General features: G+C 42.6%; 2 protein-coding genes across 3 annotated transcripts; both read left to right on the top strand.

The window, feature by feature from the left end:
• Positions 1 to 24935: 24935 nt before the first annotated feature.
• LOC308173965 (mu-type opioid receptor-like) lies at positions 24936 to 41108 on the top strand (the record flags this gene model as incomplete). The annotated part of the gene is made up of 3 exons (XM_080549018.1): positions 24936 to 25033; positions 39745 to 40103; positions 40534 to 41108. Exons 1-3 carry the CDS (start codon positions 25017 to 25019, stop codon positions 41106 to 41108), a joined length of 951 nt encoding a protein of 316 aa, XP_080405144.1. The 5' UTR covers positions 24936 to 25016.
• A 9847-nt stretch (positions 41109 to 50955) lies between these two features.
• On the top strand, positions 50956 to 53131 carry LOC308173746 (splicing factor 3B subunit 5-like). 2 transcript variants are annotated; one of them, XM_080548789.1, is made up of 2 exons: positions 50956 to 51060; positions 52070 to 53131. In XM_080548789.1, exon 2 carries the CDS (start codon positions 52093 to 52095, stop codon positions 52351 to 52353), a length of 261 nt encoding a protein of 86 aa, XP_080404915.1. In that variant the 5' UTR covers positions 50956 to 51060; positions 52070 to 52092; the 3' UTR covers positions 52354 to 53131. The 2 variants fall into 2 exon arrangements, with proteins under 2 accessions (XP_080404915.1, XP_080404916.1); XM_080548790.1 differs by having other exon boundaries at positions 50986 to 51046.
• Positions 53132 to 54311: the final 1180 nt, after the last annotated feature.

Below are 54311 nucleotides of genomic sequence, written 5' to 3' on the forward strand. Positions count from 1 at the left end.
TGCCTGTACCCAGTGGCGGACTCAGGCTGTTTGAAGGGCAGGGGGGGCGAAAAGAAAAAAAGGGCACCTACTGCACAACATGGGACTCCATCAGGGCACATGGTCAAGTTTAGACCATTGGAAGGGCAGCCAATAGGGCACATCCTCTAATTTCGCCACTCAAAAGGGCACTTTAGTGCGACGTTTTTCAACTGTGGGGGCACATGGTCAAGTTTAGACCATTGGAGGGGCACCAGTAGGGCACGTCCTCTCATTTTCACCACTCAAAAGGGCATTTTTGCCACTCAAAAGGGCAAACACTCAAAATGTTTATGAGAATAGAAGACTAGTCTAAGGCTTAGACCAGTCTTAATCTATGTTTATGAGAATATAACACTAGTCTAAGGCTTAGACCAGTCTTAATCTATGTTTATGCACCTGACCGCTGCTCTCTCCTGGCCTGGGTCAGCACCATGGACAGCACCTCGGCTTCATAAGGTTCTAAAGCAACATTTAATTTAAATCTCTTGAAGTAGAAGTGGAATTCCATCAGTAGAATCCTCCGCTCTTGTCGTTCTAGAACTCTGACGGCTGCTACTCTGGCCTGGGCAGCGGTGTCAGTAGCAGGCTGTGGACCTGGGGAGATTCTTCATCAGGGAGTTCTACACCGTCTTTGACAGACAGAACAACATGGTGGGTCTGGCCCAGGCAGTGTAAGCAGAACCAGACACACCTCCACAGAGCTCAAATATCCCTAACAATAAGTCCTCTAATAGAGAGTAGTATGTTTTATTTGATGCTAGAAATTATGGAGAAGATCAAAGATGAAAAGATGTGCATAACTGCCTATGAATTAAATATATTTGAACATTGCAAAAACATTGTCTGTGTAATTGCTTTTTTTGGGTGTATGGGTGATCTATGTATCTGAGAGCTCATGTAGTGGGGTCACAGTACAGTCAAGCGACCATCTTTGCTTGCTGCCGTTAAGGGCATAGGCAATAGAAATCACTTGTAGTCTTTTCTAACAGACCAGTTATTTTGTATCTGAACAGGCACCAACATTAGGCTGTATCTTTTGACTTTTCAAGCTCTTTCGTTGAGGTAGAACCGTCCTCTTAGAGGTGGAACCTTTCTGTAATGTAAGAAAAAACTGGGAAAAGCAGGGAAGTTGGACGGATGCCGGTGGTATTCCGCCCTGCAGCTGTGCTGCAACTGCGTACAGTTATTGCTGTAGAACTTGTTACCTTTCAGAAGGACGCAACAAGGTGACCTCACTGACAACTTACTGTAAATTGAGTACGCCTACAGGTGAATGATTGTAGATAATCATGATGAGACTCGTCATGCCGAGGGCTCTTGTGTGCAGAGCTGGTTCAGCCCGTGGATCAGTATAAGGTATTTATCTTGCTAGTTTAGACACCGTGTAACCTGGGTATCTTAATATAAGGTGTTTATCTTGCTAGTTTAGACACCGTGTAACCTGTGTATCTTAATATAAGGTGTTTATCTTGCTAGTTTAGACACTGTGTAACCTGTGTATCTTAATATCCCAAATCACTATAATTCTCGTATCTCCTGTAAGAGCTAATAGTTCCTCTGCTGTTTATGGTTCTCTCAAAGCAAACAAGCTTTTAGAGAAACAAGTTTAGTTGATGTCCGTAGACCCATGTCTACAGAACAAGCAAAGTCATAATTTGCCATCAATCCACACATAATACCCCAGAATGACAAAGTGAAAAAACATTTTTAGACATTTCAGGACATTTATTGATTTGCTCTGACAGTTCAGTTTTGCATCTAAAATGCAAAAATTATCTGAAAAAAACATGCAACATTTTTAGGGTTAGTGTTAAGCCTAAGCCTAGTGTTAACCCTAAGCCTGCCAGCTTTGCTGTCCTTACTCTTTCTTCTGCCACTCGGGCCTTCTCTGCCATGTACCTGGCCTGGGCTTCCTCCATCTCCCTCTTCCAGACCCCTTGTTCTTCCTTTCTTTCTTCTGCCACTCGGGCCTTCTCTGCCATGTAGAGCTCTTGCTCCGCCTGTCTTTGGTTCGCCTCCAACAGCAGGGCAGCCTGGGCCTCTTTACACTCCTGTGGACATACAGTGAACACACTTAAGGTGCAATCTCAAATGTATTTGGCAAGAGGGGTCCCTTGTCTTTTCTGAGAATAAAACCAGTCAGTTGTCTCCCCTCATCTTTGTGTATTGTCTATTTTTAGCAATCCTAAATAGGGTGAGTGGGCAGTTATCAAATACAGTACCATAGTCCTTTGAAACTCCCCGATGGAGATAACAGAGCTATCACTCTGATAAACAATCCACCCCTCCACATACCCCACTGAACTATTGCCCCCCCTCGCACACACACACACACACACACACACACACACACACACACACACTTGACTATAACTCTCAGTACCCCCCCACCTTAGGATACTATAGACAATGGAAAATGCCTACACTATGATGACAATGACAATACTTAATAATGGCTGCTCATCCCTGGTTAATGTGATCACTCTATAACCTTTGCACTACTGATGTACATTACTACCTTTGTACTACTGTATATTGCACATTGCACATGTCTCCTGACATGGGGTGGGTCTTACCTTCTCCACAGAAGCATATGAAGCCTGGGCTGCCATGTACCCGGCCTGGACTTCCTCCATCTCCCTCTTCCAGACCCCTTGTTCTTCCTTTCTTTCTTCTGCCACTCGGGCCTTCTCTGCCATGTAGAGCTCTTGCTCCGCCTTTCTTTGGTTCGCCTCCAACAGCAGGGCAGCCTGGGCCTCTTTACACTCCTGTGGACATACAGTGAACACACTTAAGGTGGAATCTCAAATGTATTTGGCAAGAGGGGTCCCTTGTCTTTTCTGAGAATAAAACCAGTCAGTTGTCTCCCCTCATCTTTGTGTATTGTCTATTTTTAGCAATCCTAAATAGGGTGAGTGGGCAGTTATCAAATACAGTACCATAGTCCTTTGAAACTCCCTGATGGAGATAACAGAGCTATCACTCTGATAAACAATCCACCCCTCCACATACCCCACTGAACTATTGCCCCCCCTCGCACACACACACACACACACACACACACACACACACACACACACACACACACACACACACACACACACACTTGACTATGACTCTCAGTACCCCCCCCCCCACCTTAGGATACTATAGACAATGGAAAATGCCTACACTATGATGACAATGACGATACTTAATAATGGCTGCTCATCCCTGGTTAATGTGATCACTCTATAACCTTTGCACTACTGATGTACATTATTACCTTTGTACTACTGTATATTGCACATTGCACATGTCTCCTGACATGGGGTGGGTCTTACCTTCTCCACAGAAGGATATGAAGCCTGGGCTGCCATGTACCTGGCCTGGACTTCCTCCATCTCCCTCTTCCAGACCCCTTGTTCTTCCTTTCTTTCTTCTGCCACTCGGGCCTTCTCTGCCATGTAGAGCTCTTGCTCCGCCTTTCTTTGGTTTGCCTCCAACAGCAGGGCAACCTGGGCCTCTTTACACTCCTGTGGACATACAGTGAACACACTTAAGGTGCAATCTCAAATGTATTTGGCAAGAGGGGTCCCTTGTCTTTTCTGAGAATAAAACCAGTCAGTTGTCTCCCCTCATCTTTGTGTATTGTCTATTTTTAGCAATCCTAAATAGGGTGAGTGGGCAGTTATCAAATACAGTACCATAGTCCTTTGAAACTCCCCGATGGAGATAACAGAGCTATCACTCTGATAAACAATCCCCCCCTCCACATACCCCACTGAACTATTGCCCCCCCTCGCACACACACACACACACACACTTGACTATGACTCTCAGTACCCCCCCCCCCCCCCCCACCTTGGGATACTATAGATATGACAATGGAAAATGCCTACACTATGACGACAATGACAATACTTAATAATGGCTGCTCATCCCTGGTTAATGTGATCACTCTATAACCTTTGCACTACTGATGTACATTACTACCTTTGTACTACTGTATATTGCACATTGCACATGTCTCCTGACATGGGGTGGGTCTTACCTTTTCCACAGAAGCATATGAAGCCTGGGCTGTGCTCTGGACCTGTGGGGCTCCGCTCTGGGCTGCTCCCTGGGGGGCTGCTCTCTGGACCTGTGGGGCTGCTCCCTGTGGGGCTGCTGTCTGGGCCTGGGCCAGTCTCTCGACTGCTTTCTGGGCCTGTCGGGCTGCTCTCAGGTCCTGGGCTGTTTTCTCGGCCCATCGGGCTGCTTTCTCGGCTTCCCTCTGGGCCCATGGGTCTGCTTTGGGACTCTGGGCTTCTCTCCGGGTACGGGCTGCTCTCTCGTCTGCTGTCTGGGCTGCTCTCAGGGCCTGGACTACTATCTGGTCCTGGGCTTCTCTCAGGTCCTGGGCTGCTCTCTGGTCCTGTGGGTCTGCTGTCAGGGCCTGGGCTGCTGTCTGGGCCTGGGCCAGGATCTCTTCTGCTCTCTGGGCCTGTCGGGCTACTCTCTCGGCTTCACCCTGGGCCCAGTTGACTGCTGTGGGACTCTGGGCCTCTCTCTGGGTACGGGCTGCTTTCTGGGCTGCTGTGTGGGCAGCTCTCTGGGCCTGGGCTACTACTGCTCTCTTGGCCTGGCTGGCTTCTCTCTGGAGTGCCTCTACCTGCGGGATGCCTACCTGGGCCACATTGGCATATGAAGCCTTGGGCTGGTTGTCCGCGGGGGCAGCCATGGCCATAGAGGCAGAGGTGGCCTCGGGTTCAGCCTTGACCTCTAGGAGGGGGGCTGCTCCCAGGACTCTCTTGGCCCTACTGCCACTACTCACCTGCAACACAACAGAGTTCAGATACACATTCACACACACCTCACACACACATACACACACCTCACACACACACACACACACACACCTCACATTCACACACACCTCACATTCACACACACCTCACATTCACATACACACACCTCACACACACACACACCTCACATTCACACACACACCTCACATTCACACACACCTCACATTCACTCACATTCACACACACACACCTCACATACACACACACACACACACACACCTCACATTCACACACACCTCACATTCACATTCACACACACACACACACACACACACACACACACACACACCTCACATTCACACACACATACACACACCTCACATTCACACACACCTCACATTCACATTCACACACACACACACACACACACACACACACACACACACACACCTCACATTCACACACACCTCACATTCACACACACCTCACATTCACACACACACACACACACACACACACACACACCTCACATTCACACACACCTCACATTCACACACACACCTCACATTCACACACACACACACACACACACACACACACACACACCTCACATTCACACACCTCACATTCACACACTCCTCACATTCACACACACACACACACACACACACACACACACACACACACACCTCACACTCACACACACACCTCACATTCACACACACACACACACACACACACACACACACACACACACACACACACACACACACACACACACCTCACATTCACACACACCTCACATTATTTTTAATGTAGTCGATTTCGTTTTATTAAAAGTCAATTTAATATTCTTCCATATCAAATTACTGCATTTTGTAACATTCTTTGTTAGAGTTAGTGTATTTCTTCACAGAGCAAGAGGAAACAAATTGGCCTCCTCAATTCTGGAAGTCAACAGCCTCCACTGACACACACCATACACACACACACCTCACATTCTCAGAATGATTCTGGTCAACTTGTTACATGAAGTCAAAGTAGCTTCAGATGGCATCGCATAAAAAAGTATTAAAATGATAATCAGTCAGAAGGCAGCAAATGGCTTGTTCTGTCAATGTTAGCATAAGACCTTACCATGTCTTGGTCCATCGTTTTTCTTGGTCTATACTCAGTCAGTCTGGTTTAACCGTGGTTACCTCCAGCTGTGAAATGTCCTTCAACTTATTTCAAAGTTGTGACTGACGACAGGACGGCTGTCAGCGGCATTTGTAGTGGCACATTACGTCATAGAACATTGTGATGTCATTCATCAGTGGCGGACAATCAGATGCGGAAATGTATTCAAATGTGAAAAATAAAAATAGAAATATAGTTTAAAATTAATTAATTCATTTATTCATTACTTTCTTGTATCACGTTGGTTATTAAATACTAAGGCATACCTGTCAACCCTCCCGTATGTTACCCTTCTTTCCCGCTGTGCTCCCTTTTAAATGTTTTCGCGTAAATCTCCCGTATTTTTACCCTATTATAATACAGTGGCGAATTTTGAATATTCAAATGAAACAACACATTGAGGCCACCAAACCCAACCGGAGAGGCTACAGTACAAAAAAGCAACAACAAAAAATGTGTAGGCAAAGTCCATCCTACGATCCTTCCTAGTAAATCCCATGATGACTTTGTCATTCCGTGTGTTGCCAAATGTCTGAAGTTTGACCAGACAAAGTATGTGGGAAGATGCACGCTCATGCTTAGTCACAGCGGTATGGAGGTTGTTTAAATCGCCATAGCCTGTCGTGGTCCAGACTGTGTTCAGTAGAATAAAGGAGACATGGCCAACAACACCGTTGTTTTTCATATGTGCTACTTGCTTGAAAGTGACGAACGAAACTCTTCGTTGTTTTTTGTGATGGCAAGTTCAGGAGTTGGACGTTCTCTTGAAATAATATTCTTTTTTTCCTCAAATGTCTTCCGAGAAAACAGCACAGAACGCAAAGATTCTATTGAATTATTAATAGCACTCATATTGACAGTGGAACTAGACAGATGTAAAGCAGTATGGTGGAGCTCCAGTCAACCATGTGACATGCTGCTGGTGGAAGGGTAGAGCATAGAAACACCCTGGTTTATCACTAGAACAGCCGTGGGTGTAAAGAGTAAAAAGAAAAGTTATATCTTTGCACTCGATAACATTTGAGGAGCCTCCTTTCATGACTTTTCCTAGATATGTGCGTTCTACCACCCAGTATCTTTACCTTTTCAAAATCACATCAGGCTAAGCTAGTATAAAGCTATTTTGCAGTTTTTCTGTGTAGGAGGCAGGCTGATTTACAAGGTGGCCAACTGGTGGTCGTTGTGTGTAAGTAGCAGTTTCCCATTGTAAAGACTATGGTCATTTGACCCCCGAGGCGGCTCTTATAGTAGACGCTGCTGTTCTGGTGTTAAGTGATCAGACTGTGATGATGCCCCTGTCTAATTTGAAAGCAATTGGCCCTTTATTATTATTATTATTATTATTATTATTATTATTATTATTATTATCATTATTATTATTATTATTATTATTATTATTAGTAGTAGTAGTAGTAGTAGTAGTAGTAGTATTAGCTTTTCTATGTTTTTTTTAAATGTATTTTTTTAAAATATACTGTATATATGAATGGTGTAACTAAAAGATGTGTTTGTTTTACCATTATACAGAAGTAGGCTTACGCTATAAACACAGATGTGAGGTCAGTTGATATGAACACAGATGTCAGGTCAGTTGATAATAGCTTCTACAGGGATACACAGTAAGTTAGGCAGGCTTCGTAGTGGTGAGGAAAGTTACACAATTTGAAGCCAAGTTACACACTTTTGGTGAATTTTCATCACAAGGAAGATATTGCTGTGGGTTCGGAATCTGGGGCGTCTGTGTCTCAGGAGGTAGAGTCGCCGTCTAATGATCGCCGTTAAGAGAGACGTTTTTCAATCGTGGGGGCACCAGGAGGGGCGGTCGCCCCCCCTGCCCCCCCCTTGAGTCCGCCAGTGAGTTCAATAAACAGTCTCTCCAACTCTGTAATTCAACGCTTTTGAAAATATACTGAACATGCATGTATACATATTATCGTCGTCTCCTCACAGCACACACGCACGCACACACACACACTCAGCGAGAGGGATCTGTAGGGTTTCACATGTCTTCACACATGAGCAGAATATTCTGTGTGGTACTGTACATACTGCTCTGAATCGAGTGTCTAGCCAAGTGTGTAGCAAGATGCTTCAATATAACAACATACCACAGCAAGGATAAGAACATTAATTGGTCCAGCTCATTAAAAACTAAAGTATAATCACAATACAAGAGGAAAAGGCAGAAATTACAGTAAAACCTATGATACTAAAACAATGAAAGAATTATATTAACAAAAGTTAGGCCACACTTAATGGGAACTTAACATTGATAGAATAACCCTGGCAGTTCTGTTATACACACACACACACAGACAAACACACACACACACACACACACACACACACACACAGCTAGGCACACACACACTGCTCACACACACACACACACACACACACACACACACACACACAGACATGCCCACACGCAGGCAGCGCTGCCAGTAAAGTCTAAAGTCCTGGGACACATCATACGGGATGACCTGGCCTGGAAGGACAACACTAAAGGCACCATCAAGAGGGCACAACAGCGGCTATACACCCTGAGATGCCTCAAGAAACAACACAGCAAGCAGGAGATGCTGGTGGCCTTCTACCACGGCGCAGTGGAGAGCATCCTCACCTTCGGCATCTCCAACTGGTACCACAGCTGCACGGCAGCGGAGAGAAACGATCTACAGAGAGTCGTGAGAACAGCACAGGGGATCACCGGCGCCACCCTCCCCTCTCTGAAGGAGCTGTACGAAACACGCTGTCTCAGGAGGGCCTCCAAGATCTCCAAGGACCCGACCCACCCTGGGCACGAACACTTTGTCAAGCTGCCCTCGAACAGGAGGTACAGGACCCCGGCCGCTAGGACAAACAGACTGAAGGACAGCTTCTACCACAGGGCCGTCAAGGCCCTGAACACAGAAAAGGCCTAAGTTCTGGGCCCAGGACAAGTCCGGACGGATTGTAATGGCAGCTAGTGCTGAGGCACAAACATGTACATTTTCAAGCCTGCAAACTGTGACACTTTAAAAAAATGTGAAAAAAATACTTTCTTGTGCAATATGACAACCCTAGTTGACTATCTGTGCAGTATAGTACAGTGGATTGTGTACATAGCCTCTATTGATGTAAACCAGCTCCTTATCTTCTTGTGATTTTATGCATCTATGCTTTTTCCAAAATGTGTTTCTTTTTCCTTTCTTAAACACCAGGGGAGCCTCCCCTCCTAAATTTCGTTGTTTGGTACCTGTACTGTAACAATGACAAATAAAGTCTATCTATCTATCTATCTATCTATCTATTAGCTAGGCTAGATGTCCCCTCTCCTGGGGATTTAGGTAATGTCTGTTTATCAAACGAACAACCCTGACAACTCTAATAGAGAAACAATTCTTCACAGAAACACTTTGGTACTTGGTCCCAAGGAAGGACATTATAAGGTTTAATCGTTTCATTGATTTGGCCAAAAGAGTAACAATGTTTCTTTCAATGTGCAGTTGAAATAGGGCTGGACTGAATAAAATATTCTGCTTTAAGTCCACTGACTAGAAGACGGAGAGTGAACGGTCAAGAATGATGTGACCGTTGTGATAGGGCTGTCTGCAGTCGTGATTTAAGCATGGCATTTCTGGAGGGGCAGTTTTGTATGACGTCACCATTACAAAAAATAAAGGTGTCAGGTTTTCAAAACGTAATACATTTAATCACAGAACACGTTATCAGTTGTATTTCTACAATTGTATCAATTGTATTTCTACAATTGTGTGGTGTGTGGGGCGGCGGGGGCTCCCCGGGGGGGGGGGTGGGGGGGGGGTGGGGTCCACCGCTGTGTGCTGGTAGGCAAACTGGTTAGTAGTCGCTCTATGAATAGAGGGCTGCAATGGAATTTTCCTGGCTACATAATGTACAGGTTTTTACTTTTGCCTGCTTGCGGCTCTGTCATCATGTGAAGCGCATTGAGTTGCATCTTGTAAGAAATGCGCTATACAAATAAAATTTGATTTGATTTGATTTGAATGGTTAATCAGATACATCGTCAGTGAGATTGATGTGATAGGGACAGCACAATCACGGCTGAAAACGTCTTTACATGTCTCCCCCTGGTGGTCACATCAAGGTGCTCTCCATCCCCAGCATCCATTACAATTATTATCCATTCTCTTGACTAGTCGAGCTGGAGGGGGCAGGGAGGGTCAACAGTGACATAACTAATTGAGATGATGTTACTTACATTACCTTCATCTCAATAGTTAGGGTTCTTAAGAGTCTTCCTGTAAGCATGAGGTAGTTTGTCGCGTTAATCTGAGCTATACTCTTCTTTCTCTGCTCTGAACTGAAGTAGCTCAATGCTGTGCGAGCTCGGCGAACCAGCAAGTGTTGTTACCATGGAGACGGGGCGAGATAAAGCTGAGGGGCTTTTATATTGCTGAGCAGCAGCAATGTTGCGTAACTGATGGGGAGGCTGATTCTTCCAGAGGATATAATCTCATTTGGCAAAATGTGGCCATACAGCAGCATGCCTAGTGTTATTGGATCCATGGGTCACACTATTACACGTCTGATTCCAACACCCTGGGAGGACAGTAAAAAATAAGTACCACGGTAAAAGAAGCCTGAGACCTGACTGCAGTTTGGTTTATTTCATCTTCTTGGAATTGAACCTTTAGAGAGAGGCACATTGAGGCTAGGAAGATCCAGTCTAGTTCTGCTCTACATGCAAAAGGGTTACCCAGATAAACTGTGTATATACACCGGGGGAATTCTTCAGTTCTTGTGCCTACAATGACCCAAATTGGTTTGTACATAGGTCGTCTGCTGTGCTCCAGAGACTGTGTTAACCCTCTGAGCTTAAGCCAATTGGCATGAGTCTCCAAGTTATTTTGCTTATAGTGTGACTGAGTGGGTTTGAACCTGGGTCACTGTGTCACCCCCCTAATAAAACAAGAAACATCAAGTTTGCGGAAGCATGGTTATAATGAAAAATGACTGAACCAGGAAGCTAGCTCAATGGGTACTTCACCACATGAGGAGCGTCTTTACACTTCTCTTCCTATTCTTCACATCCTTCATTTGCATTCTAAGACCCATGCCAAATATTCAGGATGCAGCCATGAATTGTAACCATTCGTTTCGAAGCCAACGGAAGGCTATAATGGAAGACCCAGGGGGGGCGAGAACAAGGTCTGACATTATACTGTCAGGAGTGTCAGAAACAGATGGATATACCGATATTGATATGGTTTCACCAACGTGTGTGCTCTGACTCTGAGCAAGGGAGTATCCAACAGCTCTGTCCAAAACCAACTTCCAGCCCCCCTGCCTGCCCCCTAGACACCAGCTAGTATAGATAACAAAGAATCGGACAGATATAATCAGGATGAAGTCAATTCCTCTCAGCCTATTTCAGAAGGATAGACGTGTGAAGGTCTGCCGCTGTTCGGCATCAATCATTCATGAGGTTTTACTGTTCTTCTCCTCGACAAAAAGCTAGACAAAAAGCACTTTCAGTTCCTGACCTCAAGGGAAAGTGATAGAGGTATTACAAGAAGAGTATTTTTCTTCCTCAGAGGAGATTAAAAAAAAGGAATGTCTCGAGTCACATAGAGGTCCTTGGTATTGGTAAAACTCAACATGAACTGTCTCCTATGTCTGTAGTGCAGATGGAGGCAGAAATCGGAGGAAAGGCTCATTGGGACCATTGCATGGAATGGAATGTTGAATGGTATCAGACATGTGATTTTATACCACTACTCGTTCCATTTCATGCATTAAATGAGCCCGTCCGGCCTGACTTGATCTGCTTCCATCAAACTCCCCAGTTTGTTTATTCGTTTATTTGACAGGGACAATGCACAATACATATATTGCGCCAGTTATAGCTCAGAGCTAATTTTCATCTGTAGTCCCTCCTGGGAAGAGTAACAAGACATGTTTACAATCCTGCTGTAGATTAACACTGAGATTTCTCTAGCAACAACAATTGTGACAGTATTCAGTTATAGAGTAAACCAAATGGATACTTTATAGTTAAGTGGGGGGTCTTTTAATCATAAAAACATCTAGCTATAAACCTAGAAATTAATTAATGCTTCTGGAAATTAAAAGCTTGTGGAGTGTTTTTTTTTATAAAGGACCAACATCTTATCATGTAAACAAAACAGAAAGGACAGCATCATTACTGATAGGGGAACTGACAATGTACAAGCCAGAACACATCATCTTATTGGTCCAGCTAGACACATTGTACTTTACTGTATTCATCACCTGTGTGTGTGTGTGTGTGTGTGTGTGTGTGTGTGTGTGTGTGTGTGTGTGTGTGAGTGTGTGTGTGTGTGTGTGTGTGTGTGTGTGTGTGTGTGTGTGTGTGTGTGCGTGCGTGCGTGCGTGCGTGCGTGTGTTTGTGTATGTATAGTCATTGCCCACTGTGTTGGAGCACGCACAGTGTCATTCTGAGTTGCTGTGTTATCTAAATCCCAGCATTGCTGTAACCGTACATAATGACTAATAATGAAAAGATAACTATGTTAATTAATCTCCTCCCAGCACCAGGGACGGTGGGCGGCGTCTCAAGGGCAGAGACAAGTTCGTTTGACATTGAGCCGGAGATTCAATTAAAGCCGTCTGGGTAACGGGGACTGGTTGTGTTAAAGCAGAGTTACAGTGCACATTAATTAATCCTGTATGCATAACAACAAAACACACATTCATACCAAAGTAGACACAGAAATATGTAGCTTGCTTAGAAAGTCAACAAATTGAAGGTTAAACTTCTGTGGACATACTGGGGTATAGGGGTATACATATAGGGTAGCTCAACCAACTTACGCTGCGAAAGAACGCACAGATTTTCATGATCTTATTCCGTAAATGATGAATCGTCTGGGAATCATCACCGCCGTCAATATTGACAGGTTAGAAGTAGTTGTGAGAATTAATCAGGGTTTTAATCATTAATTGAATCTATTAAGAGGTAATTTGACACGGACCGTGCTGTTAGGAATAGCTAAGTGGAGTTTCGGGAACGGTGCATAATGATCAACATCTCAATCAAACATTGAAAATCCTCCGATTGGGATGCGCCGCTGCAGATCAGAGTAGACATGGTCAGTGGCCCGAGCTGTGTGTAAGAATACAGAGAGGGGGTGTATATGTATGTATACATGAAGTAAGTAAAACTACACGGTGAGATGGTATGTAGGATAGTCTGTATATTACATATGTAACAGTTACGGTACATGTGGGAATACGGTACATGTGGGAAAACTAGGGTTAGGGTTAGGTGCTAGGGTGCTACGGTTAAGGTTAGGGTTAGGTTTGGGGGTAGGGGTAGGGTTAGGGTTAGGGATAGGATTAGGGTTAGGGTTAGACATGCCAGCATGTACCAAGTTGACGTAGCACCTAACCCTAACCCTAGTTTTCCCACATGTACCGTATTCCCACATGTACCGTAACACATACACTACATACAGGCATTACCATGGTCTTTAGCATTTTGTAGGACAGGGGAGGCTGGTGAAGGTAAAAAAAAGGAGGAGGACACGTTCATTATACAGTAATGCATGGTAGCGGAATAAGGAATCAAACACACGTTTGATATAATGACTCATTCCATTCCATGCATTATGAGTCTGTTGTGGATATAATTGATTCTTAATAGATTTAGTAGAACTTACAAAGCACAAAGAGCTTAGATCAATTGTCTCCAAAGAGGCCTTTTATTAAGCCAATGGTTACATGCGCACAGCAGCAAAGAAGCATGCAGGAAGCAAAAAGCCCCCAACAATGGTGGGACTCATATTTATAGAACTGTCCTTGGTCATGAGGTCACTATTCCTGGGAACCAATCATATTATACAAATCTGTGATTACATAAGTTATGGGCCCTGTTTATAGTCAGAATTATTCACTGTGCCACAGATCTTGGCTCATACCTTACAGGAAGGAAATGGGCCTTCCTTTGGGTGCTAGATTTCGCCCCTACTCTAGAGAGACTTTACATTTCCCAGTACAACATGATATAAAACCACTACAAGTCCATCCATCCTCTGACTTTACCTCCACCAGCCCCCAACAGGAAACTCCTCAGTGAACCTGTCCCTTTAGTTTCCCCTGCATGCAGCCAGTCTGCCTATTTCTGATGAGATCTAGATTCACCGTCTACAGCCAACGGTGACAAGAAGGAGCGCTCTTGATTTATTCACCAATCAGAGAGAGAGATGCCTGTTTACGACTCTGTGACCGCTGCAGCAGAACATGCTCCAGTGGAGGCTGGTGGTGAAGATAGAGATCGGAGGACGGACTCATTGTGATGCATAGAATGGAATGAGGAATGGTATGAAACACGTGTGAGCTTCACCAGCTGGCCTTGTCCTACTCATACTAAAGACCATGGTCATGTGCACATGTGCATGTGTTTGCTTTTGAGGTAAATACATTTTTTGTTCAGTCAAGCTGTGTCCTTCTCTCTTTTTTAAAATCTAATTCGTACATGAATACATGTATTGCATACACCCTATACTAAACCAAGGCCATTCCTACATACTGTACCGTACGTTCAGCACCTACTGTATTGAAGTGCTGTTTTTCATTACTGTGCTATATAGGAGAGAGGGAGGGGAGTCTCACTGTTAGAAATACCGCAGGAAGGAGATGTGATTGGACACAGGGTCACGCTCTGCATATTCTGTTATACCAGATGTTTGACAATATTTAGACAATGAACAAGATAGATACTATCTACAGAAAGCCAACATTTTCTTTGTTTAATGGTGTATACAGTGTCGGTGTTGAATGAATACCAATATCAACAGACAAGCTGATGTCCTTGGAAAGCATTTATTCTGTTCTGTACTACTCTCCCCTCTCCTACGTTGGGAGAGAGAGAGAGAGAGAGAGCGAGAGAGCGAGAGAGAGAGAGAGAGAGAGCGAGAGAGAGAGAGCGAGAGAGAGACAGAGCGAGAGAGAGAGAGAGAGAGAGAGAGAGAGCGAGAGAGAGACAGAGCGAGAGAGAGACAGAGCGAGAGAGAGAGAGAGAGAGAGAGAGAGAGAGAGAGAGAGAGAGAGAGAGAGAGAGAGACAGAGCGAGAGAGGGACAGAGCGATAGAGAGGGAGAAATAGCGACAAGGGGGAGCGGAGAGAAAATTAAAGCGCGAGAGAGATAAGAGAGAGAGAGAGAGAGAGAGAGAGAGAGAGAGATAAGTGGAAGAGAGGGATAGAGGCAGAGAGATAGAGAAAGAGATATAAGAGAGATAGACACCAGAATATTACCAAAGGAGATACCTGAGGCTAGATAAACCTAATCAACACAGCAGGCGTGAAAGGTACTATTAAACCTATGTTACTCTGCAACCTTTCTGTGAAAACATGGGCGTTGTCCATGATCAGGGGCAACATCTATGGCAGATTGGAGAGTCTGCATTGCTGTTAGACCAAGCTGTAGGATTGCTCTCACTGAGGAAACTTGGGTACAGCAATAATCGAATTTCCTGACTATGAACAAAGAGACATAACACCTCACTAAAATACTTAAGAATATACATCATATACATAAGAATTACATCATAACAACTCGCAAAGCTTCCAATGGCTGCAACATGGGCTTGTCCAATGAGCTATCCTGTACATCTGGGGGGTATTTCATGTACGTTGATAACTAAATCAGAGATTAATTGAAAAAGCCCGGTTAGAGTTAATGTCGACTGTGATTTAACCAGGGTTCGAGTTATGTGGGAGCCAATGGGAGCTGAGCTCCCATAAGGAAGGTCTGAGCTCCCATGAAAGCAGTAAAATCATACATCTGTGGGGGTCGCTAATAATACATTACCACAACCATTATTTGATCAAAAATGTCAATGTAATGAGTATTATTTATATTTATTTATATGATAAATATTCTAAAATAAACACGTTTTCCAAAAGAACTACGCGCACCAGCATTAATCTCCTGTGAATGACAGTATGCCTTTGACTGCCTGCACTTTACCACCAAGACACTATGGGGCGCAGTAGAATATTGTGCAACAGCAGAATATGATCGTTGAGAGCTTGCGAACGTGATTATTGAGAAGAAAACATTCAGTAGCTAGCTATCATGCCGCCCCCAAAAAGGCCACTGCTGCCGACCGAGTCGACAAGCCTGGAAAGTTTCGGGTTTTCAACCAAGAAACCAAACTTGAATTCAGCTGCACCTGTTATGACACCCAACGTTGAAACTGTTGAAATAGCAGAGCTCAAACAAAAGCAAGTGCTTCCGAAGAAAGTAGCAGAACTCACCTCCAGTATGTATAAGGAGACAGCTAGTTCGTTCAGGGCAGCCTATACTGTCGCTAAAGAAAGGATGCCTTATACAAAACTGAATCCAATTATGAAACTTAATGAGATGAATGGCGCGACAGTTGGCCCCTGCTCACCGATCCGATCATTCATGTGCCCAGATTGTAGAGCACATTGCACAAGAGATTAAACAAATTCATTTCTAATGTCAAATCACTTGATTCCCGTAGTAGCATAACATTAGATGAAAGCACAATTCATGGACGAGCATACATGATTATATATGTCAGGTGCGATGTCACTGGAAATGGAGATGTGACAGGGTTGAATGGGAATACCTGTTCTATGTTATGGATAGGTTTGGCTTTAGCCCCGACTTCATTGCTTGGATTAGGCTGCTCTACAAATCCCCCATGGCTTGTGTCCTCACCAACGGTGTGAGGTCGCCTCCCTTTGCTCTCCACCGTGGCACCAGGCAGGGATGCCCCCTCTCCCCTCTCCTATTTGCTCTGGCCATCGAACCCTTGGCCATTTGGCTCCGGGGGGAGGAGAGAGTTGAAGGCATCACCAGGATGGGCACTACTCACAAGCTGTCATTATACGCGGATGACTTGCTATTATATGTTTCCAACCCTGTCTCATCCCTCCCAGTCATCAAAGACATCTTAATACAATTCGGCAGATATTCCGGCTACAAGCTAAATTTCAATAAAAGCGAGCTCCTCCCCATCAACAAATCAGCTAAGAAATTACCCCGGTCCTCCCTCCCATTCAGAGTGGTCCTGGATGGTTTTAAATATCTGGGAGTTTTTGTCACCACCTCATTTGACGACCTCTTTGCAAAAAACTTCCGCCCTCTCATTGATAAGGCCAAGCTCGACATGACTCGGTGGTCCTCTCTCTTCCTGTCTCTGACGGGCAGAGTTAATCTGGTTAAAATTGTGATTCTCCCTAAACTTCTCTACTTGTTCCAGCACGTCCCGATCTTTATGAGTAAGTCCTTTTTTCGTCAACTAGATCAGTTGATATCCTCGTTTTTATGGGCTAATAAACCCCCACGAATTAAGAAAGCTATCCTACAACTTCCCAAGAAATCCGGCGGTTTAGCCTTACCCAACTTCATTAAATATTACTGGGCGTGCAATATTGATAAACTTCGTCATTGGTTCAAAGACAGGGCCGAAACACCTCCTTCATGGGCCCAGATAGAACTACAGTCATCAAAGGTCTCCCTTCAGTCTCTCCTCACGGCACAACTTCCCCTTAAAATCCACAACATCTCCCAAAACCCAGTTGTCACCAACTCGACTAAGATCTGGCTACAATTCCGTAAACATTATGGAATGGATAAACCTTCCACCCTGGCCCCAATCTATGAAAATCACTTATTCCCACCCTCTTCTTTTGACCCCACCTTTCGTATTTGGCGTGACAAAGGCTTAGCTAGTGTCAAAGATTTCTACAAGGACGGAATTTTTACAGACTTTGCAGAGCTCTCATCCAGGTTTGAACTGCCCCAATCTCGAACCTGAACCTCTCACAGCCCTATTTGGAATTGGTATCCCACCCCCTACAACACCCATGTTTTCGCTTACAAAGAGACGCGTCCTTGCCTTTACAACGCTGCTGGCAAGAAGTCTTATTATATTTAAATGGAAGCACACCCTCCCCCCTTCACATAATAGCTGGCTCAAAGAGATCCTGAACCACATTAAACTAGAAAAAATTAGATTTTCACTTAGAAAGTACAATACAACCTTTGGCATGACTTGGAAGCCTTTCGCCGACCACCTGAGTAAGATCACCATTCAACCAGATGATGACTAGATGCCCCCCCTCCCCCCCCTCCCCCCCTCCTTACCCTTATTGTCCTATTATGATTTTGATTTTATGTTATTGTTTGTTTGGGGTTATGCTTTTGGTTTGTGTTAATTTCATTACTTTTCTTTTAGGGGTATTACCATTACGTTTTATTTATTTATTTTTTATCAATGATGAACTGGGGGTGGGAAACATCTAGGGGCATACTAGGCTGTATAGGGGCTGATGGAGGTGGCTCTCCATTTTCTATGTATTTACTACCTTTTAGATATATAGTATATATCTATATACTCATGTATTTATCTTTTCATGTAACGCTGTCTACATGCCGCTATGCCTGATATGAACCAGCTCACCCGACCACCCCATAAGTAACGTGTAATGTCTAACGTACTGTATATGTCTAAAAAAATCAATAAAAAGAATTAAGAAAGAAAGAAAGGAAATGGAGATGTGGACAATGTGTCATGCTAACAGGGAAAGTGAATGGACTGTATAGCAAAAACAACAAAATTATTGGCCGAGATACCCGTAACTATCGCTTATAGCTGTTGTTTCATGTGGTGGTGTTGATGTGGTGAAATGAATAGCCTATGGCTAATTAAAACTTGTAAGTCCCATCGCTGTGTGGGCATGATTCGCGCGCGTGCATGAGAACATTTCGCACTGTTATTTTGGAGACCCCCACAAAGCTCAGCTTATAACTCGAACCCTTAAGACTCATATGACACTCATGTGTCATTCCAATAACACAATTCAGCCTTGTCTCGTCAATGCTAACTCTGTTCAGGCTTGGAAATGCTCGCTTTGGGCGCGCGTATGGAGTAATAAGCAGCCCAGCCGATTGTGGAAAAGAAGAAGATACTATGACTGGAAAATTAGAGCACAGCTCTGTGTCCCTTGCAACGGGGAACACGCCCTGCTGATGGAGCTTTATGAAGATGAAAAATACAAAGTACTCGCCAAAAAGGGCAATACTGCCTCAATTAACGAGGCGAGGGAAATGGCTTGGCAAAACATTGCTGACAGATTAAATGTGTACGTTATACTAGCCCCTACTTATTGTTTTATTTTAATTAATAAATGAACATTCACTACTGTGGTTATATTATCAGCAGGCTATATGATTGCTATAAGGATTTTGCAAGTGATGCGGAAGCCAGTGGAGGTGGATGAGGGTGGGGGTGATGTGCTGCCAGGGCTTGGTGTGTATATTTATTTTACAAGTGCAAATTTCAAGATACAATGCATATTTATTTTACAATGCATATTTATTTTACAAGTTCACAAAACGAATCTACAACTTCACAAATGTTGACCCATATCTATCTTCATAGGTGTGTGTGTGTGTGTGTGTGTGTGTGTGTGTGTGTGTGTGTGTGTGTGTGTGTGTGTGTGTGTGTGTGTGTGTGAGAACCCTGGCAACCCTGGAGTTCTGCACATACTGGAGCCTGTCCGGGGCTTTGCTGGGTACCCCGAACAGGACTCTGTTGCAGTAATCCAGACGGGAGGTGATGAAGGTGAGTATGAGGGTTTCGGCCACAGAGTCAGTGAGGGACGGTCGACTTTGTCACATTTGTCACAATTGTCACAAATCAATGTTTGTCACATTAGGTCGGACCTAATGACACTTGACGGAACTGTCTTTTGGGATTTTATTTCCAGCTGTTAGACATTTTTGACACGCATCTAACTTCATCTTGACAGTTAACCTGGTAGGTACCAGGTTAGTTCTGAGGCATTTACTAAGTTGCCATGGTAACTCAGCAGCGATTTCTTTCAGCCACATTCAGGGAACGGAACTCGCACTGAAATCACCCCCCTGTACAGATCTACCCACGTTTTGTTTGTTGTTTACTTCAGAATTATTATTGTTTTCCAAGTCAAGTTAACCTACTCAATAAGACTGATGTTAACAACCCCCATTAGAAGAACATATTTTCTATAAAGATTGAGAACATTGAAAAGAAGGGCATTGAATGGAAACAAGGATGTCAATGACCTTACATACGTTTGGAGAATGAATATGGCTATATGTTTCATTAAATTTGGTCAAAATTAAACAAAAGACAGTCAGGAACTCCATTTATGGGGATATGTACTGTACAAATGTAGACATGTTGGATATGTCGTTATGACGTTGCTCAATACACAAGTGTGCTCTTTCCCAGCACAGGGTCCTTGACCTCCAGTTAACCTGAGAGAGAATTAGTTCTTCTATTACACAGATTGAACATGTCCTTTGAGAAAAAACATGACCCAACAGAAACACAGACAGGCAGCACACTCGTCTTTTATCCATATATTCCACTTTCTTTCAACTCTTAACCTCTAAACATATTTTATCCAACTATTGCACAACCAAAATAAGACCAACCCTGAACGTTTATTCTGGAATTTATTTTTCTAGTTTTAACAATAATGGGCCACACGTCACTGATGACATTTCAATTTTTTGGCATTTAGCAGCTTTTATCCAAAGCGACTTAGAACAAAATACATTGTCTAAGTAAGAGACCATTAGTCATAGCATGAAAAAGTAATTTATGCTAGGGCCAAGGGCCATTGGCAGTCATATTACAAGCTAGAAGAAGAAATAATGACGTTTTTTTTTCTTCAGTAGAGAAACTGTACAGGGGGGGTAGAGGGGGATGACACTAACTTGTAACTTCAGCATAGCTATTTGCGAATTTAACAGGAAAGAACATCTATGATTAAAAGGGTTGAATTCAATTGCAAGCTAGAATGGATAAATATTTAGCGTAGCAAAAAATAAACAGTCTGACGATTTCCAGTAATAAGAGAATGCTCTGGTAAGCGCCCAGCCTGTCGTAATGGATGAAGGTGACAGCTAAGTGTTAAAACATGCTCTGTTTTCTTTCATAAAAGGCCTAGGAGAGAGAGCTGTCTTGGTACGCAGAAGTGGAATAGATAGCCGGAGAGGAGTTCCAAACGAGGGTTGGACTGATATTAAATATTTGCGCATACCACGATATCAGGAGCGTAACGTTATCTTGTTCTCTCATAGAAAATAGTCTGTAACAGTGATAAACAATCCAGATATGGTGGAGATGTACACATATTCATTCATTCCTCTCCTATTTACAGGTGGGGTGGGAGTGTACTGGCCTTGTTCCAATATCAACACTTGCATACCACATAGAATGTATACAGTATGCCTTTTAAGTGGTGGTATACTAGTGTGGCTATTGGACCACAACCTGGGAGTGGGAAATACACTATGTTCTTCTCTAACAGAGCATACACTATTACTCATGGTTGACTGGGGCTAGTTAGACTTTCACCCTCACTCCCATGTCTCACAACAAATCACCTCCTAGGACTTTACAGAGCCAACTAGATGTACATCTAAAGATTTACACATATTGAGTTGGCTAAGAGATACCAAGAGTACTTTAATAATAAGAGAGAAATGTCATTGAACGCTATAGAATACATTAACTACTGAACTAAGTATAACTGGACTGGTCTGTATGTAGACGAGATGTGTATTTTCACAAAGCTAGAACTTGAACACATCGATATATCTATTTATGGACGGAACGTATGGAAACTATATTTCAAAGGTGGAACTCCAGGGAATTCAACCTGGATGATCATTGATTGTACAACCACCCACCCAGACACACACACACACACACATTTTAAATGCTTTATTTATGTCCACATAAGTGCATTAAGGACAAACACTATCAGTGCAATCCGTTCATTGGGAGTCATTCATTTACATTTGTGACTGTACAGCAACCATTGTACACATACAAACAGAGGATGTTTCAAATGTGGGTTAACAGATACAATAGCATTATTGTAAAACTATATCTACTCTAACGGTACAAAAAGCAACGCCGTCTCCATATTGAGCGGCTACCGAGAATAGCAGATATAGAGCAATACCTTGCTAACTGCTGAGCCTTTCTCTTGGAGAGGTGGGCCATCTGAAGGCCCCTAACCACACCAGCGTGTGAACATTCCTATACTCATGTTGAAATAATCCGTTTTAGATTGACAAAAGTAAAACACATAAGCCTTGTGGGTATAGACCTCCGGGGATATGCCGGGATATGAAGATCACCATGGTAACCATCAAACACTTCTGTCTCAACTGAGAGAGGAGCATGTTGGCAGTATAGTAAACGTTGTAGTAAGAGTTTAATATCAGTAATGGATCGCAATTTTAATTACACCCCTTGATCATTTGCCCTCTCATCGAGGATGTTGGTCAAGTACAGTAGGCTATCTGTCAAGTACAGTAGGCTATCTCTCTGACTATTGTATAACTGGTGTTATGACATTTGGTCATTCTCTATGCGTTTAAGCCATTGAGACCAAAGCACACTATTATACACTATTATTGATGAATGTGTCACATACAGGTACAGTACACACACCTAGCTAAAGGTATTGTCCTCCTGCTGCAGATGTGTGTCTGATGTTTAAAAACCCAGCAGTACCAATGTACAGTCCTGTACTTGTATTGTCTGTCTTGTTATGAGAAATATCACCATGCTATACTGAAAAATAAATCCACAAACTAACATGTCTAACAATTGACATCTCGTCTAGCAAACTGATACAATAAAGGCATCATCTCCACATGAGTCAGATAGTCGAATTCACGCCTGCTAGGCTCAGTCCATCTTCACTACAAGAGAGTGAGAAATCTGATAAAAGGTTCTAGGAAGTATCTATTTATCTAACATATTGTTTGGAAATGACTCATAAAACAGGATTCACTTTGAACAAATTGTCAACTAAATTAGATAATTCACATTAAATAAGTTGCCAATGACTTTGACTGCCGGTGGCTCAGCGCCCTGTTAAATGTGGTAACAAACAAGATGGGCCGCCAATACATTCAACAAATTACTGTTATCCACTTAACGCCTTCCAGCAACTGTAATGGAAAAAAGAGGTGCATTATCATGATTACAATCAATCAGTATTGGATTAGAGATATTACAGCTGTAACCAAAATGACCTCTGGCATATTTATAATGTGATTATGACACATTACAAAACACATGGCGTTAAGTATACCTCAAGTCACAACATTTGTTCTGTAATTAAAAATAAAACCTAGTACATTTATTTGTTTTTGATAAAGGCCTGTCTGATCTGGTGATTAATACGCCTAAAATTGATGATGGTTATTGAAACTTGCTTGGATTTCAAGAAGAGCATAATATAGGTACAGTATACAGGTAGGCTAGGTACCATTACGACTACTATCACCATCATCATCATCATCATCATCATCATCTGCACGTACAGTATGCAAGGCCTGTACAACCGCACCTGTTGCTTGTAGTTAGCCTACTGACTACCTCGACCATCCAACATAATGAATGAATGAATGAATGAATGGTCTTTATTGTCATTAATACAGTACAGGTACCATACAACGAAATGTGTGAGGGGGGGCTCCCCTGGTGCTAGGAAAAATAAATACTAAAAACAAGAAGGGAAAAGAGCTGGTTTACATAAATAAAGGCTATATCCACTATCCACTATACTATACTACAGTATACAAATAAAACACTGTGCTGTACTCTATGCTATGCTATAAATATCCTAACATTTCCTATCTCTGAACCTTATGTGCACGAGGGTTGTCATATTGCACATAGTATTATTGCACATTCATTTAAAGTGTCGCAGTTTGCAGGTTTGAAATGTTCACAGTTGTGTTTCAGTATTCATCATCATCATCATCATCATCTTTGCATATTGATATTATTAGATAGATAACATTATTATATTAGTTGATAGCTATTTGCTCAAATTTGACTCAATTAAGAAATACACTTTCAGTCTCACCAGTGTTCCCCTTCGCCTTTGCTTGCTGCAGACTGAACTGAAATAAAGTGATGACAAAGTAAGGAGTGTGTAGGACACCTGCAATATCATTAGCCTAATTTAGGACTATAGGTGTGCATGCAATTAAAACATGTTTATTATCTTCTTGGTCATTCACCGCAATCAAGCGCCTGTAGTCGCGGTCATGTGGTTCAGAGACAGAGTGACGTCATTTGGGTTGATAAACGGAGAAAATGCGCTATGAGGAGGGAACCGATTTAGTTTCATGTTCCGTTCCTCGTCTCGTGGCTCGTCGTGAGTTTAGAATGATAAGGTTCTATCTCCGTTTAGAATGATAAGGTTCTATCTCCGTTTAGAATGATAAGGTTCTATCTCCGCTTAGAATTCTAAGGTTCTATCTCCGTTTAGGGCAGTTCAGAGATATCGAGCGTCAAAGTTTTTACATTCCATTATGTTTAGTGAGATGGAACCTTTGTATTTTATGAATTACTAACTCAAAAATGTCAACATTTTTAAAATAACACCACACAGTCAGGCATTAATAAACACCTAATGGATCAGATTATGTAAAAAAACTCAATTTTGACAAAAATGGAGATAGAACCTTATAATTCTAACGTCACGTCGTGCCATGCGTAAAAGCGTCGTCGGTGTTGGACAACCCTTCCAAATTCAGACCGGTGAATTGTGAGGTGTCGCTCGCTCCCATTATAACGGTGAGATCAGGACAGGAGCGCTCCTCAGTTCAGCACCGGAGACCGGACAGCACCAAAACGGACCCGCAAGAAAACTAATTATAAGCCCAGTGATACGTTCCAAATCGACGTATCCTTCATCGGGACAATGGAGAGCGATAGTGGCAATAACGCGTCGGATATTCTGTTATATTCTGGATATTCTGTAAACCAATTTACTAATTTAGCCATGCTCAACAACAACAACAACAACAGTATTTACTGCGGGAACTCCTCCAGCGACCACAACATGAGTTTGACGGACCCCAGATGTGACCACCGAACGGACAGTCCGAGCACAGACACCACCCCGGTGATCATAGCGATCGTGATCACGGCTCTGTACTCCATCGTGTGTGTGGTCGGTCTGGTGGGCAACGTGCTGGTGATGTATGTTATTATAAGGTAAGATGAGACCCCCCCAAACTAATCGTCTGTTACCCCTATAGCGCCCTGCGACAGTCCGTGAGCTTAGAATTATAAGGTTCTAGGATCTCCATCTTTGTCAAAATTGAGTTTTTTTCCATAATCTGATCCATTAGGTGTTTATTAATGCCTGTGTGGTGTTATTTTTAAAATGTTGACATTTTTGAGTTAGTAATTAATAAAATACAACGGTTCCATCTCACAGAACATAATGGAATGTAAACAATTTGACGCTCAATATCTCTGAACTGCCCTAAACGGAGATAGAACCTTATCATTCTAAACGGAGATAGAACCTTATCATTCTAAACGGAGATAGAACCTTATCATTCTAAACGGAGATAGAACCTTATCATTCTAAGCTCACGAGTTGCTGAAGAGATTCTTCTATGTTTAAGAAAATCAGTTAACATTACCAGCCAGGCTTACAGTGCGAGATGAGTAACCTGTTGCAAGATAATACATGGTTGGTAATTAAATGGATGTGAGAACAGTGACTATCGCTGAAACAGGCGACAAGCGACAGATGGCACCGTGCGTAAAATGACAACATCTGTCTCCCCCTTCGTCTCCCCCTAGCTGTTTCTAACAGAGCATGTGATGGAATGGCACTGGACCGAGGCGCGTACTATACGGTAAATCACAGTATTGACCAGTGAATACATTATTAAAGCCTGCAGTAATTAAATATTAAAGTGACTGAACACTCCACAACACTGTTGATTAAGACCCTGTCAGTGCGAACGGCACATTCACTTCTTAGACAACCACAACCAGAGAATATTGCAATGTCTTTATTATCAGGGGCCAGGGCTGCACCAGCTGTGTCCAAACATTGCGCATCATCGCATCCGCGTCGTATGTCTCTACTAAGCAGGCAATTATCTTTAAGTCGTGCGTAAATAAGTGGCCACGGGGTAAACTTGACGGGTGATAAGAGATGAAGGCGTTTAGATTGCTGCATGGGAATACACAGTTATTGTAGGAGAGACGGCATTGCAAAACAATCGCCTAAACGGGTTCGACGTAACCCATAGGGTGTTATCATAACGTGAGCTTAGAATGAGAAGGTTCTATCTCCGTTTAGAATGATAAGGTTCTATCTCCGTTTAGAATGATAAGGTTCTATCTCCGTTTAGGGCAGTTCAGAGATATTGAGCGTCAAAGTTTTTACATTCCATTATGTTTTGTGGGATGGAACCTTTGTATTTTATGAATTACTAACTCAAAAATGTCAACATTTAAAAAATAACACCACAGGCATTAATAAACACCTAATGGATCAGATTATGTAAAAAAAACTCAATTTTGACAAAAATGGAGATAGAACCGTATAATTCTAATTCTAAGCTCACGATAAGTCGAATGCAGAGGGGCTCAGATAACACTTCACAGAAAGTTCTGTACAGGAGCTTTGTAGCCCTTAGGAAGAGGGCGTTTGGACAGAGAGATGATTGGGCCAGTTATTCTGCATTATGCTTTCAAGGCATTTCAATTATCTAGGCTTATGTCATTATGCCACCACAATGTTAATTCACCATAATGCTGTTATGTCTTCCTCCGCTAGTGCTACCACTTGGAGTTGTGGCCAGTGGGCTATTCCACTTCCATTGTGTGTAGGCTATTATCAATGAAAGTGAAAGGATATGTACTTGGGTTTACATTACAACACTTTCTTGTTATACGAGCCAGACATGAAGCCCCAAAAGTGCTCCAAAAGGAGAGCCGAAGGTCTCTTTTTGGAACCTTTTATTCTAAAAGTGTTGTTTCTCCCCCACAAGTTGATATTCCCAACGTGTGTTTCACCATCAAGAGGGACTTCTAGAGAGAGAGTCATTCACTAGGATGCAATGGTTCATTATAGGTTGCAACCGTATGCAGAGACTGAGACTGAGTACATCTAAATGATTACCTGTGATAGTCTGGACCTCATAGAGACTCTTGAGAGGATGGAACAGTGTGACGGGTGGGGTTTGAACCTAAGCCTAAGTATCTACCATTAGGCCAAGAGGACATCATCAAGGCCAGACAGGAGACTCTTGAGTTGTCTGATCTCTCAGCCAGGGCTACCTAATCATGAGAGGGGGATTCCAAATCACCTCCACTACGACAGTAAAGTGCCAGATAGCTGTCGTACCACAATCACAATCACAGGATGTGTCCAATGATCTGATATAAGTGGAGTCCATTTACCATTAGAAGTGCTTAAAGATTAAGTCTGCTTGATTAAGGAGATGTCTTGTCTAGATCATTGGAACATGTTTAAACTCTGCCAACTTGTCAATGCCAATCAAGCTAAATAAAGTGCACTGCAAGTGACCAGTATTATTTAGACCGACCCAGGTCCACGGGCGAGGTACATTAAGACCTGGAGATTAGTCTTTTGTGGATCGATATCGACCACTGATTACTGTTGAGAAGCAGTAGTTCTGTAAGACTTCCTGATTACTGTTGTGTGACCAACTGGGTTTCAAATTCTCGTCTCCTGGGCCCCACAAGACTGAGCTGAAGCGAAGGCAGATGCAAGTGTGGTTCCAGACGGCCTCCATTACACTTGTCAACCAATGGGGATGCTTAGAATTATAAGGTTCTATCTCCGTTTAGGGTTAGAGATATTACAGAGTTACAGAGATATTGAGCATCAAAGTTTTTACATTCCATTATGTTTTGTGAGATGGAACCTTTGTATTTTATTAATTACTAACTCAAAAATGTCAACATTTAAAAAAATAACACCACACAGGCATTAATAAACACCTCATGGATCAGATTATGTAAAAAAACTCAATTTTGACAAAAATGGAGATAGAACCTTATAATTCTAACGTCACGAAATGGGGATGCTTTTCAGGATCAGAAACCATTTCCAGGGGATTTGTATACCTTTTTTCATTATGTATTGAAGCTATTTTTTCTCAGTGTGATGCTCTGTATGAAAAGTCTGTCTTGCTCATGTTGCTAAACAGGAAGTAGAACTCTTTATCTCCTAACATCACTCCTAACTTTATTGCTGCACCACCGTAACCTAGATTAGGACAAAACAGCAGAATTTACATCAATTTTGACAATTTCAATTCAGTCAATACAGGAAGGAAATCAATTCAATGATTGCAAACAAATCTTGAAAATTGAGATGAGAAGCTAACATCAATAGTTTTTTCATTTGATTTTAAGTTGTTAATTCAAATCACTTCCTGGATTGACTTAAGTTAAATGTCTGTCTGTCTGTCTGTCTGTCTGCTTGCCTGCCTGCCCGATTGTCTGTTTGTCTGTCTGTCTGTCTGCTTGCCTGCCTGTCTGCCTGCTTGTCTGTCTGTCTGTCTGTGTGTCTGTCTGTGTGTCTGTCTGTCTGCTTGCCTGCCTGCCTGCCTGCCTGTCTGCCTGCTTGTCTGTCTGTCTGTCTGTGTGTCTGTCTGTCTGCTTGCCTGCCTGCCTGCCTGTCTGCCTGCTTGTCTGTCTGCCTACCTGCCTGTCTGTCTGACTGCCTGTCTGCCTGCCTGCCTGTCTGCCTGTCTGTCTGTCTGTCTGCCTGCCTGCCTGCCTGACTGTCTGCCTGTCTGCCCATCTGTCTGTCTGTTACTGTACATCCAGCCAATGTTAATGTTCAGGCTATAAACCACGCCACACTGCCTCTCGGTAACAGCTGGGCAGTGCGCTGATGTCCAGTAACTCAAACAGCGCAAACAAACGCACAACAGTGTCGCCCACAGAATGATGTCTGCACATCGAAGCAAGTGGAAAAATCAATTCTAGTTTGCAGAGCAGAATTGGGAAACCACTGGGAATTCAAATAGTGGCAAACAGAGTGCTTTCTGTTGTCATGGAGACATGGAGGCGTTCTCTCTCTAGCCGCTCGTTCTCTCTCTAACCCCTCTCCCCTCTACTCCCCCTCCCCCCAGCCAGCGCAGCACACACACCTGTAACCGCAAAGTGTGTTCCCTAGAATACAATAAATCTGAATTCTCAGGAATGTGGTAAACATACACTTCAACTATGGAGTGACTGTGGATTTGAAATGATCCTTCTGTACCCCAACGATGTTCCTGCTCACAAAGAAGATTGATTATTCGACCAAGATGTTTTGTTTATTTTCTATTTTCTGTTTATTTATCAGCTTTACTTGTGCAAAAGTGTGTAAAGTGCAAAGTACAAATGAGACTAGGACAATCGATTCAAGTCCATCATTCACCTTCCATCCACAAACAACATTAGCAACGATTAATGTTTTAAATGGGCACCTTATCAACGTGGTGCAATAAGCCACATCAGATCTGCATCCTTTAGTGTTTGCTAATATCCGCAGTCCTGTAATTGGTGTTTTACAGCCTCATATCAGGTCTCTGTGTTTCCAGACGTTGAATGCAAAGCAGCTGACTCTGCTGATGCAACTCCCCCTCAAGGGAGAAGTAGAGACAGTGGCTGCGTTTCATTATCCACACTGGCATACTGTAAAATATACCATCGTTGTGTGTGTGTGTGTGTGTGTGTGTGTGTGTGTGTGCGTGTGCGTGTGCGTGTGCGTGTGTGTGTGTGTTACATGCGTAGGTGCATCTGGTTGATTACCTGCATTGTGAGGCATCATGGGACTGTATATACGTACTGTATGTTCTTTCGTCTGCCCACATGTGTGTCCCACTCATCTGCCCCCCCCGTGCACTCCCTCGTTCTATGTGCCATTATGGTGATTATTGTAATAATCATACAATGTTCCCCTGTCCCTTCGATACTGCTGATACAACTCCCCCGCAACAGGGACTGTAGAGGCATGGTCAATTCATACTACCGTAATCATATGTGGCATGGTGTGTGTGTGGGTGGGTGTTCAAGTTCAAGTTAGTTCATTTTATTTGTCACATGCATATCGTACAGGTACAATGTACAGTGAAATGTTACTGCCGGCTCCTAAGAAGTGCTACAAGAATTTACAAATTACACAAGCAGGTTTAAAATCACACAAATTCACACTCAAAACACACAGAAAACAAAGGATATGTACAGTAGATTGGAGGGGGGGGGGGGGGGGTTGGATATGCACAGATGACATTTGCAGGTTGGGTAGAAACTATACTATTAGGTTGGACTATATGGAGATGCAGCAGTGTGTACAGGTCAATTTACAAATCAATATGTACAGTTTTATAAATATATATAATATACTATTAATATACTACTAAATATACTAACATCTATCATAAATATAAAGTGCTGTAGTTAGTCAATATTGCGGGGTGTGTGTGTGTGTGTGTGTGTGTGTGTGTGTGTGTGTCTGTGTGTTTGTGTTTATGTGGGTGGGCGTACCATCAGTGATCATCATTGATGTTTGCACGTGGCTATTGGAAAAAAGACTCGCTTCCTTTTTCCATCTGGTTGATTGCCTGTATTGTGAGGCATCATGGGACACGTGTCCTTTCATCACCCCATGCCACCTCATTCTATCTGCCATTATGGTAATTATTATAATAATCATAATTATGGATAGACAATTTTCTATACCAAGGGTTACAAAAACATAGGCTACTTGTACTTTGTTTTTATTATTGTATGCTGAACAACAGCCTCTCTCAACAACTCTCTGTAAAACACAGTTTGTATATTCAACAATATATTTCAGATGACCTATTTTGCAGAACACAGGTCCTTTCTTTGAGTAAATAATGTTCTATCGAAAAAGATATAAGTATATTGGAAATTACTTTCCACAGTCAAGCTGTGTCAATTCACTGGGCAGAAAAGATGGATCAATAGCTACCGTATATGCTACTGAATCCCCCGAATTAATCTAGGCTTTATGGAATGGAATGGAATGGACTTTATTTGTCATTGCTACAGTACAGGTACCAAACAACGAAATTTAGGAGGGGTGGCTCCCCTGGTGTTAGGAAAGGGGGAAAAAAAAAACATTTTAGAAAAAGCACAAAAGCATAAAATCACAAGAAGGTAAGGAGCTGGTTTACATCAATAAAGGCTATGTACACAATCCACTGTACTATACTGCACAGATAGTCAACTAGGGTTGTCATATTGCACAAAAGTATTTTTTCACGTTAGCTCAGTTGGCTAACACAGTCACCTAGACTAGAGTATGCACAGTATATAAACTGTATCAGCTCACTGGGCAGAAAAAATGTATCAGTAGGTAGGTACTGTATATGCCCTCCTCTTTATCTTCTGCTGGGGAGGCTGTTGGACACTGGCGGACTCAGGGGGGGGGGGCAGAGGGGACGACCGCCCCTCTTGGTGCCCCCACGGTTGAAAAACGTCTCTCTTAAGTGCCCTTTTGAGTGGCAAAAATGCCCTTTTAAGTGGAGAAAATCAGAGGACGTGCCCTATTGATGCCCCTCCAATGGTCTAAACTTGACCATGTGTCCCCACAGTTAAAAAACTTTGCACTTAAGTGCCCTTTTGAGTGGCGAAATTAGAGGATGTGCCCTATTGGCTGCCCTTCCAATGGTCTAAACTTGACCATGTGCACTGATGGGGTCCCATGTTGTGCAGTAGATGCCCTTTTCTTTCTTTTCGCCCCTGCCCTTCAAACAGCCTGAGTCCGCCACTGCTGTTGGAGGTAGAAATTGAGTAACCTCGCCTTAGACTCTTGGAAGTCTTGTGTACTGTAGCTCCTGAGCTAATGCTTAGGCACTTTAATTTGTATTAATTAATTAACTTTTTTTTCATTTCATCATATTCATCATATTCATTATCTCCATACCAGTGTCTTTCAAAAAGAAAAGAGCAAAACTAAGGAAATGACTGCCACAACACTGTACCACCAATGAGATGGAGAATGAGAAGAGAGATTGGGAATGAGGGTGAAGATGAGGGGAGAGAGGGAGAATGAGGGGAGGGGTGGAGCACAGCGTTCTGTCTGATATTGTTCATGAAAAAGATTGGCACTCTATCTTCTATTGTAAGTTAATATGTGACTAATTTATTGTAGATTCATTTTACCACTCAAAAACCATTACAGTTAATATTATCCCGATCTCTCCCCTCTCCAATCTCTCCCTTTCTGTCCCTCCCTCTCTCGCACGCTCTCGCTCTTTCTTCTCTCTTTCAAATGCATACAGCCCAGTGTTGGAGACATACTGTAAGTCTAGCAGAACTCTATAGAACTCAATAGAAAAGGCATTTGACAAGTCGGCTTATTCAATCAAGTCTATTATCTTTCTCATTATGAGTCACATCCTTGGCCCCTTTCTGAACAATATGTTAACAAAAGCTTGTTATTCTCATCTTTTGACAGTTTGACATTTTCAACTAAATAACACAATTTTGTCCTCACAAAAGCTTTTTTGAAAAACGATTTAGTTTTAAAATGCAGTGTTCATTTTGGCAGGCTATTCACTCTGTTAACACTTTTATTTGTATAATAACCTTACCTTAGCTGGACCCCATCCCATCGATATGATACTGCTGTGTTGTCCTTGCTACTATTAACGCTACTCAAAGTGAAGAAACAAAAAATTCTGCTGAATTGAAAGTAAAGTGTGGCAATATATGTGACAGGAGCTGGTGTTTTGTTCCCCAGGTCGGCAAGGTCATTTCAGTTTACATATTACGATGTTTCAAATGTTGTGTCATACATTGAAATATGAAAATAGTTGAAGAAGATATGGTTATTTGAATGTTGGTACACTTAAAACTCTACATCAAAACAGACTGCCCCATGGCGCTTGCTAACTAGCTAGCTAGCAGCTAACAACAAAGTACATCACTATAGCCCATTGCACACGGCGTGCGATTTTGTCGCACGACAACATTCGATTCTCAACTCACACCACCGAAGTGAGTGGGTGTGAATGGAGAATCGAATGTTGTCGTGAGACAAAATCGCATCGCACGCCGTGTGCATTGTCTCGTTCAAAACAATGGAATCGAATTCGGCGGTGCGACAAAATCGGGGCCGTGTGCATTGGCCTTATGTAACATCTAACAGCTGCATGTTTAGCACATCATAACCAGCTGATAGAACATGAAAATGCTAAAAACCGCTAACCACACATAACTAGAGAATCACACAGTCCTTGCTTTTGAACAGTCCTAAAACGTAACTTTGTTCACAAGAGACCAATACTCAATACGGCAGACGATACAGTGAATCGAAAACAAGCTAAGTATTTAGTGATCCTAAAAATGTTTTGTTATATTGAGGCCCTCGATTTGAGGGAGGTGACTATGTTACCCTTCGAACCGAAAATATATGTAGTCCCAGTTTTTATTTTCAGAGATCTATTGTCGTCTTGCGTATATTTAGTCATAATGTTCGTAAACGAAATGAACACTGTTACAATGGGAAGGCAAGTGTTGTCATTACTAAAAGGCTGTTTTTTTTTCTAAAGGCTAACTGGAGATGGGGGATGCTCTCTCCTCTCTGTCAGATAGAAGGTAATGTTTGCCGCTCCGATGCTGCTGTCTGTCTGCTGTCTGATGCCTGCTGTCTGCCAGTGGAGCGTGGCATGTAGACCATACAGCAGCTGGAGCGATAGTTAGACCATCACACTCAGCAGCAGGCAGTGAGGCAGCCCAAAGTGTTGCTGTGACAAAGGTGCTGTCTGTCTGTCTTCATCAGCAGGGATGTGATGGGGCTGTGTGGTGAATGTGGTGAGGGCGACGGCCATGGAGCTGTGCTCTCCTCCTCCATAAAGGACTGGTCTTCACTGGGCTACAGACAACTCTTCACTTATGCTTTAGTCATATAGGTAGATCACACTAATATGTCAAATCTCATTTACAAGAGAGAGAGTGAGAGAAACACCGTCCTCTGCCTGCTCCCTCACATCTTCAAGCAGATCTCCTAGTCATCCCTCCATCTCTCTCTACAAGCATCTCTTCTAGCCAGCCCCCCATCTCTGTCTCCAAGCAGCTCTCCTTTTACGTATCCTTTATTCATAATGTACAGGTGAAAAACGTAATTTAAAATCAAACATACAAGAGAGACAGTGTTGCTACCTTGGACTGAATCTTCCCCCTCTGGTCTCCCTGCACACGTAAGCCCTCCCAAGGTCTCCCTGCACACCTCCCACGATCACGCTAATCAAAGACCTTGGGAGGCAGCAGTCTTCTCTCTCCATCCCCAGGCTAGCGCCCGGTCATATAAGCCAGCCACATCCCCAGGGCACCACAAGGTCAGCATCCAGGTGGAGCAGGTGTAGGCGTAGAAGTGATTGCGGGGAGTCGGGACTGATGTGTTTTTTTATTCATTAGACAGACAGGACAGTGGTGTTTAGAAGCTCTCATTAGGCAGTCGGCCTCCGGCGGGTTTGATGGTCGTTGAGTTTTATAAGGGTCACTGTCGTGTCTCTCTCTCTCTCTCTCTCTCTCTCTCTCTCTCTCTCTCTCTCTCTCTCTCTCTCTCTCTCTCTCTGATGTGTTAGAGGCTTTGTCATCTCTTTCATCACAGAAGTCAGAACGACGCTCTCTCCACCTCAACTAAGGAATTCCAGAATATGATTCCTACACGTCGCATGATTGTGGAGACAATTATATCCTTAATTAGCAAGAAAGGTGAAAGGAAGGAATGTCATCCAACTTGAAGAGAGGCTTTTGATGAAAAAACATTCTGCTTGCCTTAAAACTGGTTCACAAACCAGAGGAATAATCTTGGACTGTAGACTCAATTATCTACCATTAGGCCAAGAGAATATTGTCAAGGGCTATGAATGAACAACACTTGAGATGACATGTCTCAGATAGGGCTACCCATTCTTTTTTTTCTTTCTTTTTTCTGAGTGGGGCAGTCCCACTCATATTTCTTTCTTTTTTATTGTGATAGAGACAGTAGAGATTTTGACAGGAAGGATGGGTGAGAGAGAGAAGAGGTATGACATGCAGGATATGTCCGCGGCCGGAATCGAACCGGGAACCCTGCGGTTACATGGTCAGCGCTTAGTCCGCTACGCCACCTAAGCCCCCCGGGGCTACCCATTTCTGCCTGTTTTTAATCCACGGTCCAAATATGGAAGTGATGGAAAATGTAGTGGCTAGCAAACATGTTGGAATGCTTGTTGTAAACTCTGGCAGATCTGCAGATTTGCTGTATTATTTTTCCCTAGCAAAGACATCAGTATCCTCTCCATCTCTTCAGTGTCTGTCTCTGTAAGACTGGTGAACTATTTAGCCAGACAGGAAACAGATGGAATGGAAGCTGTGCGTTGTGTCGTGTGTGTCCCCCCGTGTGTGTCTGTGTGTCCGTGGTTGTGTGAGTGTGTGTCCGTGTCCGTGTGTGTCCGTGTTTGTGTGAGTGTGTGTCCGTGTCCGTGTGTGTGTGCGTGTGTGTGTGTCTGCGTGAGTGTGTGTCCGTGTCTGTGTATGTGTGTGTGTGTCCGTGTCCGTGTCTGTGTATGTGTGTGTGTGTGTGTGTGTGTGTGTGTGTGTGTGTGTGTGTGTGTGTGTGTGTGTGTGTGTGTGTGTGTGCGTGCGTGCATGCGTGCGCACACGTGTTCCAGGTCCTAGGGGGGTGTATCTCAATAATCCCAAACAGGTTTCTTATCCTTCATCTGCACAGACATGAAAACACGGATGACGTAATTATGAACTGGCCTCAAACAGCCTCAGTGTAATGGAGCACTCCTCGCCTCCCAGCTCTGGATCATAGGTTTGAGCCATACTCACAGCTGCTCTTTGTCTCTCTGTCAGCTGACCTAAACACTTAACACACATTCATCATACACTACCAGAACAGCTACACATATCTTCTTCTTAAACCCCTGAGACCAGAGCCAGATTTTTGTGTACATCTACAGTGCTCTATGTTTTTATAATACAGACTCCATGCTCTATCTCTGCTAACACAGTATGCTACTAATGTACCGATCTATCAAGCCTAGGACTTGGAACTGGATGGTTAAAACATGGCTTCTCATTCCTCAAGAGAAATATGGAGTTTAATGTATTGCCTCACATTTTGTTTTGTCGTCTGTGCTGTTTGTAGTTAACTCCGTTACTGGGATGTTCGCTTGGGAAGCTACTTGTGTATTTATTGGGTCATCTATTTAGGTAGGGACTGATTCAATTACAGGGAAAAATATATCAGAATAATCTAGAGTCAGAGTAATCTCTTTTAGCTGGTGCTATGCATGGATCACTAAATGTGTCAATGTTATGACTGAGTCTATCCCTGTTCAAATCATATTTAGCATGTATTAAAGATGATTCAGTGCCTCATGGTCTGGGTTATAGGGACGTGGTGGCTTTGGGATTACTACTCAGCAGGTCTTGGCATTGGCCCTGTTGCCATAGAGAAACAGGGTCTTGATCTTTTTTTTAAATGGCCTCCTACAAAATTGGATTCAATATTCCACACACGGTTTGATACATACAGTACCAGACAAAGGTTTGGACACACCTTCTCATTCAATGGTTTTTCTTTCTTTATATATCATTTTCTACATTGGAGATTAGAAGACATCAAAACTATGAAAGAACACATATGGAAGTATGTAGTAAACAAAAAAGTGTTAAACAAACCAGAATTATGTTTTAGATTCTAAAACCTTTTGCTTTTTTGGTGGTTTTCTCGCATGTATTCTAGAGAAGAGAATGCAGGGCAGTGTTCACAGTTTCCTTTTCCATTGACACACACACACACACACACACACACACACACACACACACACACACACACACACACACATACCAAGCTGATTGAGAGAATGCCAAGAGTGTGCAAAGCTGTCATCAAAGCTATAGGTGGCTACTTTGAAGAATCTAAAATATAAAACATATCCTGGTTTGTTTAACACTATGTTTACTACATAATTCCATATGTTTTTCTTTCATAGTTTTTACGTCTTCAGTATTAATATACAATGTAGAAAATAATACAAATAAAGAAAACCATTGAATGAGAAGGTGTGTCCAAACTTTTGACTGGAACTGTATATGTACGGAATTTGACGTTTTTGACTCATTGAGCGACTGAACCAACGCCAATATATCTGTATCTGTCGAGAGGAAGGTTTGAATCAACCCTTCGACCTTGGTATTCCCTCACAGGATTGCCTGAAAATGCCTAGAATATAGTCGCTCAATGAGTAACGATAGCACATTTCGTACATTCATGAAAAGCAATGCGCTGAACAGTATGATGGAGAGTAGCATAGTTATTACTTATTTTTTTTCAGCTATTAATCAACGAGTCAATAATACATGAATAATAGAGTAGATAATAATGTGTGTTCCATAACACCCATATTATCATACTATTTTCCTCTTAAGAGCCTCAGAAGAGGTGATATACTAATAACTGTTTCATGATGTTTCAAATGACTCTGACAACTGAACCATATCATTTCTGTTATATAATCTGACGTAATTCCCATTATGGGAGAATGAAGACTTTTTTTTAAATGGAAAAAAAACAAAGCCATTTTCAAATCCCAGGTGATGACTTAATGTGCTAATGACTGGGAATTAATTCTACATTATCTCTGAGAACGACAATCCTGATGTGGATGTGGATGTGAGTTATGAAAAGCTATTTTTACTATTCTGAAATATCACAGAGACCAAATGTACTACTTGAATTAAGTTTCTGTTTAAATGGCCAATTACAGAATCCTCTCTATAGGTGATGGATATGCCACTCTTATTAGGAATTAGCATAGGAATGAGGTCCAGCTGCAATTGAGCTTTTATTTACCAGGTGTTGGCTGACTGTGGAGCTGCTACTGCTCCCACTGCTGCTGGAGAGGGCAGACAGACAGTGACAACAGAGAGGACATTTAACGGGTTTATTTGTAGCTCGATTTCTGTACATTTCTTAATAATAATAATAATAATAATAATAACTTTATTTGTATAGCGCTTTTCCTGCAAACGTTGCATCTCAAAGTGCTTTAATCATTATATAATCTTAATTTAATTATTTTGTAACTTAAATGCAATATTAAAAGGATGGGTTTTTATCATCTTAATTTAATTATTTAGTCATTTAAAGGCAATATTAAAAAGATGGGTTTTTAGTCTTGACTTGAACATATGTGCTGAGGTTGCATCCCTAATGTCAACTGGCAGTGCATTCCACAATTTGGGTGCATAAAATGAGAATGCAGCCTCAGCAAATCTTCACCAGGATCTTGAAATCTATTCTGAACTTAACAGGAAGCCAGTGTAGAGTTTCTAAAATAGGAGTTATATGAGCTCGTCTGCTTGTTTTTGGTGGTTAAAACTCTAATGATATTTCACTTTTATGTTTTTCAGGATAGTGTTGTTGAGATCAAATCTACCTGGTCCAATACAGCGAGGCTTTTAAACCGAGCTTTGTATGAAGGTTACTCAAATCTAAAGTGATTTATAAGTAGATATATACGCCGAACAGAGAAACAACATCTAGTTTAGTCTTTAATCGCAACAACAACATGTACTGTACAGGTACATCAGTATGTGTCCTTGTGTTGAGAAGCACAGGAAACCCAGAAGAACCATCACATGTTTATCGCTATGGTGAACGCTTGAAGAGACTTGATACCATTCCACATTCAACCTTGATACCGTTTTCTTGAACCCAGATTAAGTATAGTCTGGCGTCTCTCCGTTAAATATGCTTTTTAATCTTAGATGAGGGATAATCTAGGTCCAAGAAACAAACCAATAAAGACACAGACCACGACAACCTTCTGTAACACATTACCTAGAGCATACAGTTGTACTGTGTTCATAGCGCATTCAAAGACGTGTTATAAGCATGTATGACTGCATTATAATGTCTCTTATCCTCTCATAAAGGTCAACCATTTCAGTCAGTCAGTTGGAAGTCAGTCCGTCACTTGGAAAAAAAGCTATTATACTGTAGATAAACATATGATCATATACTGTATTATATGGCATCATATATGCCTATACCTAGTTATAAAAATACATTATGTGTGTGCTTCATAGAAAGTGTTACAGAAACAATCTAATTTCGTCCAGCCATATCCTTGTGTTGTGAAACTTCATCAAACTCATTATTAAAAATAACATTGGGGACAATAACAGAACTGATAGGGGTGAAACGCAGTTAAATTGTCATAGTAGTTTGATGAAGTACAGTGGACAATGACACAATATCTATTCTGCCCTAGGTCTGACATAGCCTCACAAGGATAATGAGTGCTGTGATAGCACAAATATTGTCATAATGTCTTATACTGTGTGACAGTGACATTCATTGTAGATAACTCGTGTCCTGTCATAGTGTCTGTTGGAACTAATACGCATTAATTAGCTACAGCTTGTTCTTGTCAAAAGAGGATTTGAGGCTTGTTGAAGAAGGCTCTGAGTCGCTAAACAAACAGAACACTATATTACACTGGTGTTAAAATGACAGCCTGTGTTTAACAGTTAGTTAGTGTTAGAGATTTTGCGCCATATTGTATGCAGAGGGAGCTATATGCCTTTATTATTCATCTGTTTCCCTCAATTCCTATTATCGGTGAAATATTTGGGAAATATAATGCAATAGTATAAACTCACTCTCCACATGATTGCTTCTTGTGTGTGTGTGTGTGTGTGTGTGTGTGTGTGTGTGTGTGTGTGTGTGTGTGTGTGTGTGTGTGTAAGTAAGTAAGTAAGTAAGTAAGTAAGTAAGTAACACCGACACCGTCAGATCCTCAGTACAAACATTACTGACTTTTAACCCAAACGTGTGTGTGTGTGTGTGTGTGTGTGTGTGTGTGTGTGTGTGTGTGTGTGTGTGTGGTGTCTCCATCCAGATACACCAAGATGAAGACCGCTACCAACATCTACATCTTCAACCTGGCCCTGGCGGACGCGTTAGCCACCAGTACGCTACCGTTCCAGAGCGTCAACTACCTGATGGGTACTTGGCCCTTCGGGGACGTGCTGTGTAAGATCGTCCTGTCCATCGACTACTACAACATGTTCACCAGCATCTTCACCCTGACCACCATGAGTATCGACCGCTACATCGCCGTCTGCCACCCCATCAAGGCCCTTGACTTTCGCACGCCGCGGAACGCTAAGATCGTTAACGTGTGTAATTGGATCCTGTCTTCCACCATCGGCATTCCTGTGATGTTCATGGCGTCAACCTTCCCTGGCAAATACAGCGGTACGTACACACACCCGCCTTCTGATTGGTGATTGTTAATAACAATAATACTTTAGCTGTTTATCATCTTTCGTACATACAATGCAACTCAAATAAGTGTTTCACAGACTATTAGTGTATCCAAATATGCAGTAAGAGGAAGATAGTGAGATAACGAAGATGATTTAGATTTTCCGATATCTACCTCTACCAGCCTCACCTGCTCTAGAGGTCAGCAATGTGTTTAGTAGTGTCTAGAGTTGTCTAGCAGCTGATACCGTACGTAACATTGCAGTAATAGTGGAGGGAAATGTGGACAGCTAAAGTGTTTCTGAGTTCAGTTTCCAAAGTGGCTGTTAAACAGAACATGGTGATGTTCTCAGCCTGGTAAGGGACAAGAATGTTAGAAGCTATTGATTTTCTCCATGTTCGTGTTTCCCTTTGTCCACAGCATCGGATATCGTCGACTGCACCCTGATCTTCCCCCCTCCCGCCTGGTACTGGGAAAACCTTCTGAAGATCTGCGTCTTCATCTTCGCCTTCATCATGCCCGTCCTCATCATCACCGTCTGCTACGGCCTCATGATCCTGCGACTGAAGAGTGTCCGCATGCTCTCCGGTTCGAAGGAGAAGGACCGCAACCTCCGGCGCATCACCCGCATGGTCCTGGTGGTGGTGGCGGTCTTCATCGTCTGCTGGACGCCCATCCACATGTTCGTCATCATCCAGGCGCTGGTCAAGATCCCCAACTCGCTGCTGCAGGCCGTGACGTGGCACTTCTGCATCGCCCTGGGTTACACCAACAGCAGCCTCAACCCCGTCCTCTACGCCTTTCTGGACGAGAACTTCAAGCGCTGCTTCCGGGAGTTCTGCGTCCCGTCTCCGTCGGTTCTGGAGCTGCACAACTCGTCCCGTGGCGGTGGCGGCGGCGGCGGCCGCAACGGGTGCGGGGCCAGGGGGGTTCCCCAGCGCCAGCTGCGCGACTCCAGCGGGAACACGGTGGAACGGTCCAATCAGCAGGTATGACTAGCCATGGAGATGTCGTCGCTGGACTCGCGTTGCCAAGCCAACGACGACATGAACTCGGAAATTACCCAGGTTACAACAGGGCTCTGACACCCCCCACCCCTCACCTAAGTCTAAGTCACGCATAACATGCAAGTCTAAGTCATGCATGGTTAAAGCCTGCTAATAGCCTCATGTTGCCAGGTTGCAGAAGTATGGACTTGGAGACTATGTGGTCCTTTCAACCCTAGTTAGGCTGGTTATGAAGTTACCTTGATCTGGTCAAGTTGGTAATGGACTGTCACCTCCTCTTTTGAGACTGGACACACCTTGTATGTGCGTCCTTCCTCCGTGGACGCTGATAGTGTGACCTAGTGAAGCTGTCCTGGACAGCATCTGAATGTAGAGAGGTGCTGGTATCTGGTTCAACGGGCCCTTCTGTCAGATCGCATTAGATTCAAATGTTGAACTTTCGGGCAAAAAAACCCCCAGCATGAAGCCTCATCAATTATTCTATGAAGTACCCTATTCACAGTACCATCGCAGACTGCTATAGACCTACTATACAACATAGTAGGATGATGTTCTCTGGAAAGACTTAAGTCATGTACTATAGCCTCACACGACTAGCTCTCTATGTTTGAAAGCACTTGATACAAGTGAAGAATGGGAAAGAAGAATGTTATTCGAGTTTTAATATTTTGCTATTATAGTATTCTCTGTGCTTTACTGTGCGATACTGTATTGTATTTTGTATTTGCAAGTTGCCTTTATCGTAGCATTAAACTATAGACTATACAATATCATATATATATATATAACTTTTTTATTTGAAAAGAGACTTATGATGATGAAACGATTCTCATACTGTAAATATTTTTTGTATATTGTACTCAGTACTGTGTATTGTTGTTGTTATTGTTGTTGTTATTGGTGAATGTTGCTTGTGCTGCACTTCTCCCTGCCCGTGTTCACAATGTGCCATTAACATGTAAATGCTGCTTTATCAATGTCAGGGTCAAGCGACATTTTGATCTAAGTAACAACAGACAGTCATCACCATTGGCGTTATGACTCGAGTTACCATTAATGTGAAAACTACTTGGACCTGCTTGATTTATAGGACGATATCTTTACTGCAAATCCTTTTGCTAAGTCAATCATTTAAATTGTTTTATTGAACGGATGTATTAGATAGCTATGGCTATCTGTCTTTGTTGGTTTTAGATTACCGGTATGCTAATGTGATGATGCCTGTGTCTCTGTTCCGGGACACAACGATATAGTAGGCTACCGTTGTTGAGCTAAAATCTAACTTTGTATTGTACAGTGAGGGTTTTTTTGTGTATAAAACATCTGTCATCAGAAATGCCTTTGACAATATACCTAAACGTCTTAAAATGATGGATGTTTTTTTAATGTTTCCATGGTAATACTTGTTGTGTGGTGAGTGTGCTCTCCAAAATATTGTTGTAAATCTGAAACTGATTATATTATGTTATCACAAACCTATGTATTTTGATGTTTTTGGCTGAAGGCTCTGCATTTTCTGCAGTATACGTATAGGCTATATATGGTATATACTATTTGTACAGCCGATATGCATGGTACTCAATGATGCATTTCCATATCTACTGTAAACCTTGCTCTTTCATATACCATCTCTGGTTGTATCATGTGTTTTTTTTTAAAGGATATACACACAGTATATACTCAAATTCTGAATTTGGATGTGCTTTGAATGTATCTAAATAAAACATTATCTTTTAAACACTACAGTAGTATTCTATCTTACTATTATAATCATTCATTAAAGGTGCAATCTGTCATTAAAACTACAACAATAACAAGGACTGACCATCCATGAGATCAAAATGATAGTGTTATTGCTGTCACGAAGCATTTTCCAGATATTTTAATATTAGATAACAGAGAGCAGTAGTAGTAATACTGGGCGGCTGTGGCTCAGGAGGTAATCGCGAGGTCGGTGGTTTGATCCACGTGTCCACGTGTTGAGGTGTCCTTGGACAAGACACTGAACGCCAAATTGCTCCAGCTCCTTGCATGGTACCTTGCCGACCATTGTTGTGTGAATGGGTGAATGAGAGGTCACTGTAAAAGCGCTCTGGAATAAGGCGCTATATAAGTGCAGTCCATTTAGTAATAATAGCACTACAGTAGTAGCATTAGCAGCAGTAGTGGTATTAGCAGACCCAGCAGCAGCCTCAGCAGCAGCAGTATTAACACTAACAGCGAGCTCCTGGAGCAGCTGTAGTAGTTATTGCCAGGCTCTTTGCAGCTCAACAGGGTACCTCAGAGGGGCTATCATTTGAAGCTGTAATACTTTCAAATCAAACAAAAATGTGTCTTGTACAGTATGTCGTGGCTGTGTGTGTGTGTGTGTGTGTGTGTGTGTGTGTGTGTGTGTGTGTGTGTTAAGACCCTTATGGTTCCTTACTCTCCCTCTCTCTCCCTCTCCCTCTCTTTCTCTGTGTGTGCCCAGTCCCTCTCTCCAGCCCCAGTGTTACCTCAGGGAAATAAAATAGGAGTCAGGCATGGTCTGTTTGTTGGTGTTACAGTGTCATAGAATTGATGACTGTTGTTGCACATTAATCCATGGCGTGTTAATGTGGCTTTCTTGAACAAGTAGCCTGGGTTCCTCTATAGTTAATCTCCCTGTTGCATACAATTTTTCAGTATTCAACAATTTCCCAGACGCAGATGAATGTAAATTCCTGGACGAAAGACAAATTTCCTGCATTGAAAGTGCCTTCTAGTACTACTAGCCACTGCTAGAGTCCACCACCATGACACTGAATTGAAAACATTCTAAAATATAATGGTTTTTCAAGGTGTCTAGATTGAGGTTGTCAGTTTAATTTGCCTTGTCGGGCTGAATATTAATGAAGGTTGTTACGCTTGGCCTTTCAATATTTTACGCCGCGCTCGATCGTGTCAGATTTACTAGACATGGTCTCATACAACCAGTGTTGACGGTTTAGGGTGGGGTACAGACAAAGCGTTTAGGGTGGGCTACAGACAAAGCGTTTAGGGTGGGGGACAGACGAAGCGTTTAGGGTGGGCTACAGACAAAGCGTTTAGGGTGGGCTACAGACAAAGCGTTTAGGGTGGGCTACAGACAAAGCGTTTAGGGTGGGCTACAGACAAAGCGTTTAGGGTGGGCTACAGACAAAGCGTTTAGGGTGGGCTACAGACAAAGCGTTTAGGGTGGGCTACAGACAAAGCGTTTAGGGTGGGCTACAGACAAAGCGTTTAGGGTGGGCTACAGACAAAGCGTTTAGGGTGGGCTACAGACAAAGCGTTTAGGGTGGGCTACAGACAAAGCGTTTAGGGTGGGCTACAGACAAAGCGTTTAGGGTGGGCTACAGACAAAGCGTTTAGGGTGGGCTACAGACAAAGCGTTTAGGGTGGGCTACAGACAAAGCGTTTAGGGTGGGGTACAGACAAAGCGTTTAGGGTGGGGTACAGACAAAGCGTTTAGGGTGGGGTACAGACAAAGCGTTTAGGGTGGGGTACAGACAAAGCGTTTAGGGTGGGGTACAGACGAAGCGTTTAGGGTGGGGTACAGACAAAGCGTTTAGGGTGGTGTACAGACAAAGCGTTTAGGGTGGGGTACAGACAAAGCGTTTAGGGTGGGGTACAGACAAAGCGTTTAGGGTGGGGTACAGACAAAGCGTTTAGGGTGGGGTACAGACAAAGCGTTTAGGGTGGGGTACAGACAAAGCGTTTAGGGTGGGGTACAGACAAAGCGTTTAGGGTGGGGTACAGACAAAGCGTTTAGGGTGGGGTACAGACGAAGCGTTTAGGGTGGGGTACAGACAAAGCGTTTAGGGTGGGGTACAGACAAAGCGTTTAGGGTGGGCTACAGACAAAGCGTTTAGGGTGGGGTACAGACAAAGCGTTTAGGGTGGGGTACAGACGAAGCGTTTAGGGTGGGGTACAGACAAAGCGTTTAGGGTGGGGTACAGACAAAGCGTTTAGGGTGGGGTACAGACAAAGCGTTTAGGGTGGGGTACAGACAAAGCGTTTAGGGTGGGGTACAGACAAAGCGTTTGCGACCATCACTTTGGTAGCTATGGTAGGAGTTAAGAAATAACATCGCTATGAACATCTAACTGCATGTTTAGCACATTACAACATGCGGAGAGAACATCAACAGGCTAAAAACACATAACTACAAATAAGTACATGATCACACAGTCCTTGCTTTTGAACAATAACATTTTTTTGCTTCCTGGGAATGTGTTAAAAAAACACATTATTTTGAGTTTGATGTTCTGGAAGTCTGGAAGTCAACATCTGAGATTTGGCTCCCAACTTGGTCTATTCAGGTAGTTTTGTTCTTTATTAAACCTTTAAACCAGTCATCCCTAAACTGGGTTATAAAGGAACCCAGTATCTGGATAAAAGTCAGTGTTTATAACCTGTGTGTGTCAATAACCTCGCTCTCAACGCTGAGAAGACCATGGAGCTGGTGCTTGGACAAGGGGTGCAAAGGACAAGGGATGCAAGGGACTGCCACCCCCCCCCCAACCCCAAGCACACTGCGGAAATGAATATTGCAGTAGTATGGCTGCTGCACACGACTGGATGACCTGTTAGACTGATTCACTGCCATGCTGTATTGTGTTGTATTGCATTTCGTGTCATCATACTCTGCACAGCATTTTTTGCACTATTGAGGCCACTGTGAAATTACCACTTGAGCAAAAGCCACTTTATTTCCTTGTCGTTGTGGTGGGATTACTTTTTTGTTGTCGTGTTTATTCCCTGTATTTGAATGCTGACTCCTGCCTGTCTTCAAACTGACAAAGGTATATTCTCCAGAAGTGTTGAAGGGAGTCGCTTATGAGTCTGACCATTCTCCGAATTCCCTTAAATGAAAAACCCTCTGGTCGCTATTCACTCTCTCTCTCTCTCTTTCTCTCTCTCTCTGTTGCTTTCTTTCTCTCTATCACTCTCCCTCCTATCTCCATCCTTTTATGAGCAAGCTGCGACGGCGACCCTAACCAATTTCACACCATGAGAAATGGCCAGCGCTCCTAATGTCATTGAAGGGAACATTGCATTTCACTGCTGTGGCAGAGACAGAGGCGAGCTGGCTGCCTGGTGAATGAGTCTGTCTGAGGAGAGAGAGAGGGAGAGAGAGAGAGAGAGAGAGAGAGAGAGAGAGAGAGAGAGAGAGAGAGAGAGAGAGAGAGAGAGAGAGAGAGAGAGAGAGAGAGAGAGAGAGAGAGAGAGAGAGAGAGAGAGAGAGAGAGAATGTCCCCGGCTACCGTCACTGTGAGAACCGCAATCACTCCTAACTGGCCCTGAGCTCAACACCGATGGCAACAGGAAAAAGGCATCGTGTTTAATTATATACAGCCCAGCCTGTCCTGTCGCACTGCAGATACAAGCCTGCTCCTTATTCAAGTTAATGAATGGTTATGGATGATTATGGATGGTTATGGATGGTTATGGATGGTTATGGATGTTTATGGGTGGTTATGGGTGGTTATGGATGGTTATGGATGTTTATGGGTGGTTATGGGTGGTTATGGATGGTTATGGATGGTTATGGATGGTTATGGATGGTTATGGATGTTTATGGGTGGTTATGGGTGGTTATGGATGGTTATGGATGGTTATGGGTGGTTATGGATGGTTATGGATGGTTATGGGTGGTTATGGATGGTTATGGATGGTTATGGATGGTTATGGATGGTTATGGATGGTTATGAATGGTTATGGATGGTTATGGATGGTTATGGATGGTTATGGGTGGTTATTCATTAACGATGAATTGAGAATCAAGGACCCCAATTGAAATAAGCCAGTGGCTTTCTTGGGTTTTTATCCTGTTAGTTGACCTTGTATGTAATATGTACTTTCATGTACCTACTCCTGCAAATCTTCTAATAAAGTTTTCAATCAATCAATCAAATGGATGGTTATGGGTGGTTATGGATGGTTATGGGTGGTTATTCTACCCAGGTGACATTGGGTGTGTGTCTACTACTTTATTAAAAGTATACCCTTGAATATGCCTGAAACCTGGGTCATTAATCAATGCAAACAATTGCCTGTTTGAACAGGCACCAAATCAAGGGTGCCTTGTCAAATAGGCGTAATTTCTGGTCCGTCGGAGCTGTGCTGGGGTAATAGCTCTGGGACATCTGGGACTACTCACAGGATATGGTCAATATGCATTCAGAGTAGAACACACACACACACACACACACACACACACACACACACACACACACACACACACACACACTCAAACACACACACACACACACACACACACACACACACACACACACACACAGACAGACACACACACTTCAGGCAACTTCTCACACTCACAATATTAGTCAGTCGTCATCTATATACATTATTCTCATATTGTGTAAACAACAATTAATGTTTTCGTATTTAAGACAATTAGCATGTCATCAAAAAGCACTTACAGTACAATCTAGGCACGTGTCTTCATCCCTCTTACAGCCTCAGACACCTGTCAGAGAGCTAGTGGATTTGATTTACTTTGATTGATCAGGATCCCCATTAGCTGATGAAACTCTTCCTGGGCTCCACACGAAACATGTAAAGAAGAAGAAAAACACAGCCTCAGTTTTTAGTGAGCATCACAAACCACATAACAAAAAAAGAATCATCCACAAACAGTAATAAAATAACATAAATCGAATTAAAATACTCAGTTAGGATCTGGTGCGTATGATGTGTTGCTTCACTTGTTTTAGAGATATGACCTGGCTGGGGCGTTCCATTCAACCATAGCTCTATTTGGTTTTCAGAACATTTTTTCTTTTTACAAATGAAAGAAGTGATGCTTTTAACCTCATCAACTTTAAGCCAAGAGATGGGTGTACAGTACTTCCTCTTTAGAATAGACACTGCTTCAGTGGGAGGCTCTCGTTGTAATGCATGGAATGGAGTGAGGAATGATATGGAACTCCTCTCCTAGTCTCCTCCTCCCCTTCTGGCCTGACATAAGAGGACAGGTGAGGGGGTGCTTAGGTGGCGTAGCGGGTTAAGCGTTGACCATGTAACCGCAGGGTTCCTGGTTCGATTCCGGCCGCAGACATATCCTGCATGTCAACCCTTCTCTCTCTCACCCATCCTTCCTGTCATATCTCTGCTATCTCTATCACAATAAAATAAAAAAGAGGTCAGGTGGGACCCCTGATAGGCCTCAACCAGATTGCCTTCTATCCTGCATAGTTAGAACAGTGCAGATGAGGGACAGGAGACAATGAGCTTTCTCCTCAGGGAATTGAGACTGTGGTTGGCATGCAGCGGTAGGCTTACAGAAAGAGTGGAGTAAATGTAATGAGGCGGGAGGGATTCTGAGAAACTACTGGAGGTAATGGCTCCGGAGCTGATTTGGCTTGCTCCCTAGCCTTTTACATTTCATTATTATGGCAACGGAGGAGACAGGAACTGGCAGCCAGCCTCATCACACAACTGAACAATCTAGTCCAGAGGAGATGAGCACTTCTGGGAAAAAAATATATGTTGGAATAAGCTAAGGCCTTTTCTCATCCCTGGTTGAATGCTTTGAGGTGGAAGAAAGATAGACAGAAAAAAAAGTTAGATAGAAAGAAAGAAAGTATATTGACTATTAAAGGTTTCATAAGCACTTCAAGTCAACAAGTCAAGTAGTTAACAAGCCGATATCATTTTGCACTAAATGCAAATCACAATGAGCTGGCTTCTAATCTAATCACACACCCAAACGCTAAATCACACCCAGACCGCAGGGCTCTCTGAATCTTATTGAAGAGTTCCCTCTATATCAGAGATAGTTGTCAAAATGAATTATACATGCAGGAGCGTGATGAATGGGATGACATTCATAATCGTTAATATTCATTAGCCTACACCTAGACACATTTGCATCAGGCAAATCATTGCATTGCATTATTGCAAAACTCTGCACTGCACTTATATGATATATAGCACTATCCATGCACTGTCTGTCCTGTGTTGTCCTGTTTTTGCATTTGTATTTGTATTTGTTTTTGTTCATGTCTACATGTGAAAAAAGCATAAATGCACCTACTGTAATGCCAAAACAAATTCCTATATGTGTCAAGCATAATGGCAATAAACGTTATCTGAATCTGAATCTGAATCTGAATCAGGTTGTTTACCATTTTAAGCAGAACATGCCCTTTATACCGTATATCCCTTGTATATCCCTTGGCTTGATATATCACAAGATATGAGTCCGAAATGAATCCCACTGTGAAATATTTCACTTGAATGGACATTGCTGGGCTGCGTGCTAAGCCCCATCCTCTACAACCTCTACACCTACGACTTCACCCCCGTCCACCCCAGCAACTCCATCGTAAAGTTTGCAGACGAGTTTGGTGGCCTTCTACCGCTGCGCAGTGGAGAGCATCCTCACCTACTGCATCTGCATCTGGTTCTCCAGCTGCACAGCCGCAGAGAGGAATGCGCTACAGAGAGTCGTGAGATCGGCCCAGAAGATCACCGGCGCCCCCCTCCCCTCTCTGGAAGAGCTGTACAACACACGCTGCCTCAGGAAGGCCTCCAAGATCTCCAGAGACCCATCCCACCCTGGGTACGAACACTTTGCTCGGCTGCCCTCGAACAGGCGGTTCAGGACCATGTTCGCAAGGACAAACAGACTGAAGCTCAGCTTCTACCCCAGGGCCATTCAGGCCCTGAACACAGCAAAGACCTAGGTTCTGGGCCCTGGACAGTCTGGACGGATTGATGGCAGCTGCTGGATTGAAATCAGGTGTAGTGCTAAGGCACAAATGTGTACATTTCAAGCCTGCAAACTGCGACACTTTAAATGAATGTGCAATAACACTATGTGCAATATGACAACCCTAGGGTACATAAGGTTCAGAGAATAGGAAATGTTAGAATAGGTATAGCATAGCATAGAGTACAACACAGTGTTTTATTTGTATAGTATAGTATAGTGGATAGTGTACATAGCCTTTATTTATGTAAACCAGCTCCTTTCCCTTCTTGTTTTTAGTTTTTTTTTCTTTCCTAGCACCAGGGGAGCCCACCCTCCCAAATGTCGTTGTTTGGTACCTGTACTATATCAATGACAATAAAGACCATTCATTCATTCATTCATTCATTCATTCATTCATTCATTCATTCATTCATTCATCATCATTTGAGATCAAAATGAATGATGACATAACTTTGCTCTTGATAAAAAATTATCATGTACGATTTGATATTTAAGTGAGTGTATATATAAACCAAATCAATCATAATGGCTTTATTAGTAAAACTTTTTTTTCTCTTTTTTTTTTTTAATGTAACCTTTATTTAACCAGATAGGTCAATTGAGAACCAATCCTCGAGGAATATAATATTAGAGGAATATATTAGAGGAATATAATATAATATAATGATAAACCGTGTATAGTATGATAAAACTCTTATGATAAACTGAAAATACACCAGGTAATCGTGAGCTTAGAATGATAAGGTTCTATCTCCGTTTAGAATGATAAGGTTCTATCTCCGTTTAGAATGATAAGGTTCTATCTCCGTTTAGAATGATAAGGTTCTATCTCCGTTTAGGGCAGTTCAGAGATATTGAGCGTCAAAGTTTTTACATTCCATTATGTTTTGTGAGATGGAACCTTTGTATTTTATGAATTACTAACTCAAAAATGTCAACATTTTTAAAATAACACCACAGGCATTAATAAACACCGAATGGATCAGATTATGTAAAAAAACTCAATTTTGCCAAAAATGGAGATAGAACCTTATAATTCTAACGTCACGGTATGTTTTTCACCCGGCACGTTTTAACGTGACACTCACCGGAAGTGCTGTTTTTCCCCGCGATTGTTGTCATACTTACGAGTCTGACCAACGTATCAACTTTTTAGTTGTTTTTGTTGCAATTGTCTTCATTTCCAGTGAGTATTGTTGAGTAAGTATTATTGAAACAGCTACTGTATGCTATATCACTGGTTAAATAAGTAAACCTCTCTCTCTAGCTCGTTGGAGAACAATGGACAAGAAAGCTAACTAGCTTCCTAGCGTTGGCTCATTGTGTGGCTGTCCTGTCTCACTCTATTGGCTTAATTGATTACTCAGCTGTGCGGTAAACTGTTGGAACACACAGTGCACAGCTGATTAATCAATTAAACCAATAGAGTGAGACAGGATATCGTGACGTTAGAATTATAAGGTTCTATCTCCATTTTTGTCAAAATTGAGTTTTTTTTACATAATCTGATCCATTAGGTGTTTATTAATGCCTGTGTGGTGTTATTTTTAAAATGTTGACATTTTTGAGTTAGTAATTAATAAAATACAAAGGTTCCATCTCACAAAACATAATGGAATGTAAAAACGTTGACGCTCAATATCTCTGAACTGCCCTAAACGGAGATAGAACCTTATCATTCTAAACGGAGATAGAACCTTATCATTCTAAACTCACGATATGCTCATGCAAGGTGCCTTTCAGGAAGTAGTGGAGATCGTGCACCTAGCCTATTGTATATGTAACCCTAGGCCAGCCAGCGAGCATGTCAGTGTGTCAGTGTACACCAGTGTATCTGGATAGGCGATATTGTGACTCGTCTAGCAGGCATACATACATACTGGTTAGACATACAAACACCACCATATCATGAATCATGCCTCTTACTTAAGTTAATGCTAGCTTAGCTGTGCCTGTAACTACCAGACAGCATCATTACTCAATCATAAGGATGGGTTAGGAAACTGTTACTTTTTTTCACTTTCTCGTCTAAATCAGAAGTTGCAATATAGAAGTAGCATTTTCGCTTTTTAATTTGTCTAGTGTGTAATATTTGTCGTTTTTCTGTTTTTGCACCTTCAGAAGAACCACTACAATTTCATTGTGTAGGCAACTGTACAAGGACAATAAAGTCTATTCTATTCTATTCTGACATCATTCTCCCTCTCAGGTCTTATCCAGACTATCCTGACCATGACAGACCGCTACAACATCCACAGCCAGCTGGAGCACCTCCAGTCGAAGTACATCGGGACGGGCCACGCCGACACCAGCAAGTGGGAGTGGCTGGTGAACCAGCACAGAGACTCGTACTGCTCCTACATGGGCCACTTCGACCTGCTCAACTACTTCTCCATCGCAGAGAACGAGAGCAAGGCCCGCGTGCGCTTCAACCTCATGGAGAAGATGCTGCAGCCCTGCGGTGCGCCCAATGACAGACCTGACGATGCCTAGGCTACGGGAAGACATGCACACACCACACACACCACACACACCACACACACCACACACACCACACACACACACACACACCACACACACCACACACACCACACACACCACACACACCACACACACACCACACACACACCACACACACACACACACACACACACCACACACACCACACACATACACACACACCACACACACACACACACACAACGCCCGGGAAGTCATCCTGTCCTGTAAAGATAGATGAGGAGGAGGATGGTAGCTGTCAAACACGATGATGCCCCGGAGGACCAAGAGGACACTGGAGTGGATAGATGAAGAGGTTTTAGATTGGGCTGTTTCATTGTCTAGATCAGTGGTTCTTAACTGGTCTGGCTTTGGGTCCCACATTTTCCCATGGTCATTAAATCGTGACCCACTTTTATAGAATTCAAACCAAGCAAATGTATTTCTCAAAAATGGGCTAATAATGTGAAATTGACCACTTACCAATGTCATCCTGACCAAATGAACAAATAGACCACATAACTCAATAGCCGTAATTGACAATAAAAATCCAAACAATGTCTTGTGGAATAGTATTTATTTGCCTGTTGAAACCGGTTGCCTGTTTACCTGTGAAATCATTTATAAAACATGATTTGTCAGACTACCCATATTGTAAATACCACAGGAAATTGGTGTTGAACAATGTATTTTGCCTTTCTATTTGCCGAACTTGTTACCATTAATTTGAATAGTTATTAAAACAGTTCCGCTGTATATAATCATATTTTTTAGTGCATCACTTATTATACTTAGTTACATTTCACTCTATAGCCTGAGTGTTTTGAAGCGAATTGAAAGATGTGTGGGATTTTATATAACCCCTTTGACTTAATTAAATTACTATGTGTGGATATTTTGCTTATAATGTTATGATTACATAGAAAGCAATGGCACTCATTAGAGCAGAAGCGATCTAATTGGAAAGGTGAAGCATATGGGGTACTAACAACCTATCAAGAGTTTCACACGCAATCAGTGATATAACAGTATTCTCTTGACAATTGCACATTAAAGCTGTAACTTTCAATTTGTACTGTGATCCCAATTATATAGCTTTAAGCTATGTAGTCCTAGTGGCACCATTAACAAGAAGTGGATTGGATTAATGTACTGTTACTCTATGTACAAGTACATAATTACCCCCCATTTAAATCATACAGGAAGTCAGACCGTGAGTTAAAATACTATTTGAAATCATGCAGTGCTCGTCTGGCACGATGGAGCAAATGAAATAGTCTCAGTTGAAAACCATCTGGCGGTCTAGGCAAATAAAAAAAGAAAATGAATAAATAAATCAACATTCTAATACGATTTTTAACCCAGGTCGATTTTCACACATCATTGAAAATAGGCCTATACAGTTTTTCTTGGACCAAAACAGTAAGACCTCTGTTTCTGTGTTTGTGTCAAGTCAAGTCAGCTTTATTTATATAGCACGTTTACATACAGCAGTGCTGAACCAAAGTGCTTCACAGTTGTAAAATAGATCAAATGCAGGAAATAAATAAGATGCACAATGAATGCACACAATACATTGTGCTGTCCCTGTGTTTTCTTCTCCTGGTATTGTCCCTGTAGTGTAGCTGTGGGCTGGGGGTTGATGCCATCGACTGTCCTGTCCTTGTGTCTTCTCTGGCACCTCTCCTGCTGACACTATTCCATTAATGCGTTTGAAGGAAAAAAAAGCCACTTCATTATCTTGTCCTCCCACTCGCATGCACCTGATCATTCTAATGCCCACGTACCGTCATTACCTTGACACCCAGTGCCCTTCTATTGTCTGGGTAATGGAGGCGGGAGGCTAGACGTGCTGTTTTTTCTCCATTCAGGCATTTCATCCTCTTTGTAATAGAACGAAGGACTGAATGGTTTTTTAGGAGTGTTTTTGTGACAACAGAGAAGTGAGCTAC

The sequence above is a fragment of the Nansenia antarctica genome, assembly GCF_963989245.1.
Source record: "Nansenia antarctica genome assembly, chromosome: 19".
Classification (NCBI taxonomy): Eukaryota; Metazoa; Chordata; class Actinopteri; order Argentiniformes; family Microstomatidae; genus Nansenia; species Nansenia antarctica.

Coding starts and splice junctions, on each gene's coding strand:
- LOC308173746 (XM_080548789.1), top strand. CDS start 52,093: ATGACAGACCGCTACAACATCCACAGCCAGCTGGAGCACCTCCAGTCG.